This window comes from Glycine soja, chromosome 11 (genome assembly GCF_004193775.1).
Source record: "Glycine soja cultivar W05 chromosome 11, ASM419377v2, whole genome shotgun sequence".
In the NCBI taxonomy this organism is placed as follows: Eukaryota; Viridiplantae; Streptophyta; class Magnoliopsida; order Fabales; family Fabaceae; genus Glycine; species Glycine soja.
The window spans coordinates 53,175,153-53,232,652 of NC_041012.1; the positions used below are offsets into that span (position 1 = coordinate 53,175,153).

The following is a 57,500-nucleotide window of genomic DNA, read 5'->3' on the forward strand; positions in this document are numbered from 1 at the left end:
GTGTCAATGCTAATCATGTTTTCTTTATATTAACTATACTTATCACATGCTCAAAGCAATACTTTTGTGCCCTTAATTCTGTGCTTTCCATAACTCAGTAACCCTTGTCATTGTCTTCTAGTATAGACTTATTATTACATCACATTTAAACATGTCATAGGGTTTATCATGAAATAATTGTAATAATTCAAAAAAATAAAAAATTAATGTATAATTTTAAATCTATTGTTCAAATCCAAAAATAAGAATGAGAAGATGCTATTGTTAAAAGGATTAATATAAGAGAACTTAAAGTTAGAAATAATGTAACTATTAAAAGATTAAAAAATTGTATTAATTTTACTTCTTCTTTTTTAATCAAAATCTCATCATTTTTTTTACCGACTCTTATTATTTTGAATGTATTTTTAGATATTCATATAATGCTTTCAAATTTTATAAATTTATAAAGTCCTTTTAAATTTTTTAAATTCTTATAATATAAATTCATTAAAATGAAAACTATCATAAAAATTTTATAAAAAAATCTGATAAATCATAATATTTTTATATAATTTTTATAATTCATAAAAAAAATTATGTTAAAATAGTCTTTTCAAATCATAATCCAATAGGTGAAACAAATAATATAAGCATCAAGGAAGGTAATTTTTCTGCTGAGTTTCTGGCTAGCTAATTAAGAAAGGTGTTTTTCAGAGTTTAGAGTAGAGTGGGTTTGCTGGACTTCTTCCGCTCCAGACATTCTTCCATCTCTTTTGGTTGATGGTAGCTGCGGTGTATTTTGGGTGTTAGCTTTCTCTTTTCTTATGTACTAAAAAAAATCATCCAGGTACATGCTTAACATATATATTTTAGTGGAGATTTAAAAAATTTAATTAATGAAAGAATTGTTGAGAATGGAAACTAATGTTTATAAAATAAAGATGTGAAGTTATTTTGGGCTCTTTAATTAATATTAGTAGTTTTCATGCATAAGACATTGTCAGTGTCTTGGAATTAATACATGATTCTTGTTCTTGGTTTGGGAAGAAATAGAGTTTTATTTTAGTAGTTTATACTAATATTTAATATAAATCTTTCCATCACTCTTTTATTTACTTGTAGAACTAAAGTCACCTCTTCTAGCTAACTTAGAAATATGTTTCTAATAAAGGCTAGCAAGACCTTTTAAGTGAGATTAATTATCGCAAAATCTATTCCTAGCTAGCCTCTTCCAAATTTTCATCATCCACCTTTAATTATATTATCTACAGATAAAAGCCCCAATTAAAATTACCCAATAAAGTGAATATAACTTTAGTTTATTTACCAAAAGGGAAATATACTAAATAAATAATATTTAATCTGCATGACCTGATATAGTACTATCGCGATAGACGGCATACGTACAGGCTACAGCCGTACGTAGGAAAGGGAAGAAAGAATAAAAACAAAAAAGAAAAGTCTAATCAGCCTAACTGAGATGTTGATGTCAAATCAAATTTCTTAGCCTACATTCATTGAATACGACCGAGTATCTCGAGCTTGATTATCATATAAAATCTTATGAAAGAAGCAGTTTTTGCTTCAAAACTTAACCTAATCGTTGAAAAATGATAGCTCCACGTGGTCCATGTAAACCCTTTGTATTGGTGCATATTTAAAGTGTTTCTTTCTTGGTGGAGAGGCAAAAGTAAAGGTTCTTAATATTTTAATGAAAAAATGGTGCGGTGAAGACTGAGGCATGCCACCACAAGCAAAATAGACAGCCCAACCAAGGTGCTATGCCACATTGGCAACAAGATACCAGAATCCATATCTGCAAACATCACAGATATTCCCACTGTCGCTTCAGCATATTTTATATATATATATATATATATATATATATATATATATATATATATATATATCCCGTCAGTTAGTTTGAGATTACTATGATTAATTAACTGTTATAATGATCACTACATTTTCAGTTACTTAAGCCCATCACAAAACATATTCCATTCATGATTAATACGAGATTAGGTTGTAAACATCAGCCAGATATGGACCTACAAATTTGTGGACCCCCCACCCCTCCCTAACATATCTTGTAGGTAAGAAATCAAGGGGATCGATCAAAATTCAAGCTTATATATATTTAATATTTTTCTTTTGAAATGATGTGAAAGCAGAGCTTAGTGTCATTGTGCGGCTTACTTTCACATGCCTTTGCCTCACCTACTTCTTTGATCCCAATAGAGAAGGTCCATTTCTCCAACTGCAGGTGGGTCAAAGTAGGAGTCACTTAGACAATCACAACCATTAAATTTATGTGCATTTGGGGGACCAATCTTGCATAAGAATTAATAACAGCGTCAGTCACTAGCACCCAAGTTTCTACATGGTGTGTGGACCTTTGTCACCCATAATGTGAGACAGATATACCTTAATCCCAACAGTCCCAGGTTGACAATTAAGTGCACTGTCAAATATAACTACCATCACTGAGCGACAACCTCATTGCATACCTTTATCTTTTTCCTTAATGAGACTGAGAAAGGAAACTTCAATAACCCAAAGACACGTACAGAGTGATGGACATCTCATTTCTGGCATGGGAGTATAAGACGACGCCTACAGTATCCAAAAGCTTGTAGGATAGCGCTAACACAATAATAATGAAGTAGAATCTTGACCAAGATATACTTAAAACATCATTAATTAGCCAAGTGAAATCAACTCCACATATTAATATATTTAGAACCTTGCTTGTGTTTTTGAGCCAAGCTGACACATGCAGACCCTTGAATGGATATTTGTGAAATCCATCCAATTTTAAACGGCTAAAATCAGTGAAGAATATTGATTGGCTCCGCAGTTAATTGAGAAAGTTTGGCTGCATTATTTAGTTTCGAAGTTGTTTACCTAACTTTCCTACCCTGCGACGTCTATGAGCTTTAGCTTTATGCCACGAGAGCTTTAATTGGCTATTCTAATATTACACATAAACAAATTTGAAGTTCGAGAAATAAGCCCAGAAGAATCCATTTAATACAAATCAAGGCAAATAATATCAAGACACGAACTCTGGTATGTGGCTAAAATGCATTTACAGCTGCTGATACTAGTGATACATGAACACAAAGAAAACAGAGAAAAAAAATATAAAAAGCTTTTGGTCAAAAGACAAATTAAAGACAATTAATATGGGATATGATTTAACACGAAGAAGGGTTGCACTTAGAGTTTGAGGGACAAGTCAAGCTTGTGCAACTCCTCTTGTTTAGTCTTCAAATGGTTAACACTATCCAACCAGTAACCTCCGAGTCCCTCTGGCACCAGCCTCGGAGAAAAATTCCCTAACCGTGGGACTGGGATGCCACCAGTCAAAGAAGATTCACTTTCTGTCCCAATTGGCGGTTGTGAGAACATAGGCCGCTTCTGAGCATGAGAACGGGACAAACCAAAAAAGGGTGATTGATAAGAGGGTTTGCTGATCATAGAATGCGCCTGAATTCCGAGTGATGACCTGTTATAGGAACCATGCAAAGGCAAAGAAGCCATGCTGGAGTACCTCCGTGCAAAATCTATGGAAACTGCAGCACCAGCTTTGTGTCCTCTTTTGACCAATGTTCTTTCACGCTTATGCGCATTCTGGTGTCCCCCAAGTGCCTGCGAGCTATAAAACTTCCTTTGACAGTAGTTGCATGAGAATATCCGGGGCTCCAATTCATCACCATGTCCATGACTTGATTCTGAGGAGTTCATGGACAAATTTGTATCGATACAGTTGATGAGGTTGAGTTCTGGCTTTGACTCACCATCACCACCTGAATGTTTACTAGGGAGACTTAGATCCAGTACAAGGTCTGAAGCAGACTCATGGGGGTGTTCATTGTCCTCCTTCTTCTCCTTCTGGGTATCCATGGAAGGTACTGGCGGCTTTGAGCATGGAGGTGGAGTCTCTAAAAATGGGATCTTCAGATTTTCAGATGGACGTGACTCTGGCCATATAAGGTCCATTTAGGAAGAAGTTTTCAAGGGTTTCCTTCAAATTTTGGTTTAACAAGAAGAAAGATGAAATTTATAAGTGATGTAAGTACAATAAATGCTGTGTGTTATGTATATGGAAGTAGCTAGTAGGCATCACTATTTTACAGTTACAATGTCTTAATATAGCAAGACCTAAAAAGCAAGACATCTGTTTGTGCTCAGAGAGAAAGAGTCGTGTCGTTTGATTGGAACTTATGAGGAACACCCATGTACAACTTTTGCTTCCGCATATCTCATTGGCTGTTTTTTTCTAACTTTTGTTTGTCTTCCCACTTGTCTTTGGGTCTGCCTTTTTCGGTTTATTCATGTCCATAGTTTATGACATGGTAAAAAAATCCAAGGTAAGATCAGTGGCTTGCTTTTGAAATTCAGAATTATTGTAGAACTTACGAAAAGTGTGCTGGTCTAAATTTCTTAATCCAGTTGGTGGATTTGCTGTATCTATACAGAAACTATTCTATCTTTGTCCTGTTTAATAATTTGTTTAACTCATGATCGGAAATTGAATTGTCCACGTACGTTGTACCAAAAATTATTGTTTAAGAATTTGATTTTTTTTTCATATATATCATTTTTAATGTATAATTTTACAGTTTACACCACTTCAATAATTGTATAAAAATTATATTGCCCAATTCTTGTAAGTAGGTATATAGGTCCTTTGTGGAGAGTCTGGAGATTAATTTCTTATAAAAGAAATATAAAAAATAAATAAAAAGGCAATATAAATTATCTTCCTTTCTAAAAAGTTATTATCGACTTGCATATATTTACCTAGAGGTAATAAAATAGACAATTACAGTACGAGTTTGCATGCTTAAATGACAAATATAAAAGACACTACTAACCAACAATGGCAGCTTGGTTAATTGATTAATTGCTTAAAAATATTGCAAATTATTCCAATTAACTATTTAACTGATAGTCATGAGGATTCAACAAAAAAATACTTCCATAAAAAGCCAAATACAATGTTTCACAATACATCTGTTCTTTGCTATTCCCAGAAAATAGGTGCATGGTGTCGAACTTTATTTAATGCTGCATACCGATATCTAGCTTTGTGAGCTTTATACATCATATTTGTTTTATTTATAAAACAAACCCTCATTTTAATGATCAAAAGATTTTTGAAACATGAATTTGATCCTAAAAAGAATACTTGATAATAATTTTTTACATTAAAATAATATAAATGTTACTTTAATGTGACTAACTGTATGTGGTTTAATGTCTAATTGGTATCCAAACCATCACTAAATATGATATCTTTTTTTAGACCAAAGGTATATATATCTTTCTTTTTTTAATGATAATCATATACGAGTGGAGATTATTATGAATGATAATTTTTTTTTAGTATTTAACTCAAATACAAACTTAAAACACAAACTTGAGATCATAATTTTTTTATTCCTTCTTGAGATCATTAGTTAAACTAAACACCCACAATATAAGAGAATGCACATGTTTGATGGTCGATCTAAATAAGTTGCCATTGATCAATAACCAAAATTATCATTGGAGAATCAATTTATTGTGACTTATTTTTCGAAGTCTATTTTGATAATCTTAAAATCCTTTAAACATCTATTAAGACTTAAGACTTTATTTTCCAACCTAATGCATGTACCTCAAATGTCGAATTAAATAGATGACTCAGGATTTCCCACAAGACGATATTAACACCCTCAAACCGAGATTTATAGACGTTGTTGCTAAAAGCTAGGGTACGCATGCACTAAGCAATATCACCAACTACATTAAGACACTTTTGATATTTCTCGCAACCTTTTCAGACTCGCGCTTAATCATGATATAAGTTCCTATTGAAATTTCGGGGATTTGAAGTTTGTAGAGTCCCATATTACAGTGCTTCAGTCCTAGTTCTGATATCTCATTGTTGATATGATATCATAGACGAAGGGAAGTTCACTAGTATAATTAGGAGCGCGCAAAACTCTACCTTGTCATAGTTGAGTTACGACTACAGGTCCTTTCTTTTCCCTTAGTTTTAATTTTCCTTCCCCAAAAGTTATTTCTCTTAATATGATATATAGTGTTTTTTCCTAGCTTGACGTACACAAAATTGAAGCCTATTTTAGGAATTTCAGAAGGCAGTTTGATGTCTTTTCATAAACTAGAAAAGCATATAAAATAAATAAATAAATCCCATCTAGAGAGCCAATTCCAACTTTCTTCTTAAAGGGCTCCATCTATCACTCATGTTGTTTATTATATCACCATTATGCTTCTTCTGTCCCACATCACTTGTAGCATGATTCCATACATAAATATAATTTCCAAAACACCCTTGGACATTCCCTCTCCTCTCCTCCCCTTCCCCCTTCTCTTTATAAAGTTGAATTATTGTTTCTCTTTCAAGTGGAATTGTTATTTGTTCATAAAGACTGTGTTAGCTAGATTAGGTGACAGAGTTGGATATGCTTTGGAAAATGTTAGGTGAGTTTCCATAATTATTATTGTGACACTTTTTGCTTCTTTAGTCTAGGCATAAATCCGGCAATTAATAGTCAATATCTCAAAGTGCGACATATTAATCATCTAATAATACTAAGAGCAAAATATAAGGTCCCCCCCGCCCCTTTTCTTTCTTTAAACCTTTCCCTTTCCCTAGGGGTTGGACCTCTTTCACTCGCAACCTCATTTTATTGTCACAACAACCAATACAAAGTTTTGGACACAAGCGACTGAGGCCACTGGGGTTGGCATTGAATATTAACTACACGGGCTGTGATACCTATCAAGGAATTCTTTGACATTTGATGGATAAGTAATAACTTGTGAGATATTGCTTATCCTTAGCAGAATGTGTTCATGTTGGCTTGGGATCAAATCCTTGACAAAAAAGGATAGTGACAAGAAAAGGGCATCTTTTGCGTCTGCCTCAAACAGGAAAGCATTAAGGGTATCACGCAGTTAGAAATACAAAAACATAATGGACAACCCACTACATACACAATCTTCTAGGATAGTAGAATAAATTGCGCGCGTAGTACTCAAAGGTACTTTACATGTTCAATGAATTAGAGGAGGCCAAAATGCATACTAGTAGATTTCAATCTTATTTAATATCATAAACATAAAGATACCTTTAGTGTCTATCAGATTATAGTAGTTTTCGTAAGGGAATTTTTTTGTATGATCCTAGGTTAGAGACTCTGATTGTTTTTTAATTGACTGGGTCAGAGACTAATCTCATTAGCAGTGTATAATTGTTATTAGTTCAAAATTTTTTTAGACAAGATAAAAATCAAATACGAATTCTCTTATTAAATAAATCGTTTTACTCAATCATGTGAACACAATAAGATTTTACATCATTACGCTAACATTTTGTGTTTTTCATATGGGAATTGAGACATGATCAATATGCAAAGCTTTTATCTTTAAACAGACTTAAGAGTTACGAATGACTTTAGCTTTGTAATTTCTCTTCTTCTGACGTAATGCTTCACATGAAAGGATGTAAAACACTACTGTATACTGCTAATAGGTCAAACTCACGCAATGATATCTAATAAGTCAAACTTTATGAGTGTTGCTCCTGAACATAAGGATACTGACAACATCCAATTAACCAGACAAGTTGGTGGGTGAAGACTTCAGTTTTTTCAAACTTTTATATATGCTACAGTCACCTAATTCAAATCTTGTACATATATGTGCCAGGCCAACTGATTGCCACGTATCAAATAAAAGTTCTCCACCCAATTCCCAGCGCACATTAAGCCACGATTGTATCTTGATTCTTGATTCTTTAATTAGTTTCATATCACTTTTATTTTAGAGTGTTAGATATATAATAGAAAAGCACGCACATATATGTTTCTGACGCCAAACAGCTTAATTTTTTGGGATAATTATTAACATAACCTCATGGTTTATAGTCAATCCTGGTTGCCCAAATTCTTTTAATAAATAGTTGACATTCATCACAAGATAGATCAACTTAATTATGTATTGTCCATATACTTCAGAAAGAGCTTTTGCATGAGGAAGTGTGTTAGAAACGTAATACAATTAATCATTCACGTATCTTGACAGCTTAAACTCACGAGCGACGAGATTGTTAGTTCGCGACGGAGGAAATTGTCATTTCATTTTTAAAGATTGGAATTGTAATCTTTTTTTAGTTTTACCTCCACGATATATTTACAGTTTTTTTTGGTATGAATTGCAATTCTAATATTGAAAAAGTGTATTTCATGTACATTTAAACGTCTTGTTTTGTCTATTCCCCTTTATCTTTTATTTTCTTCATATATGCTTAGTTGCAAAAGCAATTCCTCTTTTAACTAATGATACTTAGGAAGTGATGACTTAGCTAGCTTCCAAATTGCAACAATTTGTGATCGATGTCTTTGAAGTCATACAATATTTATATATTTCTCTCCATGGGTCATGAAATCAGCCTTTAGGAATTGTAAGACTCAGAAATTAATTATATATATAGGAGAGTTCTTTTTTCCGAAGCTTATGTCTAATAAGCTTGTATGTGCATGGGCTTCGTTTAAGATTTTGATATGTATTTTAATTTCTTAAATTGTAGGATTTGATTCCTCTCTCCTATTTAACTATATAGCTAGCTTGTTGTAAGAAGAAAAAAACGTTGGGTTTCACTGGAATGTGTATACAGTCAAGTATTCAAATCAGAAAAAAAAATGTATTTCGTTTATTAGATTGCTATTGAATTGATCACTCAAAATATTGTTTTTGGACAGTTCTTACTTTGCAAATTTTCCTTATTCAGTTGCACTATCATTATATCTCATTATATATCTAAACTACGTACGGAATCACAAATACATATGAGGACTTTTAAATTAATTATTACTTACGTGCTTTCTAAATGCAATGTCATTCACTAATAATATATCCACCGAGCTGCATTGGACATAGGTTAATTAAGAGAATTGAGTCTTATAATAATAATAATAGTAATAATAAAAGGATCGAATAAAGGGGACGACGAAACTCCCAACAGAAGAAAGAAAGCGAAACTGCAATGCAGGGATGAGTTCACAGTAAGTAAAAAGCAAGTGATGAGGAAGAGTCAAGTGTGACGCTATATTTACGACAGATATTCACATCCCAGGCTTGTGTCACCGGCCTCTTTGATTATGTTCTTATTTTTGCTTTATAACAAGCTAATAAATAAAAAGAATACTCCATGTCTGGATTTAAAAGTCACCTATACATGTAATTGGATTTAATTTATTTTAAAAATTATAACGGTTGTTAGAAGTTAAAATAAAATTTTATAATAATTTATAATAATTGATGATAAAATCAATGTTCAAGATAACACAAAATAAAATTATTTCATTTATAATAGTTATTGATCATAAAAACATATTTTTGAAAAAAAAATGCTTTTTAGAATAAAATAGAAATTTTGTTTCATCGATAAGTATTAGTTTAAAAATAGCTTTAAAGTTGAGAAAATAAAATGTTTGATAGGCTTATTTTGAGAATATGTTCTCTTATTTCTTTATCTATACATTTCTTTGTTTTCAAGATTAAAAAAATGGAAACATAAATAATTTAGTTATTTTTGTTTTTCAATATTAATAACTTTTTTAATAAATGGTCAATAACGTTTTTTATCTTTTTATCATGATATTAATATGAAATAGTCTTTATGAAAATAATAACTAATATTTATTGAGAATTATTAGTGCATACAAAATAAATATTTCTACACAAACATAATTTATTTCATAAAAAAAATCAATGAGATTGAATGACCACTTGCTTCATTCTTCTTATTCTTAAACAAAGCACTAAACCCCAACTACTTGATTCTAGTAATGACCCCTGCATCGATCACTATTAGTTAACCGCAAATGTGACTGAAATTATTGTTGACATTTCAATTGCGGGATGTGATTTAGACGATGAGTGCTATATACCTATCCGTCAAAGATGTTGTCCTAAGCTTATTATTATAAGTATTTGAATTTAGATCTCACTAATCACTATCGGCTCTGTTTTAAAGAAAACGAAACTGGTTGTATATGTTTAGGCCCCCACCACATAATCATATTACCCAAACCTAAACCTAATTACCAAGCAAGCAAGCAATCTAAATATTGAACGTAAACATCCCCACGTAGTTTGTGTAGGACGTGAGTCTGTCACTCCAACCATATTTTAATCTCTGCTTGTCGGCGGAAGAAGTATTTTTGTCGTGTTCCACTTAGGATTGTGACATGTCGCCTATTTGCAGATGCAGAGTTTGGTGTGAACTAAATATAACCAAAGAAATTGCAACTGCGATGCTGTGCTGTTTTTCTAACCTCTATGCTTAAAAGTATCACGTGTTCCTAATCCATTAAATTATACACTTTTTTATTTTAAACGGTAGGGTATAGACCATACAAATCCATGAAATACATTTTTAAATCAGCTACTCTTGTATCCTTGTGCATCGAGTCACTCTACTTTCTCGTTGTTTTTCGCCCTCTAGATTGGATTATAACAAGTACAGATTAACAAATTAATGGGTACACGTTTCTAGAAGTAAATATAGCAATCGGCAACTTCAATTCCTGACTGAAGATAATGCCAACTACAGTTTGAATATAATCGTTGGAAGACAACAATCACAAGATAATGCATCAATAGATCAGCAGAGCTTTTCCTCTCTCCAATTCCAATCCAAAGCAATTACAAGTTACAGGCCAACTTGAGGTTTCGAGTTTTTTTCTCTCTTTCTTTTCTTAAGGTCAGTAAGAATAAATTATTCTATATTATCAATTAAGGATATGTTTAAGGTAATCAACTCAATTAAATTTTACTGGGAAAGTTACTAAAAGTATGTAATAAACAAAAAAGAATTAAATTTCACAGCAGAACTTATTAAATTAAGTTTAAAAAGTATCTAGAAAAATTGTAAATTGTTTTTATAAAACACTTTGAATTATCCCCAAAGTCACTAAAAGGATTATCCCATTCAGGCTGATCTTCCGTGGTAAAGGATAAGCATGTCCAAAAGGGGATCCAAGCAAGGATTTTGAAAAGGAATAACCAGATTGTCCAAAATTCTTAATATTTAATAATAATTAAATTGAAAATATAAGTTTATAATCAATTCAAAATCCAATATACTAAAAATTAATTTAATTAGTATGTTCATTAATTTAAAAATTATAAAAGTTTAATGCAAAGAAGTTTTTAAGGTTTTTATTATTAATGTTTTTTAAATTAACCAAATTGAATCAACATAATTAATTATTTATTTTTATTATTTTTTATTAGCAAAAGATAACAACCTCTTTCCCTTGCTCCAACCTCAAAAAATACTTATTGAAAACTTATATTAGTAGCACATTAACTTAATTGATCACAACTACCTTTTTCTCGTCACATACTTTGCACGTCTGCCTTTTTCATAGTAAACCTCTTTCGTAATTGAGAACGAAAGGAGAAGAGAAAATAAAAGAAAAAGGAGAGATTGAGAAGAGGGGTTGAAATGATTTGAACATGAATAGTAAAAATTGAGGATCTATAGGATTCAAAGAATCTAATTTGCAAGTGTGAGATTTGAGGGCATAAATTTTGATAGTAAATAATTTACAAGATAGAGAGGAAGAGAGACATGAATTTGAGGTAAATTTTGAAACTCACATAAATTGAGTTTTTATTCATTTGACGCGAGAGAGAACTTGGAAAGTAAGTAGACATTGCTACACTGTCTAACTGTATAAAAATAAAAAAGATGTTTACTCCTTATTCAATATCTACGTACTAATCAAACAAAAATTGTGCAAATCAAATGCCATTAAATAAGGCTAATTGGGTTGTCATAAATTACCAATAAAAAAACCGTTTAATTAAGGTTGAAAGAGAAAGGGGAATAAAAAGAAAATTTTAACTAAGTTTTTGAAACATTTAATTAAATTATGGCTAAAAACGCTAGTAAATCATGGTTAATTATGAATAATTTAATTAAAATAAATAAATTTCATGTCTACTCATCGAGAATGAGTTCTTTATGAATTTCAAAAGACACTTAAGATGTGATTTCATTCGTTGAACAAATTTTTCAACAATTAAAATTCTTTAATTTTTTTTTTCTTCACTCAGTGATTCTTACTGGCTAGTTGAATTTCTCCTCATGATCATTGGACGAGTTTTCCTGATGATTTGGTCTTTCTTTTTCATTCTCGAGCTACCACATGACCTTGGTCGCACAAATACTCTCATTAGGCTATCATAGTTCAATGGGCAAAACATTGTAAATGACAACTTAGTACTCCAAAAACCTTGACAAAAGAGTAAAAATTAGGAGAAAAAGAATAAAACTTATTTACAACCTAAAATTTTGTAAACCTCTATTTCCTAATTAAATTAAAGCAAAGATTCAGGAAAAATAGATAATTGATGTGTTATTTGTAATTCAAATAACTTATGCGCAACAATATTATTAAAGAAGCACCCAACGAATATCCAAACTCACCTTCCTCGGCATGATTGTGTCCCTGGAAGATTAAAAGCAACGACTCACATCATCAATTTTGAATGTGCATGCCTTAGCAATGGTAACGCGGGAATCATATGGTGAAATAAGTTTTACCTCATGCAATAATTCATCCAGTGCAAGAGCAAATAAGCAAATACGGTTGTTTGATGCTTATTCTATAAACTTTTATATTATCATTTTTTTCATTTGTCAAGATACAAACTGTATCTTTTAAAATTGGGAAGGACACATGATCATTACCACACACTAATAAATTTGAAGATTATCTCTTGATAGGAAAAAAAATGACAAATAATACAATAATGAAAGAGCAAAACCTCTTCTATATGGGTCATTTAAATTAACAACTCCAACTTCTAGGTAAATCGGTAGGAAATATTATTTGTTTCTAATTGCATAAAATTTGGAAAAAAATAATTAAAATGAGTAAAAGAATATAAATAGAAAAAAATCACATAAAAATATAATATGAAAAAAATTGTGTAGAAGAATAAACATTACAAACACAAAAAATACATATAAATATAAAATCAACAAAAATTCAGAATGAAAGAAATATATAAAATTTAATAATAACACATTTAACCTAATTTGGATTGAATTTGTCATCAAAGCTCCTAAAGTAGTATGTGAATTCAACATGTTGGATGATATCCATTTGACAATTTTTCTTTTTAAAAAAATGGAAGAAATTAATATTGCAGTTTGTGATGCTACTTTAGCATCAAAAGCCTAACTTTTTTTTTTCTAATCGCTCTTAGGATTAAACCGCACAAACCTCTTATATATAGTGCGGGGTTGAACTTTTAAAACCATGTCAAATATTTGAAAGACATTATTAGTTATTGTAATTATTAACTTTATATGTTTGAATGACTTTTTTTTAATCCTCTTTATATATTTTCTCGAAGATTGATTAAAGAATCTAAGGATAAATATATTGTGGAGATGAGGATGCTATAATTATTGCAAGACAATGATTTAATTAAATAATTTATTTTAATTATGATGAATCATTATTTTTCAATTCTTAACGTCTCCTTGATAATTATTTTACAATGTAGGAAACTTTAAATAATAATTGAGCAAATATGATTTTAATGACAATCAAGACTATTCTAAAAAAAACAAGGAAGGAAATTTGGATTGAGATTGAGAAGAAGTAAAATGACATATATTATATAGATAGATATAGATTGTCCCAGTATTAATGGGTACTCAACTCAGGTTGAACAAAATTCTATTATTTTATTTTATTTTTGTTGTACATTTATATATCATGTATTTTGTATCTTTAAATATATTTTTAAGGGGTTAATATATCAGGACATTTATTTTTTTTACTATTTCTAGTTATAATAGTTAACAATTACAAATGTTTTTTAATTATGTTATTGATGAGAAGTGTTTATAAAAAAAAATTAGAAGCACTTTAAAATGTATTTTTTAAACATATTAATTAGTAACATATGTTTAAAAAAAAGGTTTTGAAGGGAAAGACATTCAATTGGTGGAGTTGTGGTGGAGCATGGGGAGGGGAAGGGCACGAATGATGGGGGAAATGGAGTCAGATCCAGACCCATGGTTGTATCACGTCCTCATGTGTCTGTTCCTCACATTTGTGTTTTACGCCCTTGCTTTCTCTCGCCCCTTAGCCAGACCCATGGTTTAATGCACATGGAATTCGTATTATACACAAAACAATACGTGCAGATCCTTCTATTATTTTCCACCGAAACTTGTACGTGTATTTCACAGGATAATTCTAACCTCACACAATATTTTTACATTGGTTCATGTATCTCATGTTTAAGATTTTGCAATTCAAAAAGGAATGTGTCTTCTGTCAATTTTAAAAGACGAAATTCATCATAATTTCCTGTTATATAAATTGTTAAACAATAACAGAGGGAAGGAGGAACGAGATGAGTGCCAGCTCCTACCTCCTACCTCCTCAATTATAAATATATTAACACAAGTTTACAAAAAAAAAATATATTAACACAATTATTAAATTTATTTATTGTCGGTAATTGTTTCTAGATCTGTCAATATTGATTGTTAAATAAAGATGTTGCTTTTTTTTTTAAGGCTGTTGTCTTGATGAAACTAACTAAGATAACATTATCGTCTGGTGCAAGCAGCAAGATTCCAAATCCTTAAAACGCGGACAAAGCATAATCTCGCTGCAAAACATAATCCTTGACAGTGGTCGCATATGAACATGTTTCATTTCATGTGGCACAAAAAAACGGACATATCTTTTCCTTTTGATTCTCACGTCACTGATGTTTTCCTTTTAATTCTTCTATTAATTTTTGTTTATTGATGACAAGGGTATCATTTACTTGTATTTTGAAATTCAAGTAAATTTAAAAATAATAAAATCATAAAAAATACATGTACAGGTAATAATTAATATAAATAGAAGATACGGAACGTAAACTTAAAATGTAAAAAATATTTAAACTTATAAATATGTATAATTAAAAAAAATGTGACATAGGATTCTCCAAAAGGTTATATGAATGCCTGAAAAGTATCACTGTTTTTTGTATCTCCTCCAAAAACCCAAGTCCTGAAATAGACATAAAATGATGTATAGGAGAAAATACTGACAGCTCTGGTGTCGGTGGCAACGAACATGAGGTTGAAGGCAATAATGAACTCCAAAGCAAAAGCTTGGCCATATCCTCCGGAAGGAACGGTGACTCCACCACGCATGAAAGGGTGATAAACCCCCTTGAGAGCAAATCCGGCGCATATATATTTAGATGCCAAAACTTGTGCACCAATATACATGGGCACATGCTTCCAAGGGAAGTGCTTTAATGCAGCTAAGGGAATGGTGATAGCAGGGTTGAGATGAGCAGCGGAGATGTGGCCGGTGGCGAAAGATGACAATCATGACGGCGAGGCCAGTGGTGGCAGCACATCCAATAAGGGTCTCAGAGCCATTTGTCTTTTGGTTGACAATGGCAGCGGCAGTGCCTGTGAACATGAGAATGAAGGTCCCTATGAACTCAGCTCCAACCTTTCTTGCAAGAGGGACCCCTGGTGGAGGAGGTGGCAGTGCCAATGAGCATGACACCGCCGGTAAACCTCCATCTTCTAAGCTCCATTCCTCCACACTGAAACACCTACAACTCTTCAGGAGGGACTTCTTGCAATTCCTATTATTATTATTAATGAAGCCACCAAAAAGTAGGTGTTGAGGGTATTTCCTCGTTGTTGTCCATATATATCCCTAGTTCTCCCTCAAAGAAATTAATATTATCAGAGGGACTCTATCTAGCTATTGTTTGCGTTTTTGTGAATAGTGATGAGAGGTAGTACCAAGTGGTATATATGCATAGTAGATCAGGTGTAGTGGTTGGTTGACTTGTTACAGAATCACAGAGGAAGCAAACTAGTGGATGCAATGAAACTACAAGGCATCACATTAATTAACGGATCGGTGGTGGGACATTGCGGGCGGGGGAGACTTCAATTCAATATGGAACTTGGAAAAGACCCTTTAAACTTTACCCGTCAATCAATAATGGGTCACAGTTCGTGGCCTTTTATAATACATAAGTTTGCCTTTCAAAACAAATAAATTTCCCCATCTAATTCATTGTTTTCCAATTTTTCCCTTTCTTTCTTGCCCGGCCCATCTTTCTCTTTTGAGAGAATTTTTTTTGGAGAAATTTTAATTTGATGCCGGACCATCATGGCCCCCTCATATCTTACATAATCAAGTTATATTAATTCTTTTTTAATCAACTAAAAAACTCGGTTGTGTTACTAAGATTAATTTGTACTATGATCACATGATAATTTCGAATTATGTAATTTTTTTTATGATTTTGGAAATCAATGTTTATGTTATTGTCGAGTTATGGGTAACCTGAGTTCTCCCTTTTCCTATCCTGGGTGTATTCTTCATGATTGGTGTGATCTCCAAGCTTTGGCAAGATGCGAGGTACCCGTAAAAGAGAGACTTTGATGTTCAATAAAGATCTTAGGTGTTGATCTAATATTGAATGATAACTTATATCTTTCTTCTGATGTTCCGCTGTTTATAGTCATAGCAGTTACTGACTTGGTAACTATCGAACTATCGCCCACTGTAGTTGTGATCGGTCATGTGTAAGAATTAAGTCGGTCAATCCGAGTAACTGATGGATCTCCTACGATACAGTTTATATATAGTTTTTTTCCTGATATATATATATATATATATATATATATATATATTCATGTGATATATATTGTCAAATTTATTACTATTAATTTTTTCTTTCCCAAATTAAAAAGTGTGATTGTATCATTTTCATGTCAAATTGACTAAAATCATAAATATGAATTGATTATTGATATATATATATATATATTCATGTGACATATATTGTCAAATTTATTACTATTAATTTTTTCTTTCGCAAATTAAAAAGTATGACTTTGTATTATTTTCATGTCAAATGGACTAAAATCATAAATATCAATAGTTGTGAACAATTTAATTTTTTTTCTTAATTTTCCATATCCTTCACCTATCTAGCTTTGTAGTAATTACCAAATTATTCCTAAAAAATTAACATGCATCTTAATTTTTCGGCAACCAATGAAGGTGATCAAAGTATAACATTGTTTTTATCAGTTGATCAAATTATAACATTTAGGTGTATTAGGATGAGTGTTTTGTGTTGTTATCTAATTAAAATTAGAGTCTCCTTTTTTTCCTCGTGTTTTTTGGTTAAGTTTTCAAGACACAGTTGAACTCAATTCAATTTGGTATTATTAGAGTGTCCTCTAACTTGTATATCAAACGTTGGCATTAAATTTTAGGTGAAACTTTAATTATAATTGAAAAATAACACAAATTTGTCTCGGAAGAAACTGTATATGATACAAAAAATAATATTTTACTTTAAAACATTTACGTTGTGGTGTAAAATAATAATAAATTTTAATGAGCTAATTTCTTTAAAAAATGGAATTTGTATATAATATAATATTTTACGTTGTTGTATATAATATATAAAATAATATAATATAATTTGTCTTAATTAAGAAAATGTATAATTTGTAAAGGATAAATTTAGTATTTAAAGAAAATGGTTCCACTTCTCTCACAAATCTTATACTAACAATTGTTTTTTTAGCGTATGTGTAAAGGATATATCTTATATGTCCATATCAGACATTTGATAAATGTTACACATTTTCATGAAAACTTTATACTTTTAATTTGAATTACATTCGGTGAGAATTCTCCTTAAGATAAAAGCAAAGTAATAGAGGGTTCTAGTAGCAATTATGAAATGCTATCAGCAAAACAGAGAAGAATACGACCCAAAACAAACGAGCTTTGTGGGCAGCATGCTATCTTAGCATTACATTACATGGAGATCATTGTTGTGTTACTGCTCAAGAATCAGCATAATGATTAATGAAATTTATGTCTCAAGTCTGAAACTAAATGTTGTCAAAGTGAAACATCAAATCATATAGGGATAGAAAGAAGACCCTATAATAAGCTTGAGTAGGGTAGGGGACACCAATTCTTTCAGTGATTTCATTCCAATATTTGTGGTTCTCTTCCGTCTTCATTTCGAATCTCAGAATGAGTTATCTGTTGTTATCATCACGAAATGCCTCTCAGGCTCACATTACAGTAATTTGTCATTTCATAAGTTGAAATTTCACTCTGGAATTTACTTATCAAAATGATGGTTGAGAGACTTTAACTGCAACTTATTTGGCTAACATTGATAACAGAATTAACTAATAAAGTAAGAATAGAATAGGAAGGAAAGAGATATGGACTATTATTAATTATTTAATGGACTAAATTTAGGTTCACTGTCTGCATTTTAGTATTGCTCTCCATCAGAATTAGAGTTACCTTAAAAACTTATATTGACTTTTAATGCAAACTTTATTAAGTATATTATTTAGATAAAACTCTAATTCTGATAGAAGAACAACGTTAAAATCACTTCAGAAAAATTTTATTCTTATTTAATTAAATCGGTACCTTCTCAGTATCTTCCACAACACAACCATAAGAATTTGGACACCACTACTAGAGAATATCGTATAATATGTGTTTGGGACAACTAAACTGTAGTAAAGTACTCACTTTATACTTGAACAAAAACATTTTGGCCGGGATTGCTTTAAAAGTAGGTGAATGGAATGGAAGGGCCCCTCTCAAAAATGAAGGGGACTTCAACTTCAAAGAGAATGCATGCATTACAATGTTGAAAGGTGGGACTCCAAACAAAAATTAAATTGAAAGGGTCAAAAATGAGTTGCCATTTTGTATCATTTTGTCCTCCATTTTATCCACTCTACATCAATCGGTCAACTTAATTACTTCAAATATAGAATTCTGCCTGCACACGTTATGTACCATGTTGTTTTAATGTGCACCTTTCCTTTTCTTCTTTTCCTTCTGTCGCTGGCTTCAATAATGCATTCCCTTTAATTTTAGCTAATTATGCTATGAATCAAAAAGCAGATTTGACGCCTATACGTAGGAAAAAAAATTGTAGATTCTGCAGGCGCAATTGATAAGTAAACAAGAGATAGTTTGATGACACAACATAATGCATGCTCATTATTCTAAACCACAATTTCTTAAAATGATATTTCAATGATCATGTTTGCAGTGCTAATAAAGTTAAGCCGGAAAGAAACCCTTCACATTTCATTACACCATATATGTCAAAATGGCCCGCATAGAGCACTTAATTATAATCTCAGTTTTTTGGTCTTCAAGGAAATCTCAATGCCATTCCCTACTAATTATGAGTTTTACAGTGTGCCAAAAAAGTACTGACATTTGATTGGTTGGAGCCAGGTGTTAGGAAGATTGAAAGTTTAACCCCACACCATTGGCAACCATATGAATCAATAACTAGCATTAGTGGTTCAAGAGCCTGAAACTGAATGATATACGAATTCTAATTTAGGCTAACTAGCCATGTAAATCTTCTATAGCAGGAAATCTGCTCCTTAATTTCTAGTAACAACTTATTTATTGTTCCTCTGGCCAGGAACTCCAATAACTATTACAAAGTGTAAATAGTTCGAATTATTCAGCTCTGACAGGTTAGTCTCTAACTCAATTCTCGGCGGGCAGTGGCAGATACTCCAAGCACAAAAAAATAGGAAAGAGTTCATGAGTCCCAAGAGAATGAAAGAATAATTGATTAAACATTCTTAGTCAAAGTCTTTCTAAAATTTACAATAAGCAGGGATCATTGGTCAAGTCCATTCATTATCTTGTGTTTATTTTTTATTGTCACTCAAATTCAAAGGGAAGTTTTTCCTCCTTCTCAATCCTCTATTTTTTTTTTATCAGTAAGTTTTAGTTGTTAGTGGGAGTATTCGAACATGTGACTTCTCTCCTTCCCTTCTCTTTTCAATCATCTGTATTTGGGGAAAGAAATTGAAGATTCCTATTAAAGCAGAAGATCACCGCATCTGTATTGGGGAAAATTAATGGTTAGGAAAAGGCAGCGAAAGAGAAGGGTTAGCAAATGAATGGCGATGCAGAAGTGGAGAATTGGTTTTGTTGGTAGGCCATCTTACTTGATTTATAATGGCAAGAAAAGACAAAAAGATTAGAGCTAATGGGTTGTTGGATATAAGCCTTCCCTGGGTGTGTACTAATACAAGGTTTCTCCACTAATCACAAAAAAGAGAATGGCAATCGAATAAAGCTGCTATTAATTGGTTGTTTGATTTCTGGTCTTTAGAGAAAGATTCTACTAAAATAATGCACTCTTTCGTATTCAAATTGAAATAATTTAAATATGCACATATTCGAACTACGCATGGCAATGGGCGGGTCAGGGTTAGGTTTTGCTTACCCCCACTCCCAACTTTCCATATCCCCGCCCCTGTCCCTGTTCTCGAAACCCAACAGTGTAAATCTACTCTCCATCCTCGCCCTAGACAGGATCAGATTTTCCTGCTATCGACATGCTTGTAAAATTCTATAAAAAAATATAATTGGTTAGGAATTTATTTCTGCACGACTTTACCGTTGAGATTTGCAAAATAATATCTTTGGAGGGAGAAAGATGCATCGCACGGAAACAGTACAAAATGGAGACTTCAATCTCTTCTCTTTCTTTCTAACGTTTGGGAACTCTATCAGAGCAATTAGAGAAAAAAATTGAGGAATCTCAAGAAATTGTTAAAGATACCGCTATCGCTTTTGAAAGACACGTGAGTTCGTTTAGATATAAGGGATGAGTTATTCACAATTAGATATTAGTGAGAATATGTGTAAGGATTCTTAGAGTATAAATTGGAATGAGTTTTGGAGTGTTTATGCATTTTTTATTTTATCCTTATAATTATAACTGCGAATTATATATGAATTATATATGTTTGTTGAACCAATTGACGTCTCAATGAGAAATTGTTGTAAAATTAATGTGTCCTTGTGTTGAGTGTGAACCCTTAAAAAAATTGAGTTTTTTTTATTAACGTGTATTATATTCTAAATAATATTATTTTTAATGAATTATTATCTTATTCTATATTTTTGCACGACGACGATCAACATATTGTGTGTATATATTTATTGTAATACTAAAATAATAAATTAAATAAAGTTGTAAGGTTAATGCCTAGTGTTAATTTCTTTTAATGTAACATTAAATTAATTGTTATAAAAACTCTTTTTATTAAAAATAATGTAGCTTGATTTACTATATATATATATATATATATATATATATATATATATATGTTTTGTGTCATGCAAATATAATTATTGTGTGATGTGTATATGAGTTATGAGATGTTAAATTGTGGGAATGATATTTGGTTGCAAATAAGTGTGTATTTAGCACTTATGTGACAATAATTATGTTATGAACGGTAAATTATACAATAACTCAACTAGTGTTGATACTGAGAAAAGTGTTGATGATCAGTGTTAAAGAGGAAGTGTAAGTTTCCTATTTAGAAACCAGTGTTAAATTGTAGAGCAATGTGTTAAACGTGTTTAAAACACGAGTGTAAGGTCATGAGTATTATATAATTCATGAGCAGTGTTTATAAATGGAATATGTGATGAATTGTGGAATAACATGTTGCTTTGAGATTATAGTATTGTTATTGAGATCGAGTATAAGTGCAAAGTTGAACATGTGTTAATTTGTGAGATACATGTAAACATGTGATGGTGAATTGTGACACTATGAGATGTGAAATTGTGAATGAGTTTTGGTTGTGTGAATAAGCGTGTGGTTAACACTTAATGTGACATTACTTGTGTTGTAAGCTGTGAATTATACAATAACCCGACCAGTGTTAAAGAAAAAGTGTAAGTTTCTTATTTAGGAACCAATGTTAAAGAGAAATGTAGGTTTCCTATTTAGGAACTGGTGTTAAAGAGAAAATGTAGGTTTTCTATTCAGGAACCAGTGTTAAATTGTAGCGCAATTGTGTTAAACGTGTGTAAAACACGAGTGTGAGGTCGTGGGTATTGTATAATTCATTAGCAGTGTTTGCATGCAAAAAAAATTTAGGGGTTGGACCTGAATCAGGAGGGAGAGACCCTGACAGACTCTTCAGAGTATAGGCCTTGGGGGTCGCCCGATTTGAGTGCTCCTCTAAGCCTGTGCCAATTCCACATGGTTGAAGCATTCTCGCAAAACAGCGTGACCCTGACTGGTCTCCCTATGATTTTACTTAGTGAGAGTGACCTGATATACCCATTGTGTGGTGTTTCTTGTTATGTATTTCTAAGCGTCATAGGGTGGTTTTTCACTGATATGGTACCACATTGCATATAGGTTTAAGTCTTAGCATAACTGTCGCATAACGCTTGCTAATTGTTTATTATGAAATTGATGTGTTATTATGTCTTGATCGAAGTATGTGATTCTTGTGTAATGTGATGGATGATTGAAAAGTGTAATTGATGATTGAAAAAGTGAATTTTGAATGACAAAGTGGTAGAATTACGTGAATTATATTTAAGCGAGTTGTATCTCATTTATATGATGTGTGTATTGTTTCTATATTAGTTAGGAATGTGATAATTCACTCCCTGTGTGTTGTTTGTCTTTGGATCTTGTGATGATCTTGAACTTTGTGTTCGGGGAAGCACATGACTAGGTGAATTACTTTAAGGAATCTTGGGACGTCGGGACACAATGCTCTGGTAAGATGTGACATTGGGGCATAAGTTCTATATTAATTGCATTTTATTTTACCTCATTTATTTAACAAAATATATTTTTATAAATTTTGACGACCTTGTTTTGAGCCCAATATATTTTTAATAAGTTTTATTTGGTAATAGTGAAGTGAATGTAAACATTTTACCCATGTAAATTTGTTTACCAATATTTTCATATATTTTATTTATTTATATATATGTCGGAGTAGAGAGTGTCATACCCGACTTTTCAAAGATGAGAAAAAGTGATGTATTTTGGATATTAATATACAAATAGATGTATTTTGGGCAAATAGGAGAGAGAGAAAGTATATTGCCGGAAAAAGAACCATCATATTGTTTAGATTGTACATGACAACATAAAATTCAATCAAATAATTTTATGTTTAATGTGTTATATATAAGTAATGATATTTTTTTAAACTAATGATTAACGAGACAGATTCAAATCGGGTATTAATAATTTTATTCTTGATCTTAAATCCAATTTTAATTATCGAGAAAAATATGAACCCGACTCTAACCCCGTTAACTCAAGTTTTTCCCATCAAAATCGGATTGGGGGACCGTGCGGACTCGGACTCCATTGTAATACCTAATTCGAACTTGATAGCCAACGCTTTATCTAAATAAATATGCATCACACATTATTATCTCCTATGTTTTGTTTAATGTAGCTCTAGTCTAGTAGTCTTTGCCATGCCTGAAAGTGTAACGACGTGGAATTGGACACTACCTTAAGTTGCTCCGAACATATCATTATTTTTATTTTATCTCATTACTTTCATCATATTTTATGAATCAGATTTTTAGGATATATATTATAAAATTTTCTTTAGATAGTTAGACTGATTTAAGAAACTCTATCATTGAAGAGAGATGAATTAACACTCAATAAGAAAGCAATAAAAGACAATATTTAAGGGATATTTTTTCATATTTATTAGAAGATAATAAAAAAATATTCTCAAACATAACCAATACATACATATTATTAGTGTTTCTTCATCTTAATATTTTCATGTAAAGGGATGGAAATCTTACATTCTCATATGAATGTTTAAAAAAAATTAATCACTTTTTTTTATTGAACCTTATTTATTTATTTATTTATTTGAGATTTTTATTTTTAAATTATTTTAAATTTAAAAACATTCCCATAAATTAAAAGTACGTGCCAAACATTTTTTATGAAAATAACATTTCCAATAATCACATTCACAAAAATATTATTTCCTAAAATATAATGAAATCCTTAAAACATACTCTCCTTAGATTAAAACACAACTCCATATCCCAAAGGTTCACATAGAAAATCTTGGTACATGGTAATTGTCATATATCCAACCGTTCAAAATTCAAATAAATAAAAGTTTTGGTGACTTCCTGTCGGTCTGTTTTTTTTTTAATTTAATTATATTTTCTGATTTATTTTTTCAATGCATAATATTTTTCTATTTTTTATTTCACTGTCATTAGATTTTAAAAAATCATTCATTAAGCCATACAAAACCTTCCTAAAAAAAGACAAAGTCATATAGAACCTTAATATATATTTCTCCTTTAATTTCTTCAAGATATAAGGTGAGACATAATAGGAACTACCTTTTAGGTAAATTTTAACCCTCTCCACTTACATTAACTTGACAAGCTTGTTAAATTATGTCCTTTAATAAAAAAGACATTCGTGCAAGTTTGGATAGAGTATGATACTTATATATATATATATATATATATATATATATATATATATATATATATATATTTCTTATTAAAAAGAACTCTCTTATATCCAAAGTTACATAAATAATAACATAAATCATTTTAGAGACTAAATTGGTGGATATTTAATTTCAATGATTACTTAAACAATTTTATTAACTTAAGAATTATTCAAGAGTGCGTAATTGTTTGAAGACCATATGAGTAGTTTAATCTAAAATGAGATTAACCCACGAACTCAGGAACCAACCTATTTAGTCGCGTAAAACTTTTAAAGAAAAATTAAACCCAGTGCAACTCCTGCAGCAAAATATACATCTAATGACAGTTGACTGAGTTGAGATGAAAGCTGGGACAGATCGATAGAGGGACGAGTAGGGACTTGATTATTTCTATTCTTAGAATTTTTATCTATATACATATATTTTAAAATTAATTAGTATAAAATTAATTTTGTATGTTATTATTATAATAATAATTAGTATAAAATTATGTAAAATTAATTATATTTGTTATTTTATTATAATAATTAAAGTGAAAAGTAATATAAAATTCTGTAAAATTAATTGTGTGTTTATTTTTATTATAATAACAATCAAGGTTATCATTATTTAATATAAAAAATCATTTTCTATTTTATGTGTAAAAATAGTAATTTTTAAAATTAAACATTTAAACAATTATAAAAAAATTTCAACCCCTTTATAAAGTTTATGAATCCGTCATTGGATCCAAGTGAGTTACAGTATTTTTTTATTTTTTAGAAAATGATAGCTTAACTAACTTATAAGTTACAGTATAATGCTCGACTTATTATGCTTTTTTCTTTAAAAAATGAGAAAGTTCCTATTTACACCCCTTTTCATTGTTCACACTTCTAGATTTTCTTAGACTTATTGGAACACATAAACTACTCTCACGTTCATCCTTAGCCTCCTCTCCCTATACCCTCCCCCTTCTTTCTGTGACCTTCATATAAAAAAAAACTTGATGAAGGCCAATTATAAAGGCCCAATTGTTCTTTTTTATATATAAAACACTATATAAATGAGGTGCAAAACTGCTGCAATGGGAGACGATAATAGTGTCTACCAAAATTAAAATTACTATTGATCCCTACAAAACTTTTTCCATATTTTGTTAAAAAAAAGACTCATCCATATTTAACTATGATTAAAAAATATTTAAAATTATATATATGATTAGTGTATTTTTTTTTTTGAGAGTGTAAACATTTATTTTATTCACGTTAAATAATAGGATTTCATTACTTCTATAAAATTGTTTGAAAAACTAAAGTGAGATTTAAACATATTTATAAACATTAAAATCATATTTTGTCCAAAAATCAATTTACGAATAAATTAGGAAAACTAAAATTCATATAAAAAAACCCAAGTTTTTATTTTTATTTATTTTAAAAAAGAAAAACCAAAACGAAGAGGGACATTTCGGACTTTTCAATTTTAATTGTTAGGGTTTATGTTTTGTCATATAAATTTCCAATTTTTTTCTGCGTTTTTCATATCAGAAGCTCAGACCTAGGGATTTCGGCCGTTTGCTCCCCAAAAAGGTCTTCCCTTTCTCTCTCATTCACTCACTCTGTCACGTATGCTTGCGAAGATAAAGATGAAAACTTTTCTTTTAAGTTTGAAAATGCCACATCTCTTTGTGTTGGCACAATGTCTGATTTGTTTTGTTATTTTTGTTTTTGCAGGAAAGAAGCAGATTCTGTCCTTTGAAATCAACAAGAAAAGATGTCAGGGTATGCCACACGACCTATTCAAAATCATGTTACTGTTACCTGAGAATGGTTCCTTCAGGACGAAAATTGTGATATATATATATATACACACACACACACACACACACACACTAATTGTAATGCCTGTTTGTGGGTATGCGCTGCCTCTAGGTTAGATTTTGGTGGGTTCAAGTTTCGATTTTAACATATTGATGGCTCAAAGTTGAAATGGTTTTATTGAATTACCGGCATCTTGTTGTTTCAATGCATTATAATTGGTTTTAAAGTTGAGCCCTGATGGAGTCTTTGTTCCTATTTTCCTCTTCGTGATTTATTCCGCCCATGTTTCTTTGTGTTGAAGATGTATGAAGTATCTTCTGTAATCTATTATAATTCCTGGCAGTGTTGGCATTTTTGTTGCTCTATTTATAATAGGAATTGTTTTTTAAAATTTTCAAATGGATTAGATATACATGTAAGGACTGCTTATGAAAGCACTGCTAATCAATTTAAATTGATTAATCAGAGAATTGAATATGATAGCATTGGTTATAGTTAGAAGAGATTAAGAAAAGCAACATAAACTAATAATTTGTATTAGTGTGGAAATCATGTAGAAGCTGCTGGTAAGAATTGTCAACATTATCCTACGTGTGTGTATTGGGCCACTCCTGTTTTCGAGTAGCTTTTCCTTGACGAGTTTAGGATTTTTGTAGAAGTTACTCCTGACTGTTCCGAATGCTTTAATTATGCAGTGAAGAGGTAGCTGTTGCAGTTGAGGTACCTGCTACTTCAATTCCAGGTGAGCCAATGGACATCATGACTGCTCTACAGCTTGTGCTGAGAAAATCTCTGGCCTATGGTGGTCTTGCACGAGGTCTTCATGAAGGTGCCAAGGTGATCGAGAAGCATGCTGCACAGCTCTGTGTTCTAGCAGAAGATTGTGACCAACCTGATTATGTGAAACTGGTGAAGGCTCTTTGTGCAGAGCACAATGTTAGTCTTTTGACAGTTCCAAGTGCAAAGACCCTTGGAGAATGGGCTGGTGTAAGTACCTTGGGGACTCTTAAGCCATGTTACTTAAATTCTTTGTTCCATCAATTTACTCACAATTCCCAAATGATTGTGTGTTTGAATACGGATGAACAAATGGGATCTTGTTGCTTGATTTTGTTGTATTAAAATATATTAAATATTTTTTCTTGCAGTTGTGTAAGATTGATTCAGAGGGAAAGGCTCGGAAGGTAACTGGTTGCTCATGTGTGGTTGTCAAGGTATGACTTGATTGACTTGGTATTTTAAATGGAAATATTGGAGTGTTTTGGCATGCTAAGTATTTGCATTTTGCAGGATTTCGGGGAGGAACATGAAGCATATAATGTTGTTCTGCAGCATGTGAAAGCCAACTGAGGAGTTGCTGCAGCATGCCTAGATTTGTGGGTTTTAGTTTGAAGTTATTGTATGAGTCTATTTTTGCCTCTATCATAGGGATTTTGATGGTTTAGTACAATTATACCCGTTCTCATTGTTGCTGAGTGAATGCTTTTTTAATTACTATTGGTTTTCTGTGTTTTTAAGACTGACCTGTTGAGTTATTAATTGCTTACACTTCATGATAGTACTGAATGTGTTAATACGTAATGCGACTACTAATTACTATGTACTTGGCTGTTATATTCAAGATCGTGATAGACCACTCCCAATGGAGCATTTTATCTAAACTTCTGCTGCTTCATTCGTCTCACCATCTATTGCCATTCAATTTCCATTGTAAAAGGGACGTGATAGATTTGGAGTTTAGTCCAATTGGACCTTTTTAGAAGCTTAAGACCCTTCCAAACTCCCAAATACTGCTTCGCTCGAACCATCTGTCTCTTGGTTTGTTTATCAAGTACTATGTTTTTTGAGCCTATCAACGAACTTGTAGTTCAATCGGTTTTAAAATCTTGACACGGGCTCAATCCTTCACAATAACACATTTTACCCGTACGGTGTTTCTGGCGAGTCAACTTTTACCTTAGTCTCTAAAATTTATTCATTTTACATAAAAAAAAAAAGATGCAACTCCTGCTAATCCTATTGGTCAACCCTTTATCCATGGTAGGAATGTATCGTATTTCATCACCGCAAGTAGCCAATATTCATTTAATAATTTTTTTATTTTTAAGTTGAAGTATAAGAGAAAAACTAATGAGATCATGTACTTCCTTGACCTTATCTTCAATACCCTATTGTTAAAATATTTTCACATATTATAATAATGTTTAAAACTATTTACCGAAGAAGGGTTTAATCCATAGTTCATACCCGGTTTGTTGGAAAATCGGGTATTTCTTGAATTACAAAGAGGTGTAATGAGTTTCATGTGCATAGGAATTCCTTTGTGCAGCATCATGGACGGGGGTTGACTTCATTTGGGTAGATTGGTGGAAGTTTATATGGTCGTGATAAATGTTTAGTCTTTCAATAAAGACTAATTGATTATAGAATCAAATTATAAAGCAGTTTTATATTATTATATAATTATAAATTATTATTTAAATTATTTTAAGATAATTAGTTTAAAAGTGAATTGTAATTTGATGATGATGTAAAATCTTTTATAGTGGTAGTATATCTCTTTTTCTCTTCAACAAAATAATGTTTTGGTGAAATAAATAAGTTTGTTTCAAAATATAAAAATGACTTCATTTGGGAGTAAATGACTTTGTTTATAGCATTTTTTTTTTTTTGAAATATTGCTGTTTCATGTAAGGTTTGAATCAAGCTCATTGTTACGAATAATTTAATCTTCTCTTAATTCGGAGGACTTTTGAGTATTTTAAACATCTAAACAAGTAAAAAAATAACATTTAGCGCCGAGTTTCATTCTTCTCTTTCCATTCGTTATATTTTCTTAATGATTCCTTTAATTCCCTAATTATTAATTAGCAAGCCCAATAAACGTGTTACACTGTTAAGTGTCAATGCCAGCCAGTCCATTGCATCTTGCATATGAATATTGTACAATTATAGTGCGTCTTTGAAACTACCTACTAATTTACGTTCAACCAAACACGTTAATAAATACTACTAGCGTCTTGAACGTCGCGGATGCAAATTTTGTTATAAAATATAAATATTTATATAGCTATTTTATTGTTAATCCATCTTTTTATTTTCAAAATAAAGTAACTTATTATAAATTTTTATATTTAGAAAAAAATGCATTGACCAATAAAAGGTAATATTTACCATTTCATAAATAGATTTTTTTTTATAAAATAAAAAGAAAGGAGTATATTTTTGCTATGTTGTTGCAACTAAAATTTGAGCACATTGTATACTTATTAAATTAACACAAATTAAAATTTTATTTTCACAACATTGGAACTTTAATATTTTATAAAATGATGATGAAACAATAATAGTCCATTTTAAATTAGTATTATATTTGTTCAACTTGTTTATTTTTAATAAACTTTGATGTATTTATTTTTTACTAAAATTGAATTTTTTATTTAAAGAATGAAAATTAGAAAATACAAATGAGCACAGCAGTTATATAAGACCGGCATTTAGGGATGGTTGTTGATTACTTATGAGAGTCAAAACTCTAATGGCCTAAGAAAAATAAGAAATCACTCACCAACTTTTCTTGTCCTGAAAAATCAAAGTGGGCTTTCCATTCGCGTGAGGATTGTAATTGAATCTCTTCCCTCACCAACCCAAGACAACACTGTAGTTTGTAGGTCTTTCCCAATTCCCACCACACCGAAATATAAGAGAATAAATAAATGAAATGTTCAAATAAAATATGTCTCCAATCTTCGAAGACATGATTTCGAAGTATACATGTTCGTCCTCTTGTCCAAAAGTGTAGTAAACAAATGTGAAACATATTTAAAGGCAAATGTGAGAGATCATGTGATAAGGTGGTGTAAAAGTTAGTTATCTTTTCTCTTATAAATACTATTTTCTCCGTCCCATTTATTTAGTCGTTTAAAATTAATGCATATAGAATAAAAAATATTTAATGAAAACAAAAAATATTATATTTAGTGAATGCTAAATAAAATTATATTTAAAAAAATATAAGTTAAGTTTAAAAATTCAAAAACAACAATTATTTTTAAAAAAAATACAAGATTAAAACACCAAACAACTAAAGATTTGGGATAGAGGGAATAAATAAATAAAGTTTTATTAAATTGTAGGTATACTCATGAAGATAAAAATAAACACAATTTCACTCTTTTTTTTATACCAAATTAAGCTTAATTATATTTAGGCTTAAATATTTTTTTTAAAATTTGATGTCTTTTTTTTAATTTTCGTTCTTGTATTTTTTTTTTAATTCTTGTAAAATATATTTTTTTATTTTTCATCCTTAAAGTGTTTTAGATAATATATATTTTTATTATTCAAAAAATGTTTTTTACTATTTAAAGTGTTATCTAAAATAATTTAATAATAAAAAACAAAATAAATACATGTTATTAGGAATAAAACAAAAATGAAAAAAAGTTAAACTATAGTCCTTATATTTATCTTAGCCTATCAAAAACTAATTTATACGGGGTCAAGTAGGCATGGAAAACAAAAATAAAAATGTTAATTAATTTAAAAACAAAATTTATGAGCATGTAAAAGCGAATAAAAAAAAACATATGGGAAGAAGTAAAAGAAATAATTAGAGTATTTGCATGTGTTAAGTGATATGTTGTGGGTTAGGTTAGGTGAGTGGGGTTGGCTATAAAAGGTACTCCCACACAGCATATTTCCGTCAGCATTAGCATCCATCTCTGATCTCACTCACCATTCACCAACCTGCTTCTCTGTTCTCTTCTTTCCCTTCCCAAGAAGAAGAAGAAGAAGATGCCTTCTTCAGAATCATCAACAGGCTTCTCCGAAACCATTTGTGTGACCGGCGCTGGTGGCTTCATCGCCTCTTGGATGGTCAAACTCCTCTTGGAGAAAGGCTACACTGTCCGAGGAACCCTCAGAAACCCAGGCATGCCTATCTATTTAAGTTATATGACGTGTAGCGGGGACATGCATGCATGAATTTTATTATTTTGGTTTGGTTTTCAGATGATCCCAAGAACGGGCACTTAAAAGAGTTTGAAGGAGCTTCCCAGAGACTAACTCTGCATAAGGTTGACCTCCTTCATCTTGACTCCGTTAGATCTGTTATTAACGGCTGTCATGGTGTCTTTCACACTGCTTCTCCCGTCACCGATAACCCCGTGAGTCTCTCTTTATTTTCTATGAAAAAAGCATATATAGTAGAATATAGTTTGCAAATTTGATTTAGTTAAATGGATTTGTTTTAATGACGCAGGAAGAAATGGTGGAGCCTGCGGTGAATGGAGCTAAGAATGTGATCATAGCAGCTGCAGAGGCTAAAGTTAGACGCGTGGTGTTCACCTCATCCATTGGTGCCGTTTACATGGACCCCAAAAGGAGCATCGATTTGGTGGTTGACGAGTCCTGTTGGAGTGATTTAGAATTTTGCAAGAACACCAAGGTTCCATTTTAATATATAATAATTTTCTAACATAAAGTTTGAGTAAGTTATTATAAGTGCGTGTATGTTTGATATTGATTGCAGAATTGGTATTGCTATGGGAAGGCTGTGGCTGAAGAAGCGGCATGGGACACAGCAAAAGAGAAAGGGGTGGACATGGTTGTAGTGAACCCAGTTTTGGTACTTGGACCATTACTGCAACCCAGCATAAATGCTAGTACAATTCACATCCTCAAGTACCTCACTGGCTCTGCTAAGACCTATGCAAATGCCACACAGGCGTATGTTCATGTTAGGGACGTGGCATTGGCCCACATACTTGTTTATGAGAAGCCTTCTGCCTCTGGTAGATACATATGTGCCGAAAGCTCTCTCCACCGTGGAGAATTAGTTGAAATTCTCGCCAAGTATTTCCCCGACTACCCAGTTCCCACCAAGTAAGTCTTTTTTCTTCTCTCAATGCCCATAGGACATGATTTTAATTTCTTTTATTGTCAACTATTCTGTTTTTCGGCACATCTTGACCAGATTGTGTAAGAATTTTCTCTTTAAATGGATTTTGTGTTATTTCCTAATCTATAGATACACCAGCAGCCAGTGATGTTATGTACAACCTACAACTTTTATATTTTGCCATTCTCGCTCGAAAATGATATATTAATTATTTATTTGTTTGCCCCCAAAATTGCGGTTTGGGTCTGCATGACTATGATCTCAGGCTCTCGTTTGGCCCGTTAGGTAAAAGGTTAAATCCCATGCCAAATTGCCAATGCCACCATACCTTTCTACCAAACTTCTAGCTATTGGAAAATCCGTCTCTCTTTTTTTTTAATATTTTAATGAATAGTAAATGACAATTTTGATTATTAAAAAATGTTATGATTTTTATTGAACTTCAAAATCCAATGATATCAGATATGTGTTAACACCAGGAATGCCCGGGTGGTCACACCCTCGTTATTTTCTTCTGGCAAGTGATAAAAACAATTGATGAAAGCGTACATTTTCTTGATTTGAGATGTATAGTAAAGTAAAAATATGAGAATATTAAACATCATTTTGGAGAAGGAGTAGGTATACCAACTTTTCTCGTAAAAAATAATAATAATAATAATTGTTTATGTGGTCGCCCACTTATACATGACTAAAAAAATTTCAATGATTTTAGTTATAAAAACGAGTGGAGCTTAGGAGTCCTTACCAACCCCAATGTCCTTGTCACTTGTCAGAGTGTAACCCCTGATAGATCTCATCTTTAATCTTTTACCTACCTCTTCCATTTACATTTACATATGGCCTGCTAAATAATTATTACTACATCAAGATGTGTAGTTATAGAATTTATTGAAGAATAGCTAACGTAAACTGCTTAATTTGGTCATTTGTATAGTGACATAAGTATTTCAACACGTGCAGGTGTTCAGATGAAAAGAATCCGAGAGCAAAACCCTACACTTTTTCAAATCAAAAACTGAAAGATTTGGGATTGGAATTCACCCCAGTGAGTCAGTGTTTATATGAAACCGTCAAGAACCTGCAGGAGAAAGGGCACCTTCCTGTTCCTGCAAGGCAGCAGGAAGATTCAACTACTGTGAAACCTTAAACGAGCTATCCCTTTTTATCTAATTTGTCAACAAACAAGAAGCTGCAGCTTTTGGCAATCTGGGCTCATCTTATATTATTATAGAGAATCCTACATTAGAAGATTTCTGTATTTGGATTTCGTAAAAAAAAAAAAGACATCGACCAAATTGTTGCCGTGTATGAACTTGATAATATTAGTGGAATTTATTCCTCTTGTTGAGTTGAATTATTCTGCTCCTCAAGCTCTTTTATCTATCTTAAAAGAAATTGTATTCTTTAATATTTTTTTAAATAATATTATGCCATGCAATCCCAAGATGGGAGAGAAGAGTAGTTGCTGGGACAAAATTTAACCTCCAAAAACTCGAAAGAAAGACTGAAAGAAAGTAGACAGTTTAGGCTAATAACGAATGTGGAATGTGATAAATTAGCTGACTTTTCAACATGAGTGACCTTTACTCAAATCAATTGACCAATATACAAAGATACAGATTATTCAATTTCACATTTGGGGGTGATGTTGAGTCTATTGACTGCTTTGATGTGAGAGTAATGTTCAACTTTGAGATTTGCATATTCAGGCTTCAGTAAATGCCGGCGCATCTAGTTCTAATGCAAGAACTCAAGAATAGTGGGTAGTAAAACAGAGCTCCACCCCTAACAAAATCTCAAAAATTTACTCATTTAACCTCCCACTAAATACATTTCTTATATAGTATAAGATTTTTTATTTATTTATCAGTGTATAACATTTTTATTTAAATCAAATTACTATTATTCTAGTGAATAAAATTTTCAGGAAATTAAAGACTATGTATGAATAACATGATGATGATACCCATAAACCAATATAAATATTTTCCTTTGAATTATTTATAGCTCCCACCCAATACTTTATCATCACTTACATGTTTTAACCTTCTTTAGCTAACAACCCCCACCACCTTTATTTTAGTTTAGTTTTATCTGCCCATCCCCGGTCCATGTTTGGAGTACATTGTGAAGCACTATTGTGGGAGATGAGATGTTTCATGAAATCTACAAAAAGATGGTCCTTTTTCTTCTTATCTTTTAAGATATTAAAAATTTGGCCTGAATGTCAAGGAGAAGAATGTGGAGAAAGGATAGAAGCTCTTTCCACTAGTTTCGAACCACAAGAAATAGGCATCACATGATCATCAAAAGCTCTTAGCTATTTCAATCAAGTGATACCAGAAGTCATATTACTGATTCTAGAAATTAACAGAATGATATTTATTTATCTGAGTCTATCTTGCTATTCTACCCTATTTGTCAGTCAACATCTGCAGGAGTACTTCTTTGAGGCAATTGCATGCTTACTATGTCTTCTCTTGGAAGAGAATAGATTGAACCATTGCCTTGTTCATTTGTCATCTGCTGATTTTCTGTTGCTGTTAGAGCCAAAAGGTGTGTAGCCTCTTTATTTTTGCGAAGTACTAGATATGTTATACCAGCCAAATACATTGCCATGCCCGAAAATCCTAATATCCCAAGAAACACCTTAGCCGCAATTTTTAAGTGACTATGAAGCAGCAGCTTGATGAAGCCAGTTATTAAGTAGTATATATTAATGGCCATGAGGAGGGTACCGATTATCCAAGTAACAGCCGAAATCTGCAATTAAGAATGTAAGGTAATTATTAAGTCAGACAAGATAAGTAACTTTGGTGCATGAAGCAACAACGAGTTAGTTCTCCTATTCATAAACTACCTAGAATTATAGCCAATGGAAGTGCAGGGAAAACAAAAAAATAAAAAACTTAAAGGGGGCGTTTACTTGTGTTTTTATTTCTTGTTTTCTTTTCTTATTTTCACTTTTTAATCTGTCACCTTGTTTTCAATTTGTTTCCTGTTTTCAAATATTTGTACAGGACATAAAAACAACTTTTTCCCCCTCTATTATTATCTGTACAAATTTTTGAAAACAGACCAGACCTATTGTGAAGATACATAAACAATTAAGGTAACTGGGCATGGATATGGGTACATCTGAATTTTGGAACCTGGATGTACCCATATCTATGCAATATAGGGAGCCAGATACGATGCATTCATGCATTCACACAGTCATGACTCAGTACCACTGGATAAAGATTGAACAGTTCAAATTATTTATGCATATTTTAAATTTGATTTGAGATGAAATATGATCATGCGATCATTGTCTGACGATTGCAATTAGCTGACTGTGTGGATGTGTTAAATTCCTAATTGCAGGGAATCCAGGTTCTCAATATAGACACATTTTTTTATGTTTACAGTTTCTAACAGCACCTCTCTACTGATTTTTGTCAAACATGTAATCAATTTACTATTTGGTTGCAATGCAGAACTATAAGTTTCATGTTACCAAAAAAATTTACCATTGTAGAGTTGACATGTGTCCCCATTTTGGTTTTGCTGCTTGTAAACTTGAGGAGTGGAACCAAAGCAAAAGGAAGCTCAAATGATAAGATCATCTGATGAATAGACAAAGAAGGGCTTCAGCACAAGGTATGGCAGAGAGGAGCCAGAGACCAACTCTGTTGTGAACAAAAAATTATGCATACCATACACAAACAACAGGAATTATAAAATAATGCCATGCAGGCATTTTTTTTCGTACAGAACAAGTGGTGCATATGTAACTGTATATAACCATGAGTTGCGCTGCTTAATCTCTTTTCATCTCAGCTGAAACTAACAGTGCAGTTATGCATAGTAGTGACAACAATGCAATCAAGTTAAAATTATATGAGAAACTTCCATGATATTCTAGCATAACAATGTAAAACAAATATTGACTTTTTTTTGTTTACTCCAAACACAAGCATATTCCCAGGTGACAAAATTAGAGAAAATTTGAAGGCAGAGATTTCTTACAGATGCAACTATTATGAGCTTCCCAGCCCCAGCAGAACCACCAATGACTGCAACAATCAAACTAGGGACTATGGCTAAACAACGAGTTAACATATTCCGAATCCATGGCTCCAGTCGTAAATCCAGAAATCCCTGAAAGAAGAAAGAATTCATGGGGAATACAAAATATAGAAACAGACAAAGATTATTAATTCTTCAAAATAGCCATTATGTAAGTGAACCACCACAGAATTAAGATAACTTTCAACCCCAAAGCCCATTAGGGACGCATGTTACTACAATTAAAGCTCTTAAAGTATATGACAGGTTTATTGAACATAAAATACTAAACACAATGGTACATGGCTGCATCCATACTTTAATATAAGAAGTAATGAATTATGATTGATGTTCCTTACTTTTTTTTAATAGAGAACTCAAATTACAAAAGGATATGTTTATAAAACTATTACTAGGAGTGACTATTATTGTCAAGATCAACAGTGGTTCTTTCTAGTGAAGATGTAAACATAATGTATTATTTTTTATGCAGAAAAATATGTAAAAAAATCCATAAAACAAACTACCTGCATGACATACTGTCCTGCATAGGTTCCTGTAATAGTAGAACTTTGACCCGATGCAAACAAAGCAATTCCAAACAGCTTTGAACTCCATTTCCCCAAGACATTCTGAGTATGGTACATGTCAGATATATCAGCTATGATTTTATGAGCACCATACCAATAACAACTGTATATGAAGCTTAAGGATTGGGGTAAATTGTGAAAGAATCAGCAACTAAACTTAGCATTATAATATACCCAAAGTAAGAAAGACATCTCCAGTTTTCACATACTCTAAGTAGGAAGGAGGCTTTGTTCAGATCCAAATCCTGACAGCTCATCTGATCTTCAGCATTCAAATTTGAAGAATTGCAAACAGCACCACTTACAGAAATAACACAAACATTTATGAGGAAGGCCACCATGAGAGCAAAAGCACTTTCTATCATGTAAAATCTGCAAGCCTCCTGTCAAAGAAAGTTGTTAAATGAGACATATGATACTGCTTTATCATAATTCACACACTTATGGCTAGGTTTTAACTTGGACCATTTTGCCTGAACGTTTACAAGCTTAAAAACTTAGCAGGACCTTCCAGGAATAATTCAAATTCAAATAAGCTTTACTGTTTTAGAATATTCTGATCAGTATTAATAAAGAAATAAATTTTGAGATGGATAAAGAAGAGAATGGCTTTCACATTTATGATCAAATTACTATGTGCAGACTTGTGCAACACTAAGAGAAGGTGGGCCATTGGCAGACAAAGATTAACCCCAGGAAGATGACCAAAAGACATAAATCATAACAGTTTATCAACCAATTGAGATATTCACAAATGCATGAAGACATTAATATCTAAACAGTCACATGGCAAAACACACTGAGAAGTATAATAGGGTAATAAGGGGCAGAAAATTAAGAAGAAACATTATTGTTGACAAATTTACTACATCTTGAACAACAACCACATTGATGAAGAAGCTGGTGGAAAAGGAAGTATCCAAAGGCAAACAACATTAAGAGACATTACGTGAATCAGAAATAAATCTTGAAAGGGAAAAAATTAAGCATGCATGCAAATAGTTAAATGTTTACTCTGATTCCCTGAACTGATCGTGGTATTTTCCTAGAAAGCACCAGTGCTGAATGCAGGAAGAGATTGTGCCTGAGGCAAATCCATAAAGAAGCATGGCATGAAAATAAATTTTAAAAGAAAACAAAAATTAAATGGCTGAAGAAGACATGAAGAACCCACGGCATAACCATAGCTCCAAGAAGAGAAATTGCAAGACCAGTAGCACCACTCCCTTTTAGTTCTGGCTCAAAAAGACCCTTCAGAACTTCTTTAGCATCAGGCTTTGCATATCCAAGCTCAACCATAAAACATGCAGCAATTGTAAATACTAAAAATGCAATCAAGAATTCGAGTTTCCTAACCTGTCCAAAAACAATACAAAAAAGGCTCAATGTTTTTATATAGATAGTACCAAATATAACATTCAATGATAACCATTTTTTTTCATGATACAGATATATGATAAACTACCCCATATTGCTGCAATGCTAAGAGCATCAATGTGCTGAGTCCTGTCAGAAGAACACCAATCCAAACAGGTATGTTGAAGAGCATGTTCAATGCAAAGGCTGTCCCAATTACTGTATGTGTACAATGAAAAAAATTCAAGATTAAGATAAATAAAAGTTAAAGAGAATGCAGAAAAAAGAAATGGAAAGTTATGTTTGTTTTAAAACCTAGATAATTTGCCCATTTGACATTCAGAGTTGTCCTCTAGTAGGATTTCTAGTAGCCCTGACCAGCATTTTCTTTTTGAGTGTAATTGTGTACTATTTGTAGCTCCAATGAGAGGAGGAAACAAAACGAAGGCGAAATTTCATCACTTAAACTATAAAACTTAACTGATCTTGATTTAGTGAGTTAGTTAACAATGAACTGATTGAATATTTGAATCTATTCACAGTCTTGGTTATTAGATGTTTTAAACACTAAGCATACAAATAAATCCAAAAAAAAAGTCATATACTATTTACATGTATAAGTAAAATAATTTGAAATAATTGAAAATGCATAAGTCACCTCAATACCTTCAGGAATGTCACAGGCCACTATGGCAATTTCAGCAATAATCCAAAGGATGAAGTTGGGCACCCGGGGATATTCAGCTCTACAGTGCTCTGCTAAGTGTTTTCCTGTAAGCAGCAAAATAAATTGAAGGAATCCATATGAAAAAATTAAATTTACCACTACATAATACCAAATTTATTCAGTAAAAAAAATTGATTGTCAAATCAAGTACCAGTGACCACCCCGAGATTAGCTGCCATTGATTGAATTACAAGAGCAACACATGAAGCCAACAATATGATCCAAAGTAACTGGAAAAAAACAAAAAACAAATGTTAAAAAGAGATGAGGGAAGGATTGAGTATCATAAGAATATGTCATGGCACCTCATATTTATATTGTGCCCCAGACTGAAGATCCGTCTCGACTGCCAGTTATCATAAGAATACCATAAGTATACCGTGTCAAATAGATTTCCTTTCATTACAGAAGAAAATCATGAATAGTGTGTTCTTACAGTTTCCTGGATCTATATATGCAATGGAAACAAGAAACCCAGGCCCCATGTATGCAAATAAATTTTTCCAGCTTTTCCTCTGCAAAATAGAAGCATAAATAAACGGTGGTTATCAAGTAAGCAATACTCATCATGAGAGGAAGTATATGTATTACTGCAGTGTACTCTACAATAGAAGGTCCATTAATTTAACACTTTAAATTAAACAAAATGATAAAAAAATATTGCTTAAAATCATCACCAAGGACTGATGTCAACAAAATTGCAAAAAATATGGCAGATGCAAACTTAAAAGGAGAGTCATTGGTTATAATCAATAATCCTAATATTCTTTTCATTTCATAAAGTCCCAAATGGAAAATGACGTTGTCCCAAGGCAGGTGGTTGGATGGTGGTGTTCTTCAATTCATATCAGTCACTCATCTCATCTCATCTCTTCTGCTTTCCATTTCATCCATGAGCCAATTCAATTTAATTTGAGGTTTGCAAACACACAAAGTAAATGCCAAATAAGCTGACTACAAATTAACTATTATTAGCACAGAGTCATGAACTAGTAATAGATTTGTCTACTGATAGACCCAAACGCATCAGCAGAAAGCCCAGGGGTTGGGAGGAGTATGTTCACTAGGCTGTTATCCTTTGTATTGGTGAAACAAAGCATTCTGTTATAGTGGAATTGCATTGTTCACTAGGCTGTTTTTAGTGGAATAGCTAGTGGTACAGGTGTCAGGCAATGATAGGGTCTGTTAGAACTTTCTGTTTTATGTCTGATGCAGTAGTAACTATATATATGAATGAATATAACAGTAAGAGGCACTGAAGAATTTTCCAAATTCCTGGCTCTCTTTCTTCTCTTATTTTCTGGAGGTACCCTTCCTGGCCTCAAATACAGGAAGTTTCCTTGCCAATATTCAGCACCCTATCAACTACCCAAAGAAAATAATAGGTTTTTATCACTAGTTGAAAACTGTAACACACATTCTACCATACACTCTAGCGGTCTAGCCGGTTCACTTGGGTGCTCAATAGCCAATGCTAATGTAACTAATACGTGACATGAGAATACAACAAACAAACACGCCTGGAATATTCCTAAAAGTCAATTCAAACACCTGTCTACAAACTGAAAAAATATATTTACGTCCCTTGTTATCTCTTCCTACTTTCCACGACAACATATTCCAATTTCAGTCACGGCATCTTGATTTAGCACACGAACAAAGAAGAACTTATCGCTATAATTAATCTATAATCTTAAACATAGGTGGCAAGATAAAGCAATGTTCGTCTAGTCATTTTTACCATAGCAAAGCTAGCAGAAAACTCAAATAGACAATTAAAAAAAGGGAAGAGGGGGGGATTGAGTGAGAGCTGAAACTCACATCAGGCACAACAATTTGATTAGTATCTGAGTTCTCAATGAGTGGCGCATTGGAAAAGCTTCGGTTGCCAGTGCTCGAAATGAATTGCGGCTGCCCGGAACCAGAACCTGTGACAGCCATGTTCTCTTTTCTGCACACAAAAAAGGAAGGCAAATAATGAATTGAGACGAAGAGGGTGCAGAACTGAACTGTGTTAGCTGCATTACCAATTTGAAACGAACGATAAACCGCACCACTCCTTCCCTTGTCTTGTTCGGTTCGGAACAACTTTTGACTATATATGTCCCTTTATTTATACTATCATTATCATGTTCTTTCTCTTCTTCCACTTCCAGCCCCATCTATGATCTATGTTATTCTTACTCCTTACGTCCCATCACAACAAAAACTAATAAATATTATATTAAAAAGTTATAGTCATATTTATTTTGAGAATTTTTTTTAGAACAAAAAATTATGTGCGTGATTCCTTTATGATTAAAGTGAAATAATAATTACTAATCCTTAGTAATTCAAGGTGAGATTTGTGATAAGAGCAAGTATATATATATATATAAAATATCTTTTCTTAATATATATAAAAAATATTAAACATTAATTAATTTGGAACATATGAAGTATTATTTATATTGGAAAGAGAGATACTTTATGAAATAAAAAATAAAGAAGAAGAAAAGTGTGAAGATTAAACAAAAATAATTGATGTGAAAGGTTGAAAAATAGTTTGGGATAATTTGCAAAATAATTATCCCAAAATTATTTGAGGGACAAAAACATCTAAATAAATGTAGAGATTAATCCAAAATATCACTTGTCTATAAAAATAACGCGTGTAGTCTTTTAAAAATAAAGAATGTTAAAATATGAGAATAATATATAGAATAAGAAATGAAAGTGAAATTTTAAATTAAATAAAATTTGTGTATAGCTATTATTTTAATACGTGCATTTCATAAAATAAATGTTTAATCTATAAAATTAAAATACTATAATTTATAATAAATAAATATTTCTAACTATATAATTTATATTACAACTAAATGTGATAAAAAAATATTGCGAATATATAAATATAATTTATATTTATGATAAATAATTTATATCATGATTCTTTTGTTATTTTTAAAATAAAGATATTGAAAGTGATAATGAATGTGAGGGAGATGGAGAGGGTAAAGGCCCGAGAGAACATATAGTTTTAGATGTTTATATATGAGTAGATTAATTTCTGAAATGAAGAAAAGTGATGGTAGTTATGTCTAATTTATATTTATATTAAAAATATTTTGGTGATTTTGGAGTTTATCCATAGATGGAGATGGAGAAGGAGGGGAGGAGAAATGTGGAGCGTGTAGAGTGTGGTGAGGAAAAGGCACAAGAACAGGCTTCTTGTACAAAGAGAAAAAAAGCACGCGAAGGCATGTTGCCACGTAAGACAAAAAGTTCAAAGTTGGGACCCACCATAACTCATTCAATGGCCCCTATTCTTGCTACAGATTCTTTTCCACTTTTGAAGTGGGCCCATAATGCATAGTCCATGGCTGTGGCCTAAAGACTGATCCATTTCCAGAACATTCTTTCTTTTCTTTTCAACCCAATCCCCAAAAGACATCTTTCTGAACAAAATCTACAGTGCAGCCCAAAAACTAAAGTGTGGCTGGCACAAGAGTTTTTTAATTCCACCAAAAACAGAATATCTTTTATTCTTCTAAAATATTTTAAAAAATAAGCAGTGAATTCTTTATATTAAATTAAATAAAAGTATTTTGTGCGAAACTTTTCGTTACGCTTATTTAGAGAGTTGTTCTATGGACATTGCTTGACACAGTTAGTTTTAGTTTTATTATTATTACTTAACACGGTTAGTTTTAAATATTCTCATTAGTATGTGAAATAATTAGATGAATATCTATACTTCAACATGTGGGGGGATAATATGCAGTTGAAATAACTGTATATCTTTAATTTTAATTTTTTTTAATCCAAATAAGCTGAAGGATAAAAAAAAAAATCGGTCATTATTAGAAGAAAAATCAACAATAACAGCTATAAATTTGAAATTTTTACTAGTTCTAGTAGGATTTAAGCTGGTAAAAAAACTAACAAAGTAGTGGGGTCTTTGAGATAAGCCTGTAATTATGAATTTTTTCAAAATTCACACACCAAAAGACGTTCATAATAAATATTCAAAAAATGTTGAGGCAGAAAACGATCCAAACCATTGTCAAGTCAATAGAACAAAAAGGGAGAATCGAATATTGAACTCCAAGAGAAATTTGAGGGCATCCAAAATTAAGATAGAACTGAATACATATATTCCCTAATTCCATACTTAGTTTCTGGCGCTATGGGATTAAGCTTGAAAACAAATTGAGCTTTATTTAAGGCCATCTACAATAAGGAGAATTTTTTTCAATCACATTGATGAATTCATACTCAGCTAAACCCAGTCAAACGCAACTAGCAGGTTCCTCTCGCCAGCACTCACCAGAATTTTTTTCTAGTCATTGTGAACTAAGTATGAAGTGTCAACAAATATGTACTGTAGAGTGGCACTTCATAATTAATAAAAACATTCATTTAAAAGTAGAAAGTGAGCATACTTCATTCAATAGGAATCCTTTGTCCATCCCAATCCCATATCCTAATCCTAATTATTTGCAAACTGGTTCCTGCTCTAACAACAACCAATATCCGCTTTGCCCACTCTCACTCTCGCATTTTGAGTTTTATCAAACATGACAAGGATACCCTTTTTCTACAACATTTCATTTTGACCTAATTTTATTAACTAGTTCAAAAATTTTATATCGTCGTCTTATTATATCTGATTAATTTGTTTAATAAATATTATTACAATCATTATTTAGAAAACTTAATTTTTGTATAATAACATAAAAAAAGTATAGACTATGCAGGAAACTTCTTGCTTTTTGTATAGCCCCGAGTTTTACAATAAACGTATATTTTATTTATTTGAAACTAGTTTCTCAACCTTAAATTTGGGCAGTCTGTAAATTATTATAAAATGAAGCAAAACCCATAGGTATTTTGATAAAACTCCCTAACTTTTTCAAATAACTTAGTTACATTTGATAAAAAAAAATTACGATCAATTGATATTAAAAATCAATGCAAATAGTGACTTTGTAAAGAATTTTAGGATCAACAGATGAAGATTATATCATTTCTTTTTCCAATATATAGCTAACAAACTGACATATCATCTTAGTTAACTTGAGTATATTTTTTTAACTAAAAATATCATCTATAATAGATAATTTTGATTTTTTTGTCTTAATTTAATCTGCCAATTTATTAGGATAAGAGGATGCTAATTAATTCAAGGTTTGACCGAAAATAAATAATATCTGGTAATAAAAAAGTCGTTAGTGATCGAACTGAGATAATCCATCAATAATCTTGTTTGAATGGCCTTTATTTAAAAAAAATATATTGTTTGAATATGATAAAATCATTCTAAATAGACCTAAGTCCTAACTGAAAAGGAAAGATTTTTAATGCCTAAACAATGGTCCGTTTTACATGGGTTTTGATTTCTTTAATCATCAAAGAGATTAAAATTAATTTGAAAGGACTTGACAAGCCCACAATTAGCCACGGAAAAACATGGGCCATTGTGGACTATAACATTAACAAATATATGGCACCCGATAGTACTAGTCCTAAATATTTGTTTGTTGTTGGAAGTACATCTTCAACTTAATGCCAAGTTCAAGCCTTTTGTCACTTTATGCTAGGTTAGGTGTCTCTTCAGACCATCTTCAATACCAATACTTACATGAGTTATTATATTTGTAAATTAAACGGTTGTTTATACATTATTATTAATCACAAATTTATTAATGTAAACAATTGTAAAAAAAATTATGAATATGAGAGAAAATAATATTGCTCTATATGCTAATTTAAAGATATTTTGCACGGTAAATTGTAAAAGGTTAGTATTCTGCAGGTGTGCATATACGATATCTGAAGTAACTAAATAGATATTTTAAATGTATGATTTTGGAAAAAAAAATATTTTTATTGAGAATAATACAATTTAATGAAGGAAACTAACCTTCTTAATAAGTATAAAATAAGATTTTTTTTTCTTATAAAAAAAACCAAGTGAGTATTTGTTTATTTGATAGACAAGATTTAGACTTAAAATAATTTTAAAATTTGTGAGATTGATCAGTATATCATTTCTAACTTATATTTACTCATCTTTATCTCTCTCCTCATTCTTTATGTATTTTTTTTTTTCAATCAAACATCTTCCATTTTTATTTTATTTCTCACTTGTTGTCAAGGTTTAGGGTTTAGAGTTTCTCATCAATTTTATTTTCATGAACCTTATTTCGTTCTTCTATAATCAACAGAACAAAAAGGTGAAAGTTTTTGCTCCACCAGAACTTATGACTTAGTCTTTATTAGTTTCAGGTTAAGTTGGGTTAGATTAGATTTTTTTATTAAATAAATTCAAGTTAAAGCTTTTATAAAAAAAACAATTGATTTTTAAAAAAATTAAAATTTCCAGTTATTCGGCAAATTTCTTCTTCGCCGGCCTAATAAATCAACATATTTAGTAAATGATTTTTTTTCGATATTCTTATATTAATTTTTATGATATATTAAAATCATCTATTTATTAAAGTTTGTAAAATACAAGACACAAAGAAATAATATATATACATAAAAAAATCACTAAACTACCCTTAGTTAATATATATGTATATAATATTATCTAACAATTCATTTATTTATTTTACTATTAAACATATTGAGCCATATGGAAAATTAAATCTATAAGTTTATTGAAGAATAAATTTCTATCCTTTTTAAACGTCTTATTATAAATTAATTAATTATAGTATTTATTTTTTATAACATAAAAAAATATGAAACTTCTCTGAAATCAGACTGAAAGTAAGAGGAAGAGCTCTTGCTTTTCTCTTCTCTCTTATTGTTTTCAACAAATAACAAATTCAAAAAACACCAAGAAAATTAAGCTGCTCTCTGTCTAGCTAACTTGGCTTTTGATGTTTTAGATAGAGGAGGTGGCTAGTCAACTGGATCCAATAATCTGTAATGATTGTTCCTCTTGGATTTCATCTTAATAAATCAGCATCCACTCTTAAAAACAAATGCTAAACTAATCAACCTATTTGGGGCAGCTCCCTAGCAAGTGTTGGAGTCATCAGTGTTCTCAACAATTGACGCATCCAAGTGGGCAAGAAATACTGATCACAAATAATTTGAAAGGACTTGGCAAACCCACATACATACATATATGGGCTAGTTTGTCCTTTTTATTTATTTTTTCCACAATGACTTAAATTTGTATCCAACATCGCAACATAAGGATATATCATACATTAATGTGTGTTTAGGTTTGATAGAAACATCAGAATATGACTTTTGTTCGGTCCACGTGTCAAATATACAGTTAATGATCGAAAACATATGTAATAAATTTTATAAAGTTATAATTATAATGATAAGTCCATATATGAATGAGCAGAATTAGGCTGCAATCCATAATAAAGTGATTTAAATAAATGTTGTGGTGAGTGGATTTCAGACTATACTTAAAATGATAAAGGGTCATGAATTGTTGATAATCTTGATTAGGTGAGGCAGGAGGTGATGAAAGAGGAGTTATATCATATGTATCACATGCGTATGACTGGGACTCTAGGAGGGCAACTTGACAAAATGAGATTTAGCGATTCGAAAATATTATTGGATAAGTCCTCCCCAATTGAGTATGATCCGAGTCAGCTTCTGTGGCTACCTTCACAACTCATGACTCAAGAGACCCCACATGATTCACAAATACGGTTCGGAATAGGCCAAACTCGAATTAGGTTAATTTTTTTATAAAAGTTTATTTGATAAAAAAAAGGTGATATTTTAGGTCACTTAAAAAGTCTTCAAAACCTAATAAATCTACTTATTTAAGCAAATTTAAATTATAAAAAAATGTTAACAATCCAATCTTTTTTGAACATTTTTTATTATCAGTTAAAATTAAACTTTTAAAATAGATCAGATCACCTATACCTAAAAGTAAAATTTAGGTCAAATGATAAGTCAAACTTATACCTTATATTTATTTATTTTTTTAAATGTAGACCTATTAACCAAAACTTTATGAAATCTAAAATTATACGGATCAAAATAAGTAATTTAAACTTTTAGGGCATATGTTTACAATCTCCAAACAAAACTTGATAACGTAATATGTAATATGACTAATCTCTCTGTCTTTAAAAGGACAATCATGTTTTAGTTAGAAATGAGTATACCAAACTCTTTTGAATACTAATTGGCTTGGACTTGTAATTACCAATTTTGCAATCTCTGTCGCTGTTTTGCAGGAACATGCTAAAATACCAGTACTAGCTAGTATTATAACAAATTCTGACATCATACAGATTAGCAGGATGCCCTCTGGCTTAAGGAATACAAAAGAAAGTCATAAATAAATAAGCTTGGAGGAGGAAATAAGAACTAAGAATATTACATTACATGGGTAATAAATCTAAACCCAAACGGATTGTGATAATGGAAACAAGCAAAAGATTAAGACATAACGGAAAGTAACTCCATTGCGTTACTGGTGGCAATTAGCGTCCCCTTGCCAACTCCACACAATGTCTTTGAGAGAAGGTCTGACTTGGTCCTCACAGAATTTAATGTATTCAAGCGTGTCTCCAGCAGACTTGGCGAACTCGACCACCGCAACCTCCGGCGCCACCTCGAATACCTCGACCGTCATGGCCAGCTTCCCCTTCCTCCCCTCCGTCGCCCCCTGCATCCTCACCACGAACTCCTTCTTCCCCGTCACCCTAAAGTTCAGCTTCTTCGCCACCCCTCCAGCTTCGCCATCACCGCCGAAGCCGAAAACTTGGAAATGAACATGGACGGCGACCGCTTCCTCGTCTCAAACAAATTCCTCAGATCGAACCCATTCGACAAGGACGAGATTATCTCAAAAGCGTTGTAAGACGGACGAGCAGGCTTAGCCCCAGTCAATTCCCCATCATCGTTGTTGCTGCTGCTGCTATTGCCATCATCACTACCATTGGAAACATCATCCCCGCTGAAATCAATGTTATCTTCAACCGCAGACTCCTTCATGGAAAAAGCAATGGGCCTCATGAACCCAATTTGAAACCAAGGGTCCTTCATGATGTCGGGAATGGAATACCTCTTTTGCGGGTCCACAACGAGTAAATTGGAGATCAAGTTTTTAGCCCCAGGGGAAATCCATTCGGGGAACGCATAATCGGCTCTGAAAGACTTGCTGTAAATTCTCATCACATTCTCACCTTGAAAGGGCAAATAGCCAGAAAGAAGAGCAAAGAGGATGACCCCGCAGGACCATATATCAGCCTTCGACCCATCGTACCCCTTCTTCTTCAGAACCTCCGGCGCCACGTAGGCCGGCGTCCCGCACGGCGTCAGGAGCATCCCGTCGGATCTGCGCTGGTCCGGCAGCGCCGACAGGCCAAAGTCGGAGACTTTAAGGTCTTCGTTCTCGTCGAGGAGCAGATTCTCCGGCTTCAAATCGCGGTGGGTGACGCCGCGGCTGTGGCAGAAATCGACGGCGCTGATGAGTTGCTGAAAGTACTTTCTGGCGACGTCTTCCTTCATCTTCCCCTTTGCAACCTTGGCGAAGAGTTCACCTCCTTTGACGTATTCGACAACCAGGAAGATTTTGGCCTTGTTGGCCATCACCTCTTTTAATTCGACGATGTGGGGGTGACGCACCAGGCTCATGACGGAGACCTCGCGTTTGATCTGTTTGACGAGCCTCTCTTTCTGCTGAAGCCTCTCTTTTTTTATGACTTTGATGGCCACGCTCTCATTTGTGCTGAGGTTTCTGCCGTGGTACACCTTGGCGAAGTTGCCCTGTCCCAGCAATTTCCCTATCTCGTACTTGTTGAAGAGGATGTTACGGGTGCTGCCCGTGCGCCGGTCCATGTCGGGGCTGGGGTGTGGTAGTGAAGGAAGCGGTGTGGGTGCTAACGTGGTCTAGGGATTGTTGTATTCTTTTTCAATTGTAGGATCTGAATTGGAATTGGTGGAGGTGGGAGAGACCCAGATCGAAGGGCTTCATCCTTTTAATGATGAGGAGGGTGTCGGAAGGACACACCACGTTCTGGAGAAAGCATTTGGAGGGATTGAAAATCTTCATGGTTGCATGCAGGGGGAGACAAGGAAAAGAAAGGGTCTCCCTTTGATCTTATGCTTGACTCGGAAGGGTGCCAGTGAATGAAGAAAGGAAGGAAGGATGAAGCAGGCAGAGGAGACTGAGTTTTCAATCAGAGGGGAACGCTGTGGGCTGCAGCTGCTCAATTACGCATGGGATAAGAAACAACACCAGCAAATATCTGGATAACCTAAATTAAGATTAATCGGCTCAAGGCCCCAACACCCCCTCTTTATTCGTTGCTTTCTTCTAAATTAATTGCTTTTTTGTTCTAGTAGAACTAACTTTTCCTCCTAAACCAATCTATATCTAATTATAATATCTACAACTATTATTTTCTTTTATACACCACATGTATAAATTAACAAACAAAACTTAATATAATTATTCAATAATAGATTTCTTGGGGTTTGAGATCTCTCTCAAGAACATGAGTGTGTAATTTAACTTGGCTTCAACATTTAATATGAATTATATAATAATATCGTATTTAGATTGGATCATTTTGGCATGTGAGTCAAAGAGTGTTAGGTATGTCAATCCAATAAGAACAGAAAGATACATAATCTGTCAATCTTTGACATTGTGGCAAAAAAAAGTTAAATATGTATGAATCTCAACTAAAAGACGACAAGAGGATATCAAAGGATATATAGTTGGTTAGCTTCAAGCATTGTGGTATAAAGAGATTAAATATGTCTAGACCTCAGCTCAAAGACAACTGAAGAATAATAAATTTACTTTATACTATTAATATAAATATAAAAAAAATCTATATAAAAATATGTTAAATATTCCCTTCATTTCTATTTAAAAGACTTAAGTTTGAAATGATATTTGTTTCTTTTTAAAATATCTACAATGCATAATTATTTATATTGATGGTTTATCATAATTTTATGGGTCTATAAAATTCACACTAATGTTAAAGTTGTTGAAGTGAGTGATTAATTTAATTTTGTGTGTCCTACATTGATTGGTTGAAAAATATTTCATTTCTAATATAAATTTGTTAAACAACGATGCTTATATAAGCAATACCATGTGATATACTTCTTTGGAAAAAAATTTAATAACATTACTCAAAGTTTAATAACTCATATAAATAATTGAAGATGTTCTTATAAGACTTTTAATCTATAATGTTTTTGTATTAATTATTTTTATACTAAAAATATATTTTATTTAAATAAAAAATAAAATGTATTTACAATCTATTAGAAGAAAAATGAATATTAATAATAATAACAATTTTTAAAAAATATTATAAATTTAAGATAAATTTATTTTCATTAATTAAATTAATCATTTTATCTTATCCTGATAGATTATGCATTTAAGTCTTACATACCGGAAAGGAGAGAGCATTAAGTAAACATAAATCTCTTTTTAATTAATGTATTTGAATATTGATACATGTGGTAAAGATACAATCTTTAGATTTGTAAGAATAATTAATGCAATTTGTGTAAGAAAAGGTAGGGAGAGATAGGATTAATGATTGGAGGTGGTGACGTGGATGTGAGTCGAGTACAGCTAGCCACCCAATCAGACTGCCACACGTTTATTTTCAACGGCGGTTGAGGTTGAGGCTGGAAAGATATTGCCACCAAACGTTAACCTATACGGCCAAGCTTTCAATATTCAAAGGATTTGCAAAACACAACAGATCTACCCTTTCACACGCTTACGTTTTTTTATTATCATGATATTGTTCATTCAATTTAATATCATTGTTATTAAAACCAAAGTTTAATGTAGTACTTTTAAATTGCAAATTTGAATTTGCTTACATTTATTTGACACCTACTTCGTCTGTAATTAATTCATTCAATATATTTATCATTGTTACCCAAAGTTTAGTATTTTTAACTTTTAATATATCAAAATAATTAACATATATTTGACAGCCATTATCAACCAAAAAAGTTTTCATTATATATATATGATAAATGATAAATAAAACAAAATCTTAATAGTCTCGTAATTTTAATTAAGCTAAATGTTATTTTGATCTTTTTATTTTTTTATTCAGTTTGATTTTTTATTTTGATAATTTATTTTATTTTAAAAAAATTCAATTTGATATTTTATTTTATTTAAAAGATTCAAAATAATTCTTTAAGTATTCAAATACATAATGATAATTTTATTTTGGTAGTAGGGCTCGTTCTTTTTGGTATGGATTTATCTATGTCAATCCATTGGATTTATTGCAATGATATTGATTGGTCTGATTTGTGGATGGCGTCTTATTATTACATTGGGTTTTGGCGTAACAAATGTGAGCATGATCCTTTAGACCCTTCAAACCTTGGGAAAGTATTAAGCCTAATTGTTGGATGTACTATTTTGTAGTTTGTAGTGTTTGCTTGGAGCCTTAAAATTCAAACTCATTAGTTGGAAAGCTCCTCTGGAATCTTGGGTCTGCCTTAATACCGATGGGGCTACTAATTAAAGGGCATTTGGGCTGTGTTGGTTGTGGTGGTTTATTTAGGGATCACACGGGTAAATGGTTGGGTGGTTTTGCGATGAATATTTGGTAACGCCTTTGCCTATATTGCTGAACTTTTGGGTGTGTACCAATGCTTACTAGCCATGCTATGTTTATCCAGAAGTTGATTCCAAGGTTGTTGTGTACAGTCCCATGACTGGCAAGTGAGGATTATCCACATATACAATATGTGATGATGGTCTTGCTAACATGGCGATCTCCCTTGATTCTGCTTTGCTTCGGTTTGACCAAGTAGTACCTTCTAAGTTCTAACCTTGGTCCTTTTCTTATTTTTTTATGCTTTGGGAGTTAGTCTCCCTCGTTCTGTTCCGGTGTAGTCTTTTTTGGGCTTAGGTCCCGTCTTTATAAAAAAATTAAAGGATTATTTTAACTTTTTAAATAAAATACAGTATGAAAGTGAATTTAAAAAAAAAAAAAAGAATCAAAGTGAATTTATTAAAAGACAAATGATCATTTTAAGCAAAATAAAAAGATAAACAATCAAAATGGTCATCTAGCCTTTTAATTAAAAGAAGAAATTTGATTACAAAATAAAATTCATATTAGGTAACTTAACTTTTATTAAGTCAAAAGATTCATACTTATTTTGATTAGATGTAAATAAATACAAATGATAAAAGGTGTATATGATATGTTATTAGATCATGATTTGTCTTTGTGCATCTCAAAATTTAGACGATGCACTCATAAGATGATCCGATATAGCATTTAAGTAATACATTTAAGACCTGCATTTAACACTTTATGTCCAAGATTCTTTAATGCACAAAACATTCTTATAAGATCTACCAAAGTCCTATAAAGAATAAATGGAGTACACAATCTAAAAGACATTGATCCTTAACAAAAGTCACGCTCTGCAGTTGCATACTTGTTATGATGAAAGAAGTAATTTTCCTACTAAAGTACAAAGCACACTATCATATTCATATGGACTTGATATGAAGAAGAAGCATGCATTTAATGCTTACATTAAATACTCTAACGGACTCAAGACTTTAGACAAATACGTTACTAGAGTGAAGAATCGAGTCATTATGAAATAACAAATACTTGGAGAAGAAAACTATATATAGAAGAAGTTTTGAAGATACAAGATATGAACAATTTACGCGAATTATTCTTTCATTATTTATTGTAAAGTTTTCTGTAAATTATTGTAAAGATACAAAGCTCTCAAAACACTTTTTATACCTTAAGAGAAAAAACAAAAGTGTTGAGTGATGCGATCATATTTTTTTAGTTAGTGTGCAATCTTCCAACAAATTTTTATTAATTTTTTTAGAGCCAATATTAGTTTGGTAGGACAAAGAATAATGAGTTTAAGTCAAGTCTGGGGTAGAGCTTACAAGTGTAAAAAATATAAGTATAAGTGACAGTAAACAATATTTGTAATTTTGATAAGTTAGTAGAACTTTGATAGTTGCCAAGAATTAGACATAGTCTCAAGTTTAAGAAGTATTAGTATAATTCTACGTGTGTTTCTCTCTTTTGTTGTAACTGAACAAAGAGTTTGACTATGTTTTCAATTTTATATCCAGTTTTATTTTATAAAAAAAATTATTTTTATCATTATTTAACTTAGTCTAATCTAAAATTTTAAGTCTTTTTACATTGGACGATAAACATGCTATTTGTTTTAGAAAAAAAATTTAAATTTCTAAAAATATAATTCAATCCTCATTCTTGTGATATTTACTCATACAATTTTTAAAGTTAGATAAAAATTATTTACTCATAAGATAAATAAGCACACTCAATAAATAAAATTAAGATATAATTATGTTTATTTTTTATTTCGTCCTATAGCACTTTGAATTAAAAAGATACTATCTAAAACAAAATAAATATAATTTTCAAGAATTAAAAATAGAAAAATAATTTTACAAGGACAAAAAAAAATTAAATTACAATAATTAAACATATATTTAAGCCTTCATTAAATTAATACAACATTTATAATTATTTAAAACAATATTTTAGATTGTCTTGATTCAATTCAATTTCATATATTAGAAAATATTGTTTTAAATAATTATAAATGTTGTATTAATTTAATGAAGGCTTAAATATATGTTTAATTATTGTAATTTAATTTTTTTTTGTCCTTGTAAAATTATTTTTCTATTTTTAATTCTTGAAAATTATATTTATTTTGTTTTAGATAGTATCTTTTTAATTCAAAGTGCTATAGGACGAAATAAAAAATAAACATAATTATATCTTAATTTTATTTATTGAGTGTGCTTATTTATCTTATGAGTAAATAATTTTTATCTAACTTTAAAATTGTATGAGTAAATATCACAAGAAATGAGGATTGAATTATATTTTTAGAAATTTAAATTTTTTTTCTAAAACAAATAGCATGTTTATCGTCCAATGTAAAAAGACTTAAAATTTTAGATTAGACTAAGTTAAATAATGATAAAAATAATTTTTTTTATAAAATAAAACTGGATATAAAATTGAAAACATAGTCAAACTCTTTGTTCAGTTACAACAAAAGAGAGAAACACACGTAGAATTATACTAATACTTCTTAAACTTGAGACTATGTCTAATTCTTGGCAACTATCAAAGTTCTACTAACTTATCAAAATTACAAATATTGTTTACTGTCACTTATACTTATATTTTTTACACTTGTAAGCTCTACCCCAGACTTGACTTAAACTCATTATTCTTTGTCCTACCAAACTAATATTGGCTCTAAAAAAATTAATAAAATTTGTTGGAAGATTGCACACTAACTAAAAAAATATGATCGCATCACTCAACACTTTTGTTTTTTCTCTTAAGGTATAAAAGTGTTTTGAGAGCTTTGTATCTTTACAATAATTTACAGAAAACTTTACAATAAATAATGAAAGAATAATTCGCGTAAATTGTTCATATCTTGTATCTTCAAAACTTCTTCTATATATAGTTTTCTTCTCCAAGTATTTGTTATTTCATAATGACTCGATTCTTCACTCTAGTAACGTATTTGTCTAAAGTCTTGAGTCCGTTAGAGTATTTAATGTAAGCATTAAATGCATGCTTCTTCTTCATATCAAGTCCATATGAATATGATAGTGTGCTTTGTACTTTAGTAGGAAAATTACTTCTTTCATCATAACAAGTATGCAACTGCAGAGCGTGACTTTTGTTAAGGATCAATGTCTTTTAGATTGTGTACTCCATTTATTCTTTATAGGACTTTGGTAGATCTTATAAGAATGTTTTGTGCATTAAAGAATCTTGGACATAAAGTGTTAAATGCAGGTCTTAAATGTATTACTTAAATGCTATATCGGATCATCTTATGAGTGCATCGTCTAAATTTTGAGATGCACAAAGACAAATCATGATCTAATAACATATCATATACACCTTTTATCATTTGTATTTATTTACATCTAATCAAAATAAGTATGAATCTTTTGACTTAATAAAAGTTAAGTTACCTAATATGAATTTTATTTTGTAATCAAATTTCTTCTTTTAATTAAAAGGCTAGATGACCATTTTGATTGTTTATCTTTTTATTTTGCTTAAAATGATCATTTGTCTTTAATAAATTCACTTTGATTCTTTTTTTTTTTTTAAATTCACTTTCATACTGTATTTTATTTAAAAAGTTAAAATAATCCTTTAATTTTTTTATAAAGACGGGACCTAAGCCCAAAAAAGACTACACCGGAACAGAACGAGGGAGACTAACTCCCAAAGCATAAAAAAATAAGAAAAGGACAAGGTTAGAACTTAGAAGGTACTACTTGGTCAAACCGAAGCAAAGCAGAATCAAGGGAGATCGCCATGTTAGCAAGACCATCATCACATATTGTATATGTGGATAATCCTCACTTGCCAGTCATGGGACTGTACACAACAACCTTGGAATCAACTTCTGGATAAACATAGCATGGCTAGTAAGCATTGGTACACACCCAAAAGTTCAGCAATATAGGCAAAGGCGTTACCAAATATTCATCGCAAAACCACCCAACCATTTACCCGTGTGATCCCTAAATAAACCACCACAACCAACACAGCCCAAATGCCCTTTAATTAGTAGCCCCATCGGTATTAAGGCAGACCCAAGATTCCAGAGGAGCTTTCCAAACTAATGAGTTTGAATTTTAAGGCTCCAAGCAAACACTACAAACTACAAAATAGTACATCCAACAATTAGGCTTAATACTTTCCCAAGGTTTGAAGGGTCTAAAGGATCATGCTCACATTTGTTACGCCAAAACCCAATGTAATAATAAGACGCCATCCACAAATCAGACCAATCAATATCATTGCAATAAATCCAATGGATTGACATAGATAAATCCATACCAAAAAGAACGAGCCCTACTACCAAAATAAATTATCATTATGTATTTGAATACTTAAAGAATTATTTTGAATCTTTTAAATAAAATAAAATATCAAATTGAATTTTTTTAAAATAAAATAAATTATCAAAAATAAAAAATCAAACTGAATAAAAAATAAAAAGATCAAAATAACATTTAGCTTAATTAAAATTACGAGACTATTAGATTTTGTTTTATTTATCATTTATCATATATATATAATGAAAACTTTTTTGGTTGATAATGGCTGTCAAATATATGTTAATTATTTTGATATATTAAAAGTTAAAAATACTAAACTTTGGGGTAACAATGATAAATATATTGAATGAATTAATTACAGACGAAGTAGGTGTCAAATAAATGTAAGCAAATTCAAATTTGCAATTTAAAAGTACTACATTAAACTTTGGTTTTAATAACAATGATATTAAATTGAATGAACAATATCATGATAATAAAAAACGTAAGCGTGTGAAAGGGTAGATCTGTTGTGTTTTGCAAATCCTTTGAATATTGAAAGCTTGGCCGTATAGGTTAACGTTTGGTGGCAATATCTTCCAGCCTCAAACCTCAACCGCCGTTGAAAATAAACGTGTGGCAGTCTGATTGGGTGGCTAGCTGTACTCGACTCACATCCACGTCACCACCTCCATCATTAATCCTATCTCTCCCTACCTTTTCTTACACAAATTGCATAATTATTCTTACAAATCTAAAGATTGTATCTTTACCACATGTATCAATATTCAAATACATTAATTAAAAAGAGATTTATGTTTACTTAATGCTCTCTCCTTTCCGGTATGTAAGACTTAAATGCATAATCTATCAGGATAAGATAAAATGATTAATTTAATTAATGAAAATAAATTTATCTTAAATTTATAATATTTTTTAAAAATTGTTATTATTATTAATATTCATTTTTCTTCTAATAGATTGTAAATACATTTTATTTTTTATTTAAATAAAATATATTTTTAGTATAAAATAATTAATACAAAACATTATAGATTAAAAGTCTTATAAGAACATCTTCAATTATTTATATGAGTTATTAAACTTTGAGTAATGTTATTAAATTTTTTTCCAAAGAAGTATATCACATGGTATTGCTTATATAAGCATCGTTGTTTAACAAATTTATATTAGAAATGAAATATTTTTCAACCAATCAATGTAGGACACACAAAATTAAATAATCACTCACTTCAACAACTTTAACATTAGTGTGAATTTTATAGACCCATAAAATTATGAATAAACCATCAATATAAATAATTATGCATTGTAGATATTTTAAAAAGAAACAAATATCATTTCAAACTTAAAGTCTTTTAAATAGAAATGAAGGGAATATTTAACATATTTTTATATAGATTTTTTTTATATTTATATTAATAGTATAAAGTAAATTTATTATTCTTCAGTTGTCTTTGAGCTGAGGTCTAGACATATTTAATCTCTTTATACCACAATGCTTGAAGCTAACCAACTATATATCCTTGATATCCTCTTGTCGTCTTTTAGTTGAGATTCATACATATTTAACTTTTTTTTGCCACAATGTCAAAGATTGACAGATTATGTATCTTTCTGTTCTTATTGGATTGACATACCTAACACTCTTTGACTCACATGCCAAATGATCCAATCTAAATACGATATTATTATATAATTCATATTAAATGTTGAAGCCAAGTTAAATTA

The 57,500-nt window shown here is 31.3% G+C and overlaps 4 protein-coding genes and 2 pseudogenes across 6 annotated transcripts; 2 read left to right on the forward strand and 4 right to left on the reverse strand.

Annotated features, from left to right (window-relative positions):
- Positions 1 to 2,993: 2,993 nt before the first annotated feature.
- Positions 2,994 to 4,216, reverse strand: LOC114375419 (zinc finger protein 1-like). Its single transcript, XM_028333195.1, has one exon. It carries the CDS (start codon positions 3,985 to 3,987, stop codon positions 3,205 to 3,207), a length of 783 nt encoding a protein of 260 aa, XP_028188996.1. The 5' UTR covers positions 3,988 to 4,216; the 3' UTR covers positions 2,994 to 3,204.
- A 10,788-nt stretch (positions 4,217 to 15,004) lies between these two features.
- On the reverse strand, positions 15,005 to 15,880 carry LOC114373419 (annotated as a pseudogene).
- A 10,037-nt stretch (positions 15,881 to 25,917) lies between these two features.
- On the forward strand, positions 25,918 to 27,846 carry LOC114373975 (40S ribosomal protein S12-like). Its single transcript, XM_028331553.1, has 5 exons — positions 25,918 to 26,016; positions 26,161 to 26,208; positions 26,943 to 27,234; positions 27,396 to 27,461; positions 27,538 to 27,846. Exons 2-5 carry the CDS (start codon positions 26,201 to 26,203, stop codon positions 27,595 to 27,597), a joined length of 426 nt encoding a protein of 141 aa, XP_028187354.1. The 5' UTR covers positions 25,918 to 26,016; positions 26,161 to 26,200; the 3' UTR covers positions 27,598 to 27,846.
- Positions 27,847 to 30,937: 3,091 nt separating this feature from the next.
- Positions 30,938 to 33,560, forward strand: LOC114376899 (cinnamoyl-CoA reductase 2-like). The gene is made up of 5 exons (XM_028335214.1): positions 30,938 to 31,180; positions 31,261 to 31,415; positions 31,511 to 31,696; positions 31,781 to 32,133; positions 33,113 to 33,560. The coding sequence occupies exons 1-5, from the start codon at positions 31,045 to 31,047 to the stop codon at positions 33,297 to 33,299; spliced, it is 1,017 nt and encodes a 338-aa protein (XP_028191015.1). The 5' UTR covers positions 30,938 to 31,044; the 3' UTR covers positions 33,300 to 33,560.
- A 775-nt stretch (positions 33,561 to 34,335) lies between these two features.
- Positions 34,336 to 41,032, reverse strand: LOC114374794 (metal transporter Nramp6-like). Of its 2 annotated transcripts, none has more exons than XM_028332485.1 (14): positions 40,903 to 41,032; positions 40,697 to 40,826; positions 39,312 to 39,390; positions 39,181 to 39,221; positions 39,027 to 39,105; positions 38,815 to 38,919; positions 38,258 to 38,367; positions 37,967 to 38,148; positions 37,807 to 37,876; positions 37,002 to 37,175; positions 36,730 to 36,834; positions 36,164 to 36,295; positions 35,665 to 35,760; positions 34,336 to 34,915 (listed from the first exon to the last, which is right to left on the reverse strand). In XM_028332485.1, exons 2-14 carry the CDS (start codon positions 40,814 to 40,816, stop codon positions 34,574 to 34,576), a joined length of 1,635 nt encoding a protein of 544 aa, XP_028188286.1. In that variant the 5' UTR covers positions 40,817 to 40,826; positions 40,903 to 41,032; the 3' UTR covers positions 34,336 to 34,573. The 2 variants fall into 2 exon arrangements, with proteins under 2 accessions (XP_028188286.1, XP_028188287.1); XM_028332486.1 differs by having other exon boundaries at positions 40,930 to 40,991.
- A 5,988-nt stretch (positions 41,033 to 47,020) lies between these two features.
- Positions 47,021 to 49,259, reverse strand: LOC114375865 (annotated as a pseudogene). Its single transcript, XR_003658857.1, has one exon. The product of XR_003658857.1 is annotated as a CBL-interacting serine/threonine-protein kinase 5-like (transcript).
- Positions 49,260 to 57,500: the final 8,241 nt, after the last annotated feature.

Excerpts from the sequence above, each read along its gene's own strand:
- LOC114375419 (XM_028333195.1), bottom strand. The coding sequence starts at position 3,987 with ATGGACCTTATATGGCCAGAGTCACGTCCATCTGAAAATCTGAAGATC.
- LOC114373975 (XM_028331553.1), top strand. Across the intron at positions 27,235-27,395 it reads CCCTTGGAGAATGGGCTGGT|TTGTGTAAGATTGATTCAGA; the intron begins GTAAGTACCTTG and ends TTTTTCTTGCAG. Across the intron at positions 27,462-27,537 it reads GCTCATGTGTGGTTGTCAAG|GATTTCGGGGAGGAACATGA; the intron begins GTATGACTTGAT and ends TGCATTTTGCAG.
- LOC114376899 (XM_028335214.1), top strand. The coding sequence starts at position 31,045 with ATGCCTTCTTCAGAATCATCAACAGGCTTCTCCGAAACCATTTGTGTG. Across the intron at positions 31,181-31,260 it reads AGGAACCCTCAGAAACCCAG|ATGATCCCAAGAACGGGCAC; the intron begins GCATGCCTATCT and ends TTTGGTTTTCAG. Across the intron at positions 31,416-31,510 it reads CTCCCGTCACCGATAACCCC|GAAGAAATGGTGGAGCCTGC; the intron begins GTGAGTCTCTCT and ends TTAATGACGCAG.
- LOC114374794 (XM_028332485.1), bottom strand. The coding sequence starts at position 40,816 with ATGGCTGTCACAGGTTCTGGTTCCGGGCAGCCGCAATTCATTTCGAGC. Across the intron at positions 39,391-40,696 it reads ATCAAATTGTTGTGCCTGAT|AGGAAAAGCTGGAAAAATTT; the intron begins GTGAGTTTCAGC and ends TCTATTTTGCAG. Across the intron at positions 38,920-39,026 it reads TAATCTCGGGGTGGTCACTG|GAAAACACTTAGCAGAGCAC; the intron begins GTACTTGATTTG and ends TGCTGCTTACAG.